Below are 72089 nucleotides of genomic sequence, written 5' to 3' on the forward strand. Positions count from 1 at the left end.
TTTTATAAAATATATAAGAGAAATAGAAAACTCATTTAATTAAATTTATAAAAATTTCGAAACAATTAAAAAAAAAACTATGACGCGCCCTGGGTTCGAAACCGAGACTTCGTGACCGAGCGCCGCGCCCTTTACCACGACGCCACCTCTTTGCTTGAAAATGCAATGGCAAAACTGAAGGACATTACTGCTGTGGCGCCATCTAGCAGAATTAAACGAAACTAACTGCTGATTTGACTTTAAGAATGTGCAAGAACAATCAAACTATTAAAAATGTACATATAGTATGGTTAAAATTTAAATTTCGATTTTTATAAAATATATAAGAGAAATAGAAAACTCATTTATTTAAATATATATTACTGCTGTGGCGCCATCTAGCAGAATTAAACAAAACTAACTGCTGATTTGACTTTAAGAATGTGCAAGAACAATCAAACTAATAAAAATTTACATATAGTATGGCTAAAATTTCAATTTCGATTTTTATAAAATATATAGGAGAAATAGAAAACTCATTTAATTAAATTTATAAAAATTTCGAAACAATTAAAATAAAACTACGACGTACCTTAGATTCGAACCCGAGACTTCGTGACCAGCGCCGCGCCTTTTACCACGACGCCACCTCTTTGGCAAAACTGAACGACATTACTGCTGTGGCGCCATCTAGCAGAACTAAACGAAACTAACTGCTGATTTGACTTTAAGAATGTGCAAGAACAATCAAACTATTAAAAATTTACATATAGTATGGCTAAAATTTAAATTTCGATTTTTATAAAATATATAAGAGAAATTGAAAACTCATTTAATTATATATATACAAATTTCGAAACAATTAAAAAAAACCACGACGCACCCTAGACTCGAACCCGAGACTTCGTGACCAGCGCCGCGCCTTTTACCACGACGCCACCTCTTTGGCAAAACTGAACGACATTACTGCTGTGGCGCCATCTAGCAGAACTAAACGAAACTAACTGCTGATTTGACTTTAAGAAGGTGCAAGAACAATCAAACTATTAAAAATGTACATATAGTATGGTTAAAATTTCAATTTCGATTTTTATAAAATATATAGGAGAAATAGAAAACTCATTTAATTAAATTTATAAAAATTTCGAAACAATTAAAATAAAACTACGACGTACCTTAGATTCGAACCCGAGACTTCGTGACCGAGCGCCGCGCCCTTTACCACGACGCCACCTCTTTGTTTGAAAATGCAATGGCAAAACTAAAGGACATTACTGCTGTGGCGCCATCTAGCAGAATTAAACAAAACTAACTGCTGATTTGACTTTAAGAATGTGCAAGAACAATCAAACTAATAAAAATTTACATATAGTATGGCTAAAATTTAAATTTCGATTTTTATAAAATATATAAGAGAAATTGAAAACTCATTTAATTATATATATACAAATTTCGAAACAATTAAAAAAAACCACGACGCACCCTAGACTCGAACCCGAGACTTCGTGACCAGCGCCGCGCCTTTTACCACGACGCCACCTCTTTGGCAAAACTGAACGACATTACTGCTGTGGCGCCATCTAGCAGAACTAAACGAAACTAACTGCTGATTTGACTTTAAGAATGTGCAAGAACAATCAAACTATTAAAAATTTACATATAGTATGGCTAAAATTTAAATTTCGATTTTTATAAAATATATAAGAGAAATTGAAAACTCATTTAATTATATATATACAAATTTCGAAACAATTAAAAAAAACCACGACGCACCCTAGACTCGAACCCGAGACTTCGTGACCAGCGCCGCGCCTTTTACCACGACGCCACCTCTTTGGCAAAACTGAACGACATTACTGCTGTGGCGCCATCTAGCAGAACTAAACGAAACTAACTGCTGATTTGACTTTAAGAAGGTGCAAGAACAATCAAACTATTAAAAATGTACATATAGTATGGTTAAAATTTAAATTTCGATTTTTATATAAGAGAAATAGAAAACTCATTTAATTATATATATATATTTTTCGAAACAATTAAAAAAAAACTACGACGCGCCCTGGGTTCGAGCCCGAGACCTCGTGACCAGCGCCACGCCTTTTACCACGACGCCACCTCTTTGGCAAAACTGAACGACATTACTGCTGTGGCGCCATCTAGCAGAACTAAACGAAACTAACTGCTGATTTGACTTTAAGAAGGTGCAAGAACAATCAAACTAATAAAAATGTACATATAGTATGGTTAAAATTTAAATTTCGATTTTTATAAAATATATAAGAGAAATAGAAAACTCATTTATTTAAATATATAAAAATTTCGAAACAATTAAAAAAAAAACTATGACGCGCCTTGGGTTCGAACCCGAGACCTCGTGACCGAGCGCCGTGCCTTTACCACGACGCCACCTCTTTGTTTGAAAATGCAATGGCAAAACTGAAGGACATTACTGCTGTGGCGCCATCTAGCAGAATTAAACAAAACTAACTGCTGATTTGACTTTAAGAATGTGCAAGAACAATCAAACTAATAAAAATTTACATATAGTATGGCTAAAATTTAAATTTCGATTTTTATAAAATATATAAGAGAAATAGAAAACTCATTTAATTATATATATATATTTTTCGAAACAATTAAAAAAAAACTACGACGCGCCCTGGGTTCGAGCCCGAGACCTCGTGACCAGCGCCACGCCTTTTACCACGACGCCACCTCTTTGGCAAAACTGAACGACATTACTGCTGTGGCGCCATCTAGCAGAACTAAACGAAACTAACTGCTGATTTGACTTTAAGAATGTGCAAGAACAATCAAACTATTAAAAATGTACATATAGTATGGTTAAAATTTCAATTTCGATTTTTATAAAATATATAAGAGAAATAGAAAACTCATTTAATTAAATTTATAAAAATTTCGAAACAATTAAAATAAAACTACGACGTACCTTAGATTCGAACCCGAGACTTCGTGACCGAGCGCCGCGCCCTTTACCACGACGCCACCTCTTTGTTTGAAAATGCAATGGCAAAACTGAAGGACATTACTGCTGTGGCGCCATCTAGCAGAATTAAACAAAACTAACTGCTGATTTGACTTTAAGAATGTGCAAGAACAATCAAACTAATAAAAATTTACATATAGTATGGCTAAAATTTAAATTTCGATTTTTATAAAATATATAAGAGAAATAGAAAACTCATTTATTTAAATATATAAAAATTTCGAAACAATTAAAAAAAAAACTATGACGCGCCCTGGGTTCGAACCCGAGACCTCGTGACCGAGCGCCGTGCCTTTACCACGACGCCACCTCTTTGGCAAAACTGAACGACATTACTGCTGTGGCGCCATCTAGCAGAACTAAACGAAACTAACTGCTGATTTGACTTTAAGAAGGTGCAAGAACAATCAAACTAATAAAAATGTACATATAGTATGGTTAAAATTTCAATTTCGATTTTTATAAAATATATAAGAGAAATAGAAAACTCATTTATTTAAATATATAAAAATTTCGAAACAATTAAAAAAAAAACTATGACGCGCCCTGGGTTCGAACCCGAGACCTCGTGACCGAGCGCCGTGCCTTTACCACGACGCCACCTCTTTGTTTGAAAATGCAATGGCAAAACTGAAGGACATTACTGCTGTGGCGCCATCTAGCAGAATTAAACAAAACTAACTGCTGATTTGACTTTAAGAATGTGCAAGAACAATCAAACTAATAAAAATTTACATATAGTATGGCTAAAATTTAAATTTCGATTTTTATAAAATATATAAGAGAAATAGAAAACTCATTTAATTATATATATACAAATTTCGAAACAATTAAAAAAAACCACGACGCACCCTAGACTCGAACCCGAGACTTCGTGACCAGCGCCACGCCTTTTACCACGACGCCACCTCTTTGGCAAAACTGAACGACATTACTGCTGTGGCGCCATCTAGCAGAACTAAACGAAACTAACTGCTGATTTGACTTTAAGAAGGTGCAAGAACAATCAAACTATTAAAAATGTACATATAGTATGGTTAAAATTTAAATTTCGATTTTTATATAAGAGAAATAGAAAACTCATTTAATTATATATATATATTTTTCGAAACAATTAAAAAAAAACTACGACGCGCCCTGGGTTCGAGCCCGAGACCTCGTGACCAGCGCCACGCCTTTTACCACGACGCCACCTCTTTGGCAAAACTGAACGACATTACTGCTGTGGCGCCATCTAGCAGAACTAAACGAAACTAACTGCTGATTTGACTTTAAGAAGGTGCAAGAACAATCAAACTAATAAAAATGTACATATAGTATGGTTAAAATTTAAATTTCGATTTTTATAAAATATATAAGAGAAATAGAAAACTCATTTAATTAAATTTATAAAAATTTCGAAACAATTAAAAAAAAAACTATGACGCGCCCTGGGTTCGAACCCGAGACCTCGTGACCGAGTGCCGTGCCTTTTACCACGACGCCACCTCTTTGTTTGAAAATGCAATGGCAAAACTGAAGGACATTACTGCTGTGGCGCCATCTAGCAGAATTAAACAAAACTAACTGCTGATTTGACTTTAAGAATGTGCAAGAACAATCAAACTAATAAAAATTTACATATAGTATGGCTAAAATTTCAATTTCGATTTTTATAAAATATATAAGCGAAATTGAAAACTCATTTAATTATATATATACAAATTTCGAAACAATTAAAAAAAACCACGACGCACCCTAGACTCGAACCCGAGACTTCGTGACCAGCGCCGCGCCTTTTACCACGACGCCACCTCTTTGGCAAAACTGAACGACATTACTGCTGTGGCGCCATCTAGCAGAACTAAACGAAACTAACTGCTGATTTGACTTCAAGAATGTGCAAGAACAATCAAACTATTAAAAATGTACATATAGTATGGTTAAAATTTCAATTTCGATTTTTATAAAATATATAAGAGAAATAGAAAACTCATTTAATTAAATTTATAAAAATTTCGAAACAATTAAAAAAAAAACTACGACGTACCTTAGATTCGAAACCGAGACTTCATGACCGAGCGCCGCGCCCTTTACCACGACGCCACCTCTTTGCTTGAAAATGCAATGGCAAAACTGAAGGACATTACTGCTGTGGCGCCATCTAGCAGAATTAAACGAAACTAACTGCTGATTTGACTTTAAGAATGTGCAAGAACAATCAAACTAATAAAAAATGTACATATAGTATGGCTAAAATTTAAATTTCGATTTTTATATAAGAGAAATAGAAAACTCATTTAATTATATATATATATTTTTCGAAACAATTAAAAAAAAACTACGACGCGCCCTGGGTTCGAGCCCGAGACCTCGTGACCGAGCGCCGTGCCTTTTACCACGACGCCACCTCTTTGGCAAAACTGAACGACATTACTGCTGTGGCGCCATCTAGCAGAACTAAACGAAACTAACTGCTGATTTGACTTTAAGAAGGTGCAAGAGCAATCAAACTATTAAAAATGTACATATAGTATGGTTAAAATTTCAATTTCGATTTTTATAAAATATATAGGAGAAATAGAAAACTCATTTAATTAAATTTATAAAAATTTCGAAACAATTAAAATAAAACTACGACGTACCTTAGATTCGAACCCGAGACTTCGTGACCGAGCGCCGCGTCCTTTACCACGACGCCACCTCATTGTTTAAAAATGCAATGGCAAAACTGAACCACATTCACAGCTGTGGCGCCATCTAGCAGAATTATACGAAACTAACTGCTGATGTGATTCGAAGAATGTGCTAGAAGAAGTTTGAATGGATGTGGCACACGTATGTATAGGAAACCTGCTGTATCTGCACCACGCGCGTTTGTTAATTGGCCAAACATTTTGTTATTCTTCAACGTCGATCGACTAAAACGAAATTAATAAAATTTTCAGCATATGATTTACATATTCTATTAAATAATTGATAAATTTGAAAAATTAAAAATCATTCACAATTAGCTACAGTGGCATCTGCCTTAATTGATAATGTTTTAATCGATACTTAAATATCGTGAATAGTTATCGATTTTTTGAGCAAAACTCGACACCCGCGCTGTATATACGGTCATTTAAAAAACAAAATGAAGTCTCTAGCTCTTATATCTTCTGAAATCGACGCGTTCAACATACGGACAGACGGATAGGGCCAAATGGACTCAGCTCGTCGCCCTGATTAAGAATATATATACTTTGTGGGGTCTGCCACACTTCCTTCTGCCTGTTACATACATTTTGACAAAACCATCATACCCTGATTTTCAATTTTCAATGGGTTCAGGGTATAAAAAGAATGTGAAGTAAAACGGCTCATCCTTTAAAGTTATTGCCATGAAAAATAGATGTTACCAATTCTCAAACCTACCCAGCTGCACACATAATTTCAGTCGAACCGTCTCAGAGGAGTTTGGAAACAAACACAGCGACACGAGAATCTTTTAAATAAGATTCTTTTATATACTTATATCTTGGGTTTGTCTGTCTATGCGAATACCTTTGCAAAATCTATAACAGATATCGAGGGATAAAAGGGAAGAGAGTGGGAGACCCGGTAGCTTATATGTTAAGATTTGACTTTTGTGCGTAATGTATTGAGTTTCTTCCTCAGAAGCAGGCTCATTTTTTACTCCACCACTGGCTCCTCGCGTTCCAGTCATCTCGTATGATATGAGCATTATCTGAGGATTGGAACAGATCATGGAAATCGCATTTAGTCCAGCTTTGTTGTGGTGGGCAGTAAACAGTGAGACCGCTGCACATTGGGACCGCTCAGGAATTGGAGCATACAGAGTATAGTGCCGGAGGCTAATTTTAATAATTATTACCACACCCCTCTTCGCCTGATAGAAGGATGGTTGGCCACATAAACAGTGTACCCTGAGTTGATAAAGTGGTCTCCGAGAAAGAGAAAGAAAGTAACTGAGAGTAGCGCAAGAGCACGCTAGAGAGCGTATAAATTGAATAAGAGAGCGAGTTCATGACACCCATAGAGATAGAGAAGGCAGAACGCATAGCTGAGTAAAGAGAGAATGTCAGCGACGGTGAGCACAAATATTTATTGTTTTTATTATCACAAATTTTAACAATAAATACAAACGATTCTAATATGATCAGAAAGCTGCAGCAAATCCACCTTGTAAACATTCAGCCTCTTTGTGGATATCTTATTTTAAAAACTGGTTTATAAAAAAGGGTAAAAAGACGCATACAATATTTTATGTATAAAGATACATGATTGTCCCGTTCGAAAAAGAAACAGTGGAAGAAATCTGCACGAATTTGAGTAAATGCACTGTATATAGGCAACCGGAATTCAGACAAACCCCATTCTCAAAAGTGTTCCGGCAGATCAGTAGTGTTAGTTTGGCTATTTTCTTCGTGATCGCGGAAAATACCAAAAAATAGCTGCTGAGTTTTTTTTTTATTATATATTAATTCATTCAATGTCAAAATTTTATATTTTTTACAGATAGCTTAGTGCAAAAAAGGTTTCCTTATTGCCTATGGGTAAACTTTTCTGTCACAACCAAAGAATATTAAAATGCTGAAAATAACTTTGTATCTATGTACACGCAAATATACAAGCAAAAAGCCAGATGCTTGGATACTTCATTCGCAGCTATCATCGCATTTTAATAAAATTCTCTAAAAAATATTGCAAGTTTAGCATTGTTATTGAAAACTTTGTTTAAGTTTGTTAGACAACACCACTTACTATCAGAAAACACATATGTAGATGGAAACAATTTTGGGATGGAGTTAATGAACAAAAGAATAAATGCAGGTACAAGAAGGTTTAATCAAGTACAATCCTTAGAACCCAAAACTGCCCACATATGTATGTATGTACTCACGCATAAGCATGTAATTCAGAACGACAGGCATTGCTTTAACTTCAATTTTTAGTCTAATAATATAAGTAAAATGCATTGGTATGTATAATTTTAAGGTTGATTTATATTAATATTCGTTTATGCGCGTCTCAATTTGAAGATTCGAAAGTACAACTTTATTTCATTGACTCATAGTATAAATTATACAAATACTACAGAGCAGAAACAGTAGTTTAGAATAATAATACGATAGTAGTACAATTGATAATTTGTTTGATATATATTTTATGGAGTAAGACATATAAGTAGATTAACACAGGCTAAAGCCAATATATTCAAAAACTTTTTTCAATTTTATTAAAATATTAAGATCCTTTTTTTATCGTTTTAAAAACGTAATACCGTAGGCATGTGTATTGCCTTTATAATTTTGTAATGTGTAGAGATTTAAATATCTGGCGCATTTTCTATATCAATTTGCATATATGAAAATATGCATGTACGTATATAGCTTGCAATATTTTCAGATGTAGCGCGCATTTATTAATAAAAAGTGGGTCAGTATTTACCAATCTTGAAATCATTATATTAGAAAAATTGTAAATAGAATATAGCGCAATTCGTTTCATTCAAATGTAGCTATATAACCTGATGAATGAGTAGATTATTTCTATTATAAATGTTAAGATATATTTTTCTTATGGTGAGCAGAGTAAAAAAGGTTTGCGAGATTTTGTATGCTGCAAGTAAATTGTAAATTGCTGAAATAATTTAGTATTGTTTTCACATAATTCAAATTTATCTAACTAAATATTTCATTTGACCTACACATATGATATTCACGTATGTAAGACGCCTTTAACGTTTTTTTCCCCTTGTTTATAGCTACATACATATATACAGTGTAGGTTTTAATTTTATATTATGTATTTCGAGCTATTTAAGATTATGGTAGCTGAATATGAAAAATTTAACTGAAAAGATATTAAAAAAGGGTAAACAATAAATCCATATCATTCTGATATGATCAAAAAAAGCGGATACTCGACTTATAAACATTCATCAGCCTCTTTATGGATATCTTATTTTATATGCATGTTTATAAAAAAGAGTAAAAAGACGCAAACATTAAATAGTTGCGTCCACATTGTTTGCTTATAATATGAGTAAATTTTGTAGTATTTTTTCGCAGAGGTAACATAATAGCTGCTCAATATTATATTATATATATATCTATATATAAATATATATATATAAATTACATATTATAGGACTTGAAAGGTGGAAGAGAAAACTTTACATATATGCTGCTTAGTACATGGAAACATTGAGTGATATTATCCATGTAAATATTTATTTCTTTATATATATAAGCCAAAGCAAACCTATTGACCTTACTTGTTTTGCTTTTGTGGTTTTTATAAATTAAAAAGCTTTACAAGATTGCATCTTACTTAAATAAGAGAAGGAGCTCAAGATGAGTTACAGAAGTGGCAAGTGGTTTTGTTAGTGTTAAATACATAGCAAATATAAGTCCAGTTTTGCCAGATTTAAGTATAATTTAATCTTTTTAAAGTTTAGCATTTTTTTAAATTTATATAATTAAGAGTGTAGGTTTAACTTTGAGACTTTGCACAGCATTTAATGTAAGTAATATACATTAAAATTTTATATAAATTGTAATATTTTATTTTAAGTCTTACAAAATTGAGTAAACATTTTTTTCTTTTAATAATAATACAAATTTATCAACTTATTGAATGTAAAACAGTTTCAAGTTATAAAATATTATGAGAATTCGTAAATTTTAATTGTGAAGCAATAAAAACACAAAATTATTAGATGTTAGTTTTCCGATTAAATGGTCTGAATTTTTCGCTAAGAGTATTCTGGTTGAAAGTTGGGATGGCTCTGCCTTTTTTTTTACTATTACTGTAGAGCGTATAATGAATCAGTCTTTGCGTGTCACAAGTATTAAATAAGTATGTGATACATAATTACAATAGAGTATAAAAACAACAAAGAAAATGATACATCAAGGTTTCGTATAAAGCTGCATATTTAGCTGCCGCAAACGGTGGCTACAAAGCTTGGCCAAGACTTATTTCTGTAAAAAATTGGATGTACATTTCTAGGGCGAGCTAAAAAATTTGACATTATCTATACAGTAAAGATTCCAACATGTTTTTTTTTTTGTTTTTTTTTTAATATGTTAAGAGCGTGAGATGCAAAGGTATTCAAATATGTAAAATACCAATAATGAAAATGGCCTATAATTTTATTGGTAAAAATTACAACAGAACTTTCAAATAATATTCTCCTATTTTTGAATGCATAGAAGGGAATAAAAAATATATAATTTGTAAATGTCAAGGAGTCGGAAGATGCATAATTTATTACTTACAGATTTTGCTCTTATTAAATATTAACCTGAATATAAAAATACATTATATTATATTATATGCATTATACATTTATATAAGTAGTTATGTGTATGCAATTCTTATTTAATTGTCTTTTAGTATAATGCACATCTGTTGTGTTAGCGGCAAGTTTTGCAAGAGCACAAACTTTTTAAATTAGTTTCGATTTTGGTTTAAGCTGATATCAGTAAACGTATTTGTGTGATAATTGATAATTTATTTGTTGTGTTGTGCTGCAACGTGAGGTGACTTATAAAAGTATTGCACAAACTCGGAGAGGCTGTAGACGGCGCCGGGTCCTTTACCAGCACTCATGCAAATAAAGTCGCCTAAACAATGCATGTTAGCTGAAAGATACAATATATAATTAGCTGTAGCTTGTAGATATATATGTTATGCTTATATGTAGATTAGTTTTTACTATTCGAAAGGATAGGTGGATATGATGGTGGCGGCTTAATCCAGCTACCATCTGGTCGGCGCATGTGCCTACGATCCGATGAGAATTCAATTAGATATGTATCAGCAGGTATGACTCTAAAAAATCTGTAAATATAAGAAACTTAGACTTTCATCAGGCTTTTGTATTATGAACTATCTACCTGTGATGCTCGGGTCGTAGAGCCAGATCTGACCGAAAAGTTTCAGTTACGTACTTATGAAAATATGTTGGAAACGGGAGTGTAGTATCCAAGTCATATACCAAACAGCGGTTTGGCAAGGGATTATGCATAAAGAATACATGATAGTCCTGTTCGCAAAGCATACATTTCGTATTATTTTAACAGTGTGTTAATTTTTTGGGGGGCAGCTTACCCATATCACTACTTGATCATCACCACGTCCAGCTTTTTGCCGCCATAGCGGAACAGTTCTGCCCTCATTTGATACGAAAACAGCATAGCACTTGCTTAACTCCTCAGGGCGCGTGCGCTGCACCTGCTCACATAATTTCCAAACGTTTTCCTCACTAAAGTTAAATTAAATATTTTGAATTATAAATTATCTCTTCGTCTGCGTCGGCCATCCAGATATATTTAAAAAAAAATTGTATCTTTCTAACGAAAATCTTAGACATAACATAACACATTATCATTTTTTGGTTTTGCAAGCAAGTGTATAGATATTTAATATGTGAGGGTGTGGAGGATCTAGTGGTAATATACGAACTCTTACGAAAGCACATTGTAAAAGCTTCACAAATTTAGATGTTGCCAACAGATGGCTCGCAACTCATTTACTGTGCAGAGAGAAAGCTTCAAGAATAAATATTGAGACAAAAAGAAAAAAAACAAGTAAGAAAGCTCTAGTCGAGACTGCTCGACTACGAGATCCCCTGAACCCCACAAGGAACTGATATTTCAATAATAATTAGCACACACACACACACACACACACACACACACATACGCGCACATATACAGGCGATTGCGCTTGGGTTGCGCTGCAGTGTGGCAATAATAGGATAACTTATTTGTTGAATAATTTAATTTCTAGACGTACGATCGTAATGAAACTTTCAGAACGTAATCATGATGTTTAAATGTATGTGTATACCGAAGCACAAGTCTCTAGTATTTGATATACGACTTTTACAAAGATGAGGGTGAGGGGGTGGATTTAGGGGTGGGGGGTAAATTTTAACAAAAACCGAAATTGTATAAAATTCATCTTAGTATACATTTTAAATTTGGAGACTCTAGCTTGAAAGATGTAGGAGATATAATTTTTAAACTGATATTCGATAAGGTTTTTTATCGATAAAAAAGTATCGGAATGAGTTATCGTTTTTTAGTGATAAACTCGATATGCGCGTGATAATTACGGACATTTTAAAAAAAAGTTGAAGTCTCTAGCTCTTATATCTTCTGAAATCGACGCGTTCATACATACGGACGGACGGACGGACGGACAGACAGACGGACAGGGCTAAATCAACTCAGCTCTTCGCCCTGATCAAGAATATATATACTTTGTGGTGTCTGCCACGCCTCCTTCTGCCTGTTACATACTTTTAACAAAACCATTATACCCTGATTTCCCATTTTCAATGGGTTCAGGGTATAAAAAAAAAAAGAGAGTGAGAGAGAGAAAAATAAAACACAAGAAAGTGGACGACTTGAAAAGAGAGCCAATGAGCGACTGAGAGAGAAGCAGAGCGCATGACAGAAAAATTGAGAGAAAGTAAGCGACTGAGACCACAAATATTTATTGTTTTTATTGCAATTGTCCACATCAAAAGTACAAAATTGATAATGCACTGTTAGTTTACAAGTCTTAAGCTAAATAAATATATGAAATATAGCCTCGTCATTAAATTATTTACTAAATTCATTGCTGCCGTAACATTTCTTAGCTTGTTACATTGTTTATACATTGAACTACTATAGTAAGCAGAAGTGTATCTTATATTTCGATGCAGTTTTGGCTTTATAAATTTTTATTAATATACAAACTCATTTGTATTTAAGAAAATACTAAATTTTTAATTGAGTGCTTATACATAGCTTTGAATGTAGAATTTTGTGCTGTTGCTTTTAGTCGGTTTATGGTTAAAACGCGCTTTTAGCATGCGACAGTAAAATCTCTCAGTGCGGCTAAGTCAATACCACAGCCCACGCAACCCTCACACATTGGTTTTGTTAGCAGACATGACCGTTTGACCTAATTTCAGTGCTGCATGGTGGCGCGACAGGAAGAACCCCCTGCCAAAAGCAGCTTCGTGGGAGGTGGAGCTGAGTAATGAGTGAATTAAAATGCGGTGAAAGGAATATCAACGAGTATAAAGCACGAAACGAGTAATAAATAATAAGTACTCAAACAACATGCGAATTCTTAGGTATGCTAGTTTTATAATGTAAGCAATAAACTGAATGAAGCATATTGATTAAAACAATACAAATATTTGTTTCGTAAGCAATGTTTAATTTATAGTTACTTTTTATGATATGTAAAATGTTGTATATTTTCGATTTTCATTATCGTTGTTAAGATAATGCCGTTAAATAAGAACTCTACTAACCAGTAACAGGATACATAGGAGCAATCCGCTATTTTCGGAAACAAAAAGTCTGTTGCCATTTTGATGCTTTGCTTGTCAGAATCCTTTCTTTTGAAGTTTGGATTTTATTATATTTCTTTTAGAGCTGCTGCACTGTCAACTCAAACTGAATTGTCTATGGGAGTTTCAACTGGACACTAATAATAAGTACGAGGGGAGAATCACCATAGAGCGCATCAGAGCGTTGTGTTGAGCTGGTGTGTGTTTCTGTGGCGTATATCATATACCCGACGAAGACTCTAGCGCGCGTCTGAATTAAGCCTTTAATCGGTCGTATGCAATTATTATGGTTTGCTTATGTAGTTAAAGGACTCGTGCACTCTCATATTTTGGAATTGAACTGAAACGCTGAAATTGTCGATAACAAAAAAATTAAATTTTTTCTCATATGATTGTTACGGATTTATCATTGTCTTAAAGTGTCTGCATTCAGGACACTGACTGACACGAATACAGCGTTAAAAGCGGGACACACACGCACACACAGGTAGTTATACACAGCAGCGCACGCTCACGAGAGGAAATGAGCCGAATCATGGAGGAATTTCTTTTTCTTCTTGCTTCAATTTATATTATTATTGCGAGCCCATATAGCTCATGCGAGCTACCACAATGAAACATTTATCAAATTAGCATAGGGCTTTTGCTATCACTGGCCGACTGACTGCAGCGTCTCTCTCTCTCATTCAATAGGGTAAGTCTCTTTTGTTTTGATGTTTACTTTCACTGCCAATTGATAAGGTTCCCATGTGTTTGGTTGCTTGCTGTTTATGCATGTGTGTGTCTGTGTGTGTTGTTTTACACGCGCGCTTTGGCTGCCGTTATGTTGTTCACACTTTCCCGGTTCTCTACACACTTTGGAGGAAAACTCTCGACAGCATGGGAAATTTTCATGCTCTAGTGTTGATTGATGCCGTCACGTTTGTCTCTATTCGATAATATCGCTAGCAACTCTGTTAGGTTAGCATCGCTAACAGACAAGGACTGGCTGTTATGACACCCACTCTTCTAACGGCTTTTTGATTTACCCCTTTGTCTGTAAACTGACTAAAAACAATAATTCGAGGAATGCTTTACACTGCAAGTAGGTTTTTGTTCCTGATATTGGGGGCTACACAATTTAGGCTATGAACGTATTAATATATTGATAGATATTATTTTTTGTACAGCATAGTGCAATATGCCTGATGTATTATATGTAAATAATAAATTCAAATTGCTATGCTACTTATATTATTTTATAACTAATTATGAATCGATTTTTAGCACTTTCTACGAGCTACTAGCTACGCACAGTGCAGACTGACACAGAGAACCGAAGCTGTATACATCTATGCGTATGTACATATGTATGTATTGTACAGCGCACGCTCACGAATACACATAGCAGCACATAAACAAACTATTATTCCTCACACAGAAGCCAGGCTATTGGTATTATTAATTACACATTACGTCGATCTAAGTTGTTTCGATTAAAAATTCCACAAATATTGGTCGATAGCAAGTTGATAAGCTTTCTGTGTTTATGGTTGGTTGGGGTTTTATGTAGATGTGCTGTATATGGATTTTGACACACGCGCGTCAGCGGCGCCTATGTTGTGTACGCGTTCCCGGTTCTCCACAGACTTCGGTGGAAATCAACTCATATATATAAAAAGGAAATTTTCAGCGTGAGCTGTTCTTTTCCAATACTAATAAATTTTTGTATTCGATAGTTTTGCAACGCTGTGTCCACTGATGGCAGCCGACAGATGCTGACTGCTGCGTCACTCGACCTACCAACGGCTTTTCAATCAGCTGAGCCAGCGATAGTAATGACCCACACTATATTTAATCATTTTTATACTCATTATCTAATCTAAATATTAACACAAGCTGATTGACAGTTCCAGGCCTTGCTTTTACTCTTAGTTAATAAACATTAAAGCAAATGTAAATTAGCATTTTGTCTCAAATAGATAACAGATAAGTCCGCTCTCGTTCATAAATATTTAATTTTGCTTTTGACAATCTTCCTTGGTGAACGATAAGTTTATAATATACATATATATTTTTCAGATTACAGATTTGATATAATTTTTTAAAGATAACAATCTTTACAGCGAAGTACATGTCGCTTTATGAGTCCATTTTTTATTAATGGTCGTCTAACTCGAATTGCTTGTGAAGGTCGCAGGTTTCATTCAATTGATAAGTCGCGACTAGCAAACTAATTATAAATGTCGCTCGCAAGCAGAGTAAAACTGAAGATTAGCATTCAATTTGAATATTGATTGAGCTATTGGTTCTGATAAAAATGCTTTATGGTCAATTAAAACGATCATGACATACAAAATATATAGTTGATGACGTATCCGCCATAGTCTTATCAAGGTGGGCGTATCTGAGGGGAAGCTGAAGAGTAGTGAAAGAAAGGGAGTGAGTGAGAGAGAGAGAGAGAGAGAGAGAGAGAGAGAGAGAGAGAGAGCTGAGAAACAATCACTAGAAAAGAAGAGAGTTTTAACCTCCGATAGAATTATACCCTATATATATATATATATATATATATATATATATATATGTATATGTGTATATGTATGTATGTATATATGTATAAATAAATAAATAAATAAATAAATAAATAAATAAATAAATAAATGAATAAATAAATAAATAAATAAATAAATAAATAAATGGATATGTGTGGGCCAAGATACCTTGTAGAAAAACTAGGTTATTTTTTATATGATATATGTGCATACTAAAAAATAATCTAGTCTTTCTAGGGTATCTTCGGTCCACACAATCTACATTAGAATGATCTTACGCCTTCAGTTTGAAAGACATTTTACATCGCAAGCGTATTTCAGTCTTTCGGAGCGTCTCGATGTTGTCGGATTGCTCAGTTGCTTCATTTCGCTTTAGGCAAAGTTAATTTACTTTTGCTGAAGACAACATATACATATGAATTTTGTATTTTCTATACGGCAAGCTGAATAGGCAAGCCTGTTTTTAAGTTTAATTTCAACTAAAAATATAGTTTGAGCTATTTTTTGTCGTGCCGACAGTGTAATCGTGCTGTGTTTTTTTTAAGCCGGTTTTCTATGTCTTTATTTAAACTATGAGATAACCTGTTTTGAAATAAATTTGGTAGCCACCGTGGAACAAATATTTGAAAACGAGATTTTCTTCAAATCTTAAAACATTCTGTTCCGTGTAAATGAATTCATTATTGAGACAACAGTTTGATTAAATTGGGATCGCATAATAATACAAAACACAAGTGTATTCTTTATTACTGACCATTGAGTTGATTGAGTCACAAATTGTTTTGTTCTATTTGTCGTTCGCATTTGAAGGAATTCAAGTCTTTTGTATAAAGCTATCAATTAACGGTAAGCAAATATATATATACATATATATGTATATGCAAACATACAATAATGGTATGTTATAGTCGGACCCTCCCCATACTAACTTTTGTTTTATTTGTTATCAGTAGAGGCTTAATCGATTAAGTTCACCTTGAACGATTTTCAATCGTTAGCAACGAACCAATATAAACTAACTATTTATTGAATTCAGTTCTAGACCAACAGATACACTGCCATTATGAGACTCAGGTTTAGATCGCTCTATACGAAAGTTTCTTTTTTTTTCAAACTAACACAATTTCATGAAATCACCATCTTTTAATAAAATACAAAACAGTTTAAGACAATGAAGATGTGACTCAGTCTTATCAGTTGGAATGTTTTGCCTTTATTGTTCATCCATATCACGGCTATATGGCATATGCTACTTCTGCGTTGAAAAATGTGATACATATTAATAGCATCGGGCAATGGATATGTTATTATATTGTTAATAATAGAACACATATCATATACAAGTATATGGTAAAATCATATATATATATTCTAATAAGATGATATTTTCCTTTTTTCAGAAACATTGAAAATGGAATGTAAGGTCGAGGGTCAGGAAGAACAGCTGTTCAGTGGAAATTCTGAGAGCGATGACAAGCACCCACAGATCGTAAATGGATTAAATCGATCACCAAATAAAGTACCACTGGGTGAACAATCGCGTGCAGTCCGGCGACAGGCATTTATGGTTATACTGGCTAATATGGGTGTTATATCAAGTGGTTTAGCTTTGGCTATTCCTACAGTTTCACTACGCCAGCTGACCAGCGAATTAGAACCTGTGTATTTAAATGGGACACAAGCTTCTTGGTTTGCGTCTATTAACACATTGTCTTCTCCATTGGGTGGTCTATTGTCGGGATTACTACTCGATAAAATTGGACGTAAGCGTACTCTCTATGTGTTCAATTTGTTGGCCATCACAGCTTGGACACTGCTTGCCACACCGAGCTCGACAAGTACTGAAGCATTTTACTGGCAGTTATTTGTATCTCGTTTCATTATTGGTAAGTCTTTACCAAAGCCAATACGTAAAAATCATAATCATAATTTTTGCTTTTTAGGAGTAGTCATGGGATTAGCTAGTGCGCCTTCTGGTGTTTATGCAGCAGAGATTAGTTTACCCAAGTTACGAGGCAGCCTTATACTAGGCACCTCCGTTTCAGTGGCTTTGGGCATAACAATTCTCTATAGCATTGGTTACTTTATACGGGATAATTTCCGACTAATTGCGCTTATTTGCTGTTGCTATCAAATAATCGCGTTGCTCTGTGTGCTACCATTGCCAGAGTCGCCTAGTTGGTTGTTAACTAAGAAGCGTGTGGAGGAGGCAATGAAGTCACTTAATTATTTCCGTGGACTGGACAAATCACGTGAGTTATATAATTATCTAAAGCTCCAATATAATTAATATATTTTTCATTTTCATTAAAGCTCGTATCACGCATCCTGAAGTTTTAGAGGAGTTTAATATTTTACAGAAGTCACTGCAACTTCGTGATGGTGAGAGGAAACCATCGTTCTTAACTTGTCTAAAATTGCCTGAAGTTCACAAGCCGCTTTTGATTCTGATGGGTTTGTTTGCATTTCAACAGCTTTCAGGAATTTTCGTGGTCATTGTGTACGCCGTGCAAATCTCCAGTGACGCAGGCGTCTCAATGGATCCATTCATGTGCGCTGTTCTTATTGGAATGGCGAGGCTGGTGACAACTTGTCCCATGGGTTATGTGCTAGAAAAGTGGGGCCGGCGACGAGCTGGAATCATATCAACGTTCGGTATGACTGTCTCCATGTTTCTTCTGGCTGGTCATGGTTGGCTTGAAGCTCTTCAAAGCGTGCCTTACCTACCAGTCATAGCGATTGTAGGCTTCATTGTACTTAGTACATTGGGTCTGTATACTCTGCCTTTCTTCATGATTTCGGAGCTTTTTCCTCAAAAAGTGCGTGGTCCAGCTTCAGGTTTAACTGTGGCAGTGGGTATGTTCTTTGCATTTTTGTGCATCAAAATGTATCCGGACTTAAAATCAAGCATTGGCCTGAACAACGCGTTTGTCTTCTTTGGCGCTATGTCATTTTTGGCTATGACATTCATTTATTGGATTCTGCCTGAGACTCGAGGACGTACACTTTTGGAGATCGAGGAGCGATTCCGAACTGGCGAACAGAAAAAGGGACCGATGGAAGTTGAAATGCAAGAAGTATTTGTACGCTGACAAGATGCAGTTAACTAAAATCAATATTGAGCACGTGAGGACTTTGTGCTGTGATACATATACCTTAAAGCATTCAAATACCAATTAAATAACTCAATTTTTTAAAAAATATTTTTAAAAATATTTTGCATACACAGTTATTATTTAGTTGCGTTTCACCAATGCTTAATTCTATCTCCGAACATAAAAAAAATGTAAACTTTGACCATTATCAATTAAAATAAAAAACTTTGATAATTTATATAGATATTTATGCGGAGGGAAGAAATATTTCAAAATGGAACTACCCTCAAATTGTTAGATTGGTTTAAGTGGATACATAATACGTAAATACAGGTAGTGGCACTTGTGACTACACATCTTTTTAAACTGAATGTCTTGTTACTGATTAGAATACAGTACCAACATTTAAGGAGTATGCTAACTTTTGTAATAATAATGCAAAAACTAATGATGATGCCGATGACAGTGATGTGAGCCGGTTGCACCATGTCCGGACCTCTGTGTGAGTCTCTTATTATTTCCAGATTGCGCCATGGGCACAATTCAGCCTCGGTGGCTGTCTGGCGGGTTTACCGTGGACTGCTTAAAATGTTCTGGTAAATTTTGCTCTGGTCATTATATGTAACAAGCCAGGTACCACAAAGCAAGAGCGTGTGCCCGAAAATCGGCTGGTACCCTGTGTTAGAGCACATGCTTTGGGCGTTGAGGCCAACGTTTATGTAATTATATTAAGTTTTCAATTTTATGGCTTAATAATGCAGTGGTCAGCGGGTCCAGCCGGCGCAGCAGTTTCACAATGTTTGGGCGACAAGCGTTTAAGCTGAGGAGCTTGGAACAACACAAATTGATCGCGATTAAGTCAACAACACGGCGCTAAACATGGACCGAACAAAATCAAGTTGAATGAACTTGATACACTGAAGGGATAACTGAAATTGATGAGCTGCAAATGTGTGAACATTAAAGTTTCCGCTTCTGATTCTGGATGCTGTATTCAACAGCCACTGGTTCTCTCCCTGTGGCATTGGTCTGCTTCATAATCATAATCTGACAGTTTCGTGGAGCTGACACCTGCCGCGAAATTTCTTACTTCCGCACATCAATTACACCAGATCATTGAAATGTCAGCACTTATGTCAACAATAGTGCTCGATTTAATGAGACGTAACTTTGCAAACAATAACAATTGAATCACAGTGCACAACCGCACGCAGTTAGGGATGTCAACGCAGCATATGCGAACTCTAATAATTCCAATCCGTATCTATCTAGTTACCTTCTGGTTTAGCCATGCGTAAACCACATTGCGAGGACAGCACAATAGGAGACAGCGATTCTAAGGGTTGTGATCCTGGTTGACTCTGGTCGATTCGATCTTTTGTTTTCCATTTATTTTCGTGTCATCATCAACGCAGCATGTCGCGTGCGTATCTTTTGTTTTGATGAGATTTTGATTAGGTTTATAAGGTAATAAATTTTGGAAATTTGGAAAGAAAATTTTAAACAGTTTTGTGTATTCACAACAAGCTGTGACTCATTTGATTGTGTAATTTATTGCATTTAGCTAACTACTGACTTGGATAGAATACACGCTTTGAGAATTCTGAAATGCATTTCAGGGGGGTATGGATAAGACGTTTCAAGTGCATCGTTTCTTATACATTTGTGGTCCCTACATAAAACAGTTATGGATAAATGAACTTATGACTGAAATTGGCTTTCTTTTGGAAACATTCTAAGCTACTAGTTGAAAAAATTGGACTAATTTTACAGATCGCACGGACTGATTGCACACCTTACCATGGCTCATCGACATCAGAGTTTGGAAACATCCCTATCTTTTAACTCGAAGGGCTAACTGCAATTCTGACCAACTTGACGAAGGGGCAGGACACACCTGAATTACAACTGCACCACAGCTGCGTACGATGAGCGCGTGTTTTAAGATTGCGAGTTTTTTTTAACTGATCTCTAAAAAGAGTCGAAGTGATTTTTGGCAGTAACGATATATGTACAGCTCGTTGCCAGAGGACCTCTCTTTACTCGATGCGATTATCTTTGACTCCAGCCAACGCGGTTTTTCGTTTAACGTGTTTGAAAAGGTGTGCCGACCGGCACATCCTTACCCAAGGGGTAAGCCGAGGCATTCAAGCTATGTGTCGAAAAAACTGTGAAGATGCTACTGGTTTACAGCACAAAGGTACTACCATTTTAGGTGCTTAATTTCTTCTCTGGTTCCAATACATACATTTTATAAATTATTATTAATTAATTATTATGAATAGTTAATAACACAATTTTTATCACATAGTAGAAATGGCTTGTAGTACGGAAATTTCAATTCTTTTTTGAGTGGTGGATCGGGTGTATGGAAGAATGTGAGCTCGTCGTTCAACTTTTATTTTTCAATTAGTCGAGCTACTGTTTTTTACTTGGGTTCTTTCCGCCGCCAAAGAGGATAACGACCTGATGCCATACCAAAAGGAAGATTGCCTTTTGCATTTTGAAGAAGCGCGGCTTTGGCTCGTAAAAATATTGCATTTAGCCAAAGACACGGAAGGCAAACGCTTTTTGGATTTAACGATTCTGTGCCGAATGGGCACAGTTTTATGATCATTTTAACACTTTGAAGGGGGATGCAGAATCTGTAACTGCAAGTGACTGGACCGGCTGGCCATAGACAAGCGTAAAATTAAATTCGTTTCTATGATGCACTAAACGATTTAAAGAGGCGTTGGAACCTTTAAAAATCAATTACATTCGGCGGAAGATCGAGAACCACCAGAAGCAGCTCTTACTTGCTGGAAGCACGCACTATATGGAATATGTGTATTATACTTTATTAAGGTTATTGTTAAGTTTTCAGATAAAAAAGTATTGAACTGTTATTCAAGTTAATCTAATGCTAATGCAAATGATAATGGTATATAAGAGTTAATTTTTATCATAGTAGTATCTATTATAGAATTGTGTCGTGTATGTCATTTGTGAGAATGTGTAGATTGAATGTGTAGCTTTTGCTCTAAGTCTTTCTTTCCGAAAATTCAATTAAGATATATAATAATGTCAAAAATTTAATTTATTGCAAGGGCTTCTTTTACACGCAAAGCTTGGCTAAACAAGCAACTGCTCACCCTTGTCTGCTCAGCCATTTTGTGTGCTCATTGGTGCGTTTTGTTTCGTCCTTTAATGTGAGAAAATGTTACCATTTTGCCGTCGTGTTGGCAAAGTCCTTTGTAATTGCTCATTTTGTTATCTAGATTTTCTGACCCATCCGTCCCACTTGGGCAGGTGTCGCCTGCACAACTCTGTGGAAATTACAGTTTTATTAATTGGCTATTTGAAGTGGATCGAAATAGATGGTGCGACAGACATAGGAACGAACTCTTGGGTTTTTATGGCAGTTGAGAATTGCGTGTAGGCGGATTACAACATAAAATAGAATTTTCGGTAAATGCGCAACTTTATCTTATCGTTTGTCGGCAACTGTATTGTGGATTGTCTAATTGTTCCAACGATTGTCTGCTGTTGTGCACTGCCTGCCTTGCCTCACTTACTTAGGTGTTGCTGCTTGTTTCGGCGCGTGTCTTCGTCCCAATCGCAAGGTGCACCTGATAGCCTGCTGCAACTTGTTTGCCATCCTGCGCTGCATCCATCAAAAGAACGTCGCGTGTAAAGTAAAACTACAGGGGAGAGGTAACTTCATGTTCATGATTTCAGGCACATGCGTAACCTGCGCCAATTTGGCCCGCACAAAAATCGTCGTTTTCTTCGTTGTTGTCGTCATCGTCGACGCTGTACCTTCGTTTTCGGCTTTGTTTCCATCCAAAACCCTGTGTGTTGCATCTGCTGATTGCAACGTCCAACACAAACTCGAAAGCAAACCCTCAATTAGACCGCCCCTTCAATTTAAAAGTATATAGTGTCTGGCTGTTCTTTTGTATGACAGGCGCAAAAACCTCAAGTTGGCTAGTCAACTAATTTGATCGACCGCTTCGAGGCACCCACGCAACAAAATCAAACTTTTTGTAGCTCACATAGTGGCTAATTTCCAAATTCTTGGATGTTAGCTATGCCATGGAGCGCAGATATCCGACAAAAGCGACAACAGCGCATATTGTTTCTTATTAATGACCATGAAATCTGCCTCCAAGTCATTTTGGTAGACTACCTGTCTTTAGACACGAGCTTGCTAATTTTAAATAATAATTTTAATGGCCTCAGCCCTGAAGGCACCGACTGTTATTATAGAAGATATTAGAAGGAATTTTTGACAAGAATAATATCGATGCATTTCTTGATAAGGCGATATTTAAAGTTTCTCTGAATGAATTTGTTAAGATAGTTACTATGTCTAATTACATTTTTTTAAATTATAGCGGCAGACAGGCTATACATTTGTTTTTACTATTTATGTAAAATTGTCGTCACACATGTAGTTTGATTTTTTTCATAATTGCGTGGATGGTCTTACGAGTACAGAATACTTCTAATAAATGACAGTAGATTTAGTTTCAATTACAATATAAGCGAATGTAACGCCAAAGATGTCTATCGCAACAAGCAGTTCGTAGGAAAAGCCACTCAATTGGAAGAAGTTAAGCCGATTTGACGCCCTTTTTGCAAAGCGCCCTACGCTATACTGACTTTGACTTCCGGTTGCTCTTTTTCAGTGCATTGAATGGATTATAAATTGAACTTCCCACACAGATTTGTGTGTCGACCTTAATTGGGGCGTGTTCTGGGCTGGGTTTGGGTAATTGCAACCACTTGAAAAGCTCATGGTCACATAATCGCGCTGTCTGTGTGCTGAACAGACAGCAGAACAAGCAAAGTGGGTGTTGGGTGGTTTGGCATGACTACGGTCGCGTTGGGCGTCGCTTCCATATGCCTGGCTGACTCTGTTGATCTTATTACTCCTCGCTTGGCTGAATGAGAAAATACGGGGCAGCTACTGTTTGGTAATGTTGGAGATGAAGACTATCAGAGCTAGTAGCAAGCACCATTATGTGAGGCACTCGACTTGGGCCTTGTGCTCTTTTGACAGTTTTATCTCAACCTCGCAGAAATGTTGGTGATGGACAGAAAAGTGCCACTCTATATACCATCTACTTTTATAGCCATTGCTAGCTCTAAGAGATTTCATGTTTAAAATATAAATCTTTGCCGCCACAAGTAGATTTGCTTATGACACGCAGATGAGTGTTACGCACTTAGGTACCTGTATTGAATACACACTTTAATATAGTCCCACTTTTTTTTATACATTGATTTTCCGGCGGCAGCCTAAAAGCTCAGCACACAATTACGTTTACCAAACTGAAAGCGGTATTGTTCCATGAATAAACGATAGCCACCTTTTATAGTCAATATGACAGTTTTATCTTTCGTTACCAGCCTTGCCCATTTAAACTCTATTTTCAATTGAAATGCCAGGCGACAATTGTCATATTCAATTAACACTTGCACCACCAAAGCGTTTCTTAATTCCACCACCCAAAAGCCCATTTACCCATTCCAACAGCTTCATAAGAGAGAGAGAAAGCCACGGTGTAGGTAGGACCGGCGCACGCCTGTAGCCGTCGTTGTTTCGCTCATGGTAACGGCTACGCCACACACACACACTTCCATATGTATACATACATATACAAAAATATATATAAAATTCTAGGGCTATGGTGTTGTCATATTGTGGTGGGCATGGAGAAACATTCGCGTGCTGAGTTGCCGCTGCCGATTGGCCGGAACGCGACTGCAACGGCAACGGCAACGGCTACGGATACGGCTGCCGCAACGCTTTAACATTGGTGTACGATGGTATAAAATTATCATTTGCAATGCTGATATAATATTTGCATTGATAAATAAATATATATTTTCTTGTTTACAGTTAAATATTTAGAATAGGCTTTAGTGATAAAAAGTATACTCTATATATGTTTTTTACTTAATATATGTGTGGTTCGCCTACTAAGGATAAAGTTTGTTGCTAATCGAGTGGCTTTTATATATTCGTTTTAGGCATTTTGTTACCTAAACTTAAATTCAATGTAGATATTCCCTTTTGAGTTGAATTTTGTTTGATTTGTATTAAATTATTATTATTTATTTTATATCTTGGCATGTGTTTATTGACTCCATTGTGTTCGTCATGCCAGGGCAGGATGTGCGTAGTTCCACGGTGCGGCTTATTTTTAGGGCATTGAATGTAACGAAACCCACGGCTTCGACCAATCATAAGGCGCGCAATGCCAGCACAACACATGCGCAATATCAAGTGACTGTTGATTGGCCGTGAGCCGCCAGCGGGGCTGTCGTTGCTGTTGTTGTTTTCGCGCCAGCACACTGTTGTTTGCTGCTGCTGCCGTGAAACCGGTTACACCAGAAAAACGTTTCGTCCGCCTTGTGGCATTTGAGAGGCCGTGAGCATATGTCAGTGTGCGTATATTTTCGGGTGGCGGCAGTAGCCCAGAGTTGGCTGGATGTAACACGGCAGGGCACCGGACACGGGAACATCAGAGCAGATCATTGATGCTTTGTGTGTTGCCAGCGCGAATCGCATGCATTAGTTGAAATTTTGACGGTCGAGTGACTAGGTGAGCGGCGTCGCGGTCGGCAAGCTTAAACAGTCTTCAATCCATGTTAGTGTACCTAATTTATGAAACACTAACGCTCCTCGAAACAAATTTGCGGAAGGCAAAAGTTGATGTGCTGTGTATATGTATTAAAACCTTAGTGCAAGTGAATCTAAATTTGTATTAATCAATTATTATCTATATTAGAAGAGGTGAGAGCAAGTAACGTACAAAAATACGTGGAAAAACCAGTATAGATCATTTATAATGACTTGACATCTAAAGGAAGTAGGCTGCTTTCTCTACTTCTTGTCACTTGGTGGAGCACTGTAGCAATAAAACCATGTAATAATATCAAACAAACCTTTTTCATAAAAAAAAAACGATATTTATTGTTATACTTTGTCAGCACCTTATTAAACATAAATGTGTGTATATATTCAGTATATAATTATTTTCAAAGCACTTCAATTGTTTGTAATATTTCAATTATTTTCTATGCAGCTTAAAAGGTACCTTAACCCATGCTCTTTTCCTAATAAGCGTCAATTTAACGGGACTCAATTTATTCAATCGTTTTATCTTCATCAAAAATAAATGTATATATATACACAACGGATATTGCTTTAATTTTATGAGCTCAACAAATTTGCATTGCAAAGATCGCGAAAAGTCACATTGAAATTGAGTTTCCGCCGGCCTCTGATAACTCATAAATGAGTCGACCACTTTTTCCCACGAGACAAACGACAAAATTCAAAACTCGTATGCTAATTAATTCTATTTCATGCCGTATACTATTATAGCCCATTGATTTTGAAAGCTTTCTACCAGACTAGCCGCTTAACAACTTATTTAGCTGAACCTAAGTGTGGTCAGCCTACCCAAAACGATATTGATCTCGATATTGCTTCTGGCTGCTTTTCGTTTCTAAACAGTAATGTAAAGCCGGCGACTTGCTTCATTGATGTCGTTTGTTGCTCTGTTGCCTTCTTATGTTATCATTTCATGCACCAAAAAAATCATAAGCCTATACATATTCAAATGCTCCAGCGCATGTTTTATTATAATTTTTTATTTTAATTAGCAAGCTTTATTCCTAAAGACGCGGCTTTTCTTTGCCGAAACAGAAGCTCGACGAACCTGTCGGTTCCACTTTCGGCAGTAGTACTCATTTAAATTATTGTATGTTTAACTAATTTCTGTTAATTTTTATATGCGTTACGATTGACAGGTGTATATGTATTTGAATATTGGCTTCGTTAACCTTAGTAACTAGTTCTTTGTTCTGCAATCAATTACAATTAGTTTTGAGTAGACTCGTTTGGCATTACTATATGAAACATATTTTTGTGTATTATATGCCAAACTATTGTTTGACTTTTCCCAATACCTAAATAGAACGCATTGTATTTATCATAATCTACTTTTACAATGGTATCATTAAATAAGTACCACAGATTAATTTTCCGTAGGTCCATCCACTTTCAGTTAATTCAAGGCAGTAAACTGTAGTAGAGAAAAATACGAGTAAAAGTAACCCTTTCTTTTCGAAAATAAAAGAGTTTAGCTTGCAAATAAATGCTTATCGCAGGCTAATGTGTACATAAGTCTGTGGCACTTAACAACCTTAACGGCTGCCACGAGTAGCTCCAAAACTAAACCAAAACAAAGTAACAACAAAAAACAACTTAATTTCGTGCCTTTGAAGAGCTGCGCTGCTGTCCACACGCGCATTTCGAATTTTACGAGCTGAAAAGTAACCAAGCAGTCAAATCCTGAGGACTTTGGGCAATTAAATCTAATGTGAATTCCATAATAACATGGGCATGACAAAGTACGAAGACTATGGACCCAAGGGGTAGTTATATATTTTGATTTATACGGTTCTTCGGCGCGCATTTTCATGCCTGTGACAGGCTGGCGACAGGTTAACCAGGGAGTTCACTGTTAAACTGCCTGCCCATTCATTCTAATGACAGGAAGCGGAAACCACAGTGGGGGTGACCTGCTACTACTGCTGCTGTTTCTGCTGTCGGCGGGTTTTATATTTGCATATTTTTGGTATGTTTTTAACCAAATGAGCAATTGGCCAAAATTTATTTTAATTGTTGCCCGGTTCATACATTTGCATATTTTCAACCTTTACCTCAGCAGACCAAACATGCAATGTGCTTTATTTAGTCCAACAATTCTGATAATAGGCTAGTTCACGCTGCGCCAAGAATGTGCTTGATAAGCAGCTAATTTAAGATACAACAAAATCCAAGTACTACGCATTTGGGCACAGCCTATAAACCACTGAACATTAAGTGGCCACTCTACCGTATATCTTAAAACTAGGACTTCTACCATATACGCATTGTCTTATGTTGCTGCCTTCGAGGTTTTATGAAATAATTAAGTTTTATGTATTTTCCTTACTAGTTTTCACTGATCTGATTCCCGGCTGACAACTGTCTGCAGAGATTTCGTGGAAGCCGTAAAAAACCCATCTCCTCAGCTACTAGCTCTGTTGGGCGACGGTCTGCAGCAACATCCCAACAGCAACATTCATCAACTGCATCACCATCAGCATTGGCATCGGCATCGGGAGCAGCCAGCATCAACTCGCCGACTAGTTTAATGGGGTTCTTGCTTAAAATTTGATTAGAATTCGACGATTAAGCAAAGCTTCGTGCCGAACTCATTGACGTACATCACAAAGCTCACGCAGGTGACGCCACTCACTGTAAACAGTTGATAAAAATTTGAGTTAAGCGCGTTTTCAGCAATGCCCCACACAGGTGAGTTGTCGATCATTTTTATGTTACCTAATGAGCTAAAACTGCTACAATGAAAGCATTCAATGCGATCAAGCACTAAAATACACCATATACCGAAACCCAAACCAAAAACAAAACTTACGATACTTATTTGGATAGTGATAATCACGACAGCTGAAGAGCAGCCCCAGCCCTTCGGGCAAAACTGTTTCGCTCTTCATAAAAGAGACAGCAAACATAAAATTCGCACTTCATTAAACTCGTAACCAACGCCCCGAGGAGTTGGATCCGACAAAAGTTAAATTGTGTGCCAGCTTTAACAGAAACATCGAGTTGGTCGGTGGTTACGATTGCTTATGTTTGAGTGCACATCGCATTTAGAGCAAGACAGTATTGCTTCAATTGGCGTAGCCTACACTTAAGCATGGTTTTTAAGAAGAGAATGGAAATTATTTTGATTTGAGCATAGATGGAGGCATCATTGCTCTTTTAGTTTTTGAACCTTTTTTTGTTTTGTTTAATTCCTTACAAATATCTCTTTTCTCTTTTGTAGGTCAGGCGGGTGTCAACCAGTTGGGCGGAGTCTTTGTCAATGGGCGCCCATTGCCGGATTGTGTGCGACGACGCATCGTGGATTTGGCGCTGTGTGGCGTTAGGCCCTGTGACATATCCAGGCAACTATTAGTGTCTCATGGTGAGTGTGGAAGTTAAGGTTAAAATTGAAATAAAATCAACTAAAAGGATTTTTGGCTTTCTCCGGTTGGTAGGATGTGTATCAAAAATTCTGACGCGCTTCTATGAGACAGGTTCCATCCGGCCGGGATCTATTGGCGGCAGCAAAACGAAGGTATGTTTATAGGGGGGAAAACGGGGTCCGTGGGATATAGGCATATGTGTGCTCCCGTGAAATCAACATGCGATTATATGTATAAAAATCAAACGCACAGCAGTAAATCCATAAAGTATCACAGATAAAAAGCTAGTTTACATATTCTTTGGATGACAGGTTTTTTAGACTATTCGGGGAGATTGCTGTGTAGGTAGAGCGCAACAAATCAATCCCATTTGCTGCTGATAACGGTATAACACGCTTTTGTCATCACCGGGAGCACATCACTTGGATTTCGTCAGTTGCTTAATTTCACACGCTCAATCAACTACCTGCAGCTACTGTGTAACCTCTACGGTCGTGGGCCAACGGCTACGCAGATTGTGATAATAAAAAGCATAGTGGGGCTACATAGGACCTGCGTATATCAACATAAGCTTCAAGTTAAACAAATGTTTAAATGTGCTGTACTAGTTTCCAAGCACACTAGCTTCAAATATAACCCGTAATTAACCCATAAGTAAGTAAGCCGAACTTCACATTGTCCTCGCGCGTGATATGGTGATTCAATAACTGCCTACACTTGCTCGAACAAAACGTGCATTTAACACCTCCACATCCATGTCCATATGGAAGTGTCACCCTGGGGATCTGATGGTAGACGCGTCGGGGAGGGAGGGTGGTGATTGTTGAGGGCGTAGCAGACTTAGGGGCCAAAGCAGGGGTTAGTTGACCGGTCATACAAAGCGCCTTCGTGTGTATGATTCGATAAGATCTCTGATGTAAGTTTGGACCATTTTAGGGGCGACTATGAAATATTCATGTATTTATGAATTTTTAATGAATTGCCGCGTCACACGTGAGCGTTAAGTGAGCTGACTGTGGCGGGGCACCTTTTAAAATTGCAAATATGCAGTTAACACATAGCTAAAAAAACACGAGTTGATATATATCTATTAAAGAACAACTACACTGGGTGGTGCTCGACCGGCTCTTGTACTTGAGGGCCTTGGCGATCTGAAAATAGATTTGCAGATACATTGCTTTATACAATAAAATTTCACGGCATTTAATGCCTAGAATATAATATATGCATCAATCGGAGACAAGTGCCTAAGCCACAGATTTTCTCCTTATCATTTCTTCAACAGCAAGTAGCTACACCAACTGTGGTAAAGAAGATAATACGCTTAAAGGAAGAGAACAGCGGCATGTTTGCTTGGGAAATACGAGAACAACTACAGCAACAGCGTGTTTGTGATCCTAGCTCAGTACCCTCGATTAGCTCTATTAATCGTATATTGCGTAATAGTGGACTCTGGACAGACGAAATGACTTCCAGTCAGCAGAATGCAGCAGCTGCTGCGGCAGCAGTGGCAGCGGCTCACCAAATTTCTGGCAGCGGCACTCCTAGTGCTTATTCTTCATCCACCCAGTTGTATGCGAGCCCCAGTAATTCAGCAGCCGCAGCTACACGAATGACGCCCACCTCTGGCACGCCAACTACATCGACATCAAGCTTGCACACACGCTATACTAAAGCGTCACCGTCACCGTCATTGCTGGGTGATGGGCTCCCTCTCAAACCTGCGCCCAAGCTGCCTGCGTCTCATGGAAACAGTCCTAGTCATGGATTGGCAACCGCCGTGTCCAGTCAATTGGGTGGCTTAGACTTAAGTTACTCAGCACTCCATAAGCACTGGCTATGGAATCCTTCGCTGCTCTATTACACTCAAGCACACATGCAGGCAGCCCAGGCAGCCCAAGCAGCAGCAACGGGTGGTCCGATTTTACCCTATAGTGGAGCCTTTGTGCCGCATGGCGCAGCCAGTATGGCCGCTGTTGCGGCTGCTGCTGCAGGAAGCTGTGCAGTTGGCGGTGGGTTTACAAAATCCGAAAGCTCAATTGATCTAACCAAACCGTGCGCCATGGGCGATCCCTTGAGTGATTGCGATTCAGGAAAATCATCGCCGGTGGCGTTGACTTTAAGTGCAGCTACATCCGGCGTTACAGATACGATGACTAACTGTCAAAATAGTCGCAAAAGAAATCCGTATTCCATTGAGGAGCTATTGAAGAAGCCTGAGAAGCGATTCCGTTTCAACAGTGAATCACAGACGAGTTTGGAAGGAAGTGTGACCAAGCCTGATAATGTTGAATGCATCAGCTCAAATTCCAGCTCCAGCTCGAGCGAAAGCAACAGCAACAGCAGTAACGTCAGCTCCGAAGATACGGCTACGCTGACAAGATCCCAGCTGGAAGTCGCGGATGACGAGGAAGATTGTAGCGTTGAGGTCGTCAACTAAGGCTGCCTGATTGCGTTTAATTAATTCTAGTAAGAGTCCCAGTTTTAAAAAAATAATATGTTTATGTTAGACTACCTATTCGTGATAACTAATTAATCGAAATAAAATACAATCGAACTGTGTAAATGTAATTACTACCAAAATGTGTTGCTGTAATTATTTAATTTCGTTTCTAGGCAATCAAATGAGTCAAATAATAGTAATTTTACACATACAAATTTTTGTTCAGTAGCAAGACATACGCATGCGAGATTCGGGAATATTTTTAGCTGTGAGTATTCAAATGTTCACACACCTGTAAATATAAGTAAACACAATGAAAAATGCAAAGGCCTTCATGGGGATACCTGTTAGTTAAGTGGTTTGAACTAGACCATTCTTGTTTAAATTATTTTTACTATAGTATAAAATGAAGCATCTATAACCATTTGCGTTGTTTTTCAATGAGCTACCTGGTGGTCCCTGGATTGCCTTGTCGGGACGGTGGTCAGTCGATCTTTAATTAACTTGCGCGCCAACGAAGTGTCAACAAGTTGCCAACAACAAAAACACCAACAACCGCAAAACTTCATTGCAAAGTACAAAATTACAAGATGTCTGACACGACCATAACTATCGATCGCCCGCGGTGGTAACTACAGCTTCTTGTGCATGGCTCCACCGCAGAGACCTGACACAGTATGAATTGACAGAAATATTTTCTGCAAAACAATATTTAGATGATTATTATAATTTGTATAGTTGCTTGAAGCTCTTAAATTATTGAATTATTCATAGTTTTGTATTAATTGGTAATTAGTATAAAAGTAAGAAAGAAAGATATTACAAATTATTATCGATGTCAAGTCTTTCGCAAAATCAGATAGTTAAAATTCATTTTGCCCCATTGTACAATACTCACTTGGCAAGGCGACAATGACATTGAAATCGCAATGAGGTGCTGTAGTGTGCCTTGCCGTGGTAGCATTGTGATCAGAATTTATAAGCAGAAGAGTAAGATCAGGGACTACCAACACGGGAGAAACGGGAGCCCAAGCCAAGGTGTGAAGTGCATTCATTATATGAAATCACAGTATGGGCGTGTTATCAATGTTTAGAGGACCCTTTTGACCAATATTTTGTAAATTATTTTGCAGTGCATGGATATAACCGTAGACAATATATTCAAATGTTCTTAGAGATCTTCATCCAGAATTATATGAAAGATGAAGCTGTAGTCTCTAAGCATTATAATAGAAGCAAAGCAAAGTCCTTCGTGAAAATATAAATCTACGGAAAGTACGTTAAATATGCGAGAAACGTATGATTCGCAGCTTGGGACCGCAAAAAAAAGAGAAGACATTTAGACATTAGCAAAAAAACTGCCATAATTGTATCACGTGCAAGGCTTGAAGCAGGAGGGGCATTGCACTTAATAAACAATGCTAAAAGGCGTTGAGGATTCGCACAAGAAAACTGGTGGTCAGGAATGCAGCACAGTGTGAAGGCCTGCCTTCTAGCAAACAGCACCCCAGCCAGCAGGCGCAAGTCCAAGCACAGTCGCAATCACAGTAGAAGCAAGCTTCTGTTCTGAGCCTGGTTGTCCCACTTCGGAATGATCAGGCATGACTATGACTGACAGCCTGAATGCCTGGCTGTGTAAAAAGTATCTTCTCTGAGCAAACACAGATTGCCACGGACCGCTGGACTGATGGACTGCTGCGACTTTTGGACTGGTGGACAGCTTACGTTGAACGCACATATCGATCGTTGGTCGGTGATCGCCTCGATCATAAGCCGGGGGCGACACTTTTGGGCCAGGCCAGATCGGGCAACAGAATATTTTTATACGCTCGCGTTCGAAATATAAATGAGGCAGGCATGCAGCAGCAGGAATATCAGGATCGTACCCATCTTCAATTCGATCTCTCGATTTCCGATCTGAAGCGTTTTTTGTAACGACTCGCTAAGTTTGGCGCGACAAAAAACGCGCGCGCCGTTCACTTTCCTGGGCATTTGGATTTCGCGCTCGTTTCGAGGTTTTTGTATCGCCTACCTGCAGATATACGAGTATGTGCAACAGCTTCTGCGTTAGCTAAAGGAACTGAATCTGCTCAACGAGCTCGTCTTAGTATAGACTCAACTATTGCAATGTTTCGTCGCGCTGCTAGCATTTGATTTGTGTTTTGGTTTTTGCGGTTGCTACACGTTTTCGGCATAAATCAAGATATTGTCGGAGAATCAGACAAGATGAGAAGCAGCCCAAACATATCTGCCCGTGCATGAGAAAGCAATCGATGCGATTTATATTTTTATGGCGGTAATGGTGTTGTCTGACACGATTAGAAGTTTCAAATATTTGACAACGAATATCGATTTTAAGCTTTAATTGAGATCGGGCTACTGACAACGAATATCGATTTTAAGCTTTAATTGAGATCGGGCTACTGTGGTTAATGTTGAATTATTTAACTACAGAGAGCTGGAGCAGTTTTGAAGGTTCCACAAATTGATTGTTTAGCATGCCGCTTGCCACCGCTCACACGAATCATAAGTAAATATCTATATAAAATCCATTGGAAAATCATTCTTGAACAAAGCGAAGAACTCTTTCTTGGTTTAAATATATTAATTTAGTTAGCCTTCAGGCAGTTTATTTTTATTAATTGAATGGAACTTTGATGTCATTAGAATGTGGTCATGTGACCGAATATGGAAGTCTAGTCGTCTTCCGCTTTCCTAACTTTGGGCCTTTGACACCATTTAATGTGTTGACAGTTTCAGATTTTCTCTTCTTACCTTTAACATTTGTTTCATATGGTTGGTTCGCTTTATATGCTCGACTCTAATTCGGCGTTGCTCTTGTTAAATAAAGCCATTTTTAATGGGTAATTTCCTAAAGGTTCACTTAAATACACCCGGCCAAACTTGAACTCGAGATCTTCGCGATGAGCCAGGCTTGTCAACTCATTTCGAGATTGATTTCTCTGTTTCTTGTGGCCAACTCTGACCGCTGTGCGCGCAATTAAACCGTAAAAGCGGCAAACCCAACAAGAGCAACAATGGGAAAGGGTTAATTGGCAGCCACCGGCAACAGAAGCAGTTATGTTCTCATTTAAAACGCTCGACAACAGGTTAAAACCAAATGTGAGGCAATAAAAATTTAAAAATGTTTTCCTGCTTTCCTCGTGGGCCGCTCATTAAATACATAAACCCGCGGATCGATAAACAGCTATTGAACCAAACAGTAGCGCTCCCGAAAAACTGCTCCGTCGAAAAGTGGCCAAAAACTGTGACATTTACATAATGAGCTTTTATTGTTAGTTGATTGTTCCCATAAGGGCAATATCTATGAATCAGTAATATATCTCTGTTGCCGGAAATAAGTCAATTACAGTGTGTGAACTGGCCAGTTGTCTCTTGCGAGCCCTGCGCAATCAATTGTTAATAATGCTAATTAAAATTGCTATGGGCCACAATTGATTTTATGTAATCGGAGCACTTGGCTTGTATTCCGGACTTCTATTGGACGTCTCGGAGCATAACGAAGATCAGTAGGCGACTGTGTAGCAATAAAACCAAAGTTAACAACTTTACAGCTACCAAGTTGAGTGGACACAGGTTACTTTTCTGTTTCTCCGAAGTGGATCTCCATATCGTATCTCAGAGCACAACAAAAGCCGCCCGTGGTGTTAACGAGTAGCCGCTGACATTCTTATGGGCATGAATAATATGCTAGTGCCAGCATAAGGTGCTGCATCTATCCATCGAGGTATCGAGTAGATGTTCAAAGACGTTCTCCTTTAGGGCAAGAGAAACAGTATCAAAAGGTAAACTGAAATGCAAAATTGTCCTTTAGACTGACAACTGTTTTATTCTATTAACCGAGTTTTTTATGCAATGGCATTTAGTGACTAAATTGAATGGTGAATAACATGATACACTGCCTTGCGGAGCTAATGATTCTTATAGATTCTAATCTGAGTGCAGCTGGAGTGCGTTAAATAAATGCTACTTGGGTCATAAAACGTATGTGGCTTGAGTCGAAAGTGTGTGAAGAAGACAAATAGAGTAAAATGAAACAAAATGTCAGATAAGGACACTGTAGCCAGGTTAGAGCCATCAGAGAGCTCGTAAACAATTCGTCAAATCAAACGAGTAACGCATACTTCCGCATTGGCATTGGCATCGGTTGCGGCTGCGGCTGTGGCATCCGCATTCGCATTCGCTCAAGGGAAGAGCAACTGATTCACCTGCTGCTTGACGCGCGCACATTAGCTGCGCTTCGAAACTGCAGCCCGCATTATCCTTGTCTCTCGACAAGTTCTCAAGTGGCCATCATTAGCTTGGTTGCTTTTTCAACAATTACGCCACTTCAATTGTGTTTGACATGACTACACAGGATCTGCAAGGTAGCTTGCTGCACCTTTCAAATCGCACTCTGTTCATTTTCGTTTCCTTTTTTCCTCCTAAAAGTCCTGCGCCGATGCTGGCCACCACTCGCGCCTCCTTCGCCTGGTAATGGTAATGGAATTATAATTATAGACTCCGCTCCCTCGCTCGCTGTTCTGCACTGGCTAATGTTGTCAGCGAGTCTCGTGGCCAGTTTGCGGTCGCAGGTTGTGATGTCGCCACATTAAATTGTCAAATTGTTTGCGCCTTTCTTATCATGATGTTTGGCCAAGGGAAGCACGTGCTCATCATTTCTCAATGCCCTGTAGCCATGAGATGTAAGAGCGGTTATTTTATGTGCTTTTGTACCCTGTACCCCCAAAACCGTTTATTGCTAGGGAGAAGAGTTCTCAACCCCATGGCGTACATGTACAATTTATATATATATATATATATATATATATATATATATATATATATAATAATAATATAATTGTTGGTCAGTAAAACAAGTTCGCTAAGCCATAATAGATATTTATTCAAGATGCACAATTACTTTCAAATTTCATTGAGGTCAATATGGCACTTATTCTATTCTATTCTAATTTAATTAAAAATATAAATATAAATTAAATGCAAAATCAGGTAATTTTCAATGAGCTGAGAGTATAAAAATATTGATAAAATGGACATAGTAGTTTTAATTTCAATAATAGTCACAATTTAGACGCCACCTATGGTTCAGTGTAAGTTTTGCCACTGTGAAGAAATTGTTAGATGTGACAGGTTTAGTCTGTGCACGAACCATATGATTGGAGAATTTGTACATTAAATTCCTTCGGGGAAATTGTAGACTTTAGCTAATGCAGCGACCACTTAATGTGTCTTGGGTAAAAATTGATTTACTATACAAAAGAGATTCTTTGTAAAACGATTTTTAAACAAATAACTTTAAAAGTGCTATTAATGTAACATATGTAGTTCACTTATAAGCTAATATAACTATATTTTCTATACAAGTGAAGTGCCGCTATAGATTAATCATTCTATACTATTTTTTTTTCTATACTATGTGATAAAACTTAGCTTTTAAGTTACAGTACTGACACTCAATTATTTAAAGCTAATTATGCCAAGGGACAGAATCACTATTATAACAGGTTTGTATTAACACATATTATTGATTTTAATTTAAAGCGGGAGGCAATAGGAAAAGTATGAATGCTGAAGAAGCGAATTTTACTCGAACACAAAAAGTGCGTTGCGTACAAAAGGTCGAAAGGCCATTTGCGCCTAATTAAATTTTATTTGCAGTCAGTGAGAACGAAAAAGAAATAGTGGATGCAGGGGGCGTGTCGCCGTTGCTTAGGGCCGCCTAATTCAATTATTGTACCACTGTAAATATGATTTACACAGGCAGCGTCACTCAACGGCTCTTCAGCCGTTTGTTGCGATGCCTGGGCAACAATTCATACGCACATTTGTTCGGCTAGAGGTCATAAAAAAGCGACTTACAAAAGAAACAGCGAAACGGCAGCTGAACTCAGAGTAGCCACTGTTAGCGAAGGAGGGTTAAGCGTGTTGCTGACTGTAATTCACTTTCAGCCCGAACGCAATGAAACAGGAGCAATCCCACATAAAATAGCTGCAGAGTTATTGTTGCAACAAAAACGACGCTTGCTGGGGAAATCTCCACAGACGACGAAACCAACGGATTAAGAAAGTATTGGTAGAGCGGCTTTCTCACAATTTCTGCAAGGTGTGTTTGATCTGGGATCAAATTTAGATTGAGCAATGCAAAAAAAGTGTTCTCAAATTAATTTACAAAGAGAAGGAGTATATTGGCTTTGCTCGAGAACGGCCTTGTGCTCCGTCTGGCCGTGTGAACGCAGTTGAAATTTAGAATATATATAAATAGTTGAGGGGAGACTCCTCGCATAAGGCGCCAAGGCTCCGATAAGTCTACAGAAGGAGTGATCAACTTTCAAGATTGTGGAGCTAGGGTCCATAATGGCAGACTCCTCCATGGCTCCGTTACTAAAAATCCACTGTTTTTTGGCCCTTAAATGAATATTATGCGGTCGATAGCCTCCGACTCCAACATTCTTGGCCACAGATTTAACCAATTTCAATTGGGTTGCTTAACTAGAAGAAATAACTCACATTTTCAGCGAAAATTGGCAAATTTGTGTATACCTTAGATAGAATACAAATTTTATTCGTCATTGCTGCTGTTTGTTAAGAATGTAAATTTGGCAAAACTTTGCCAACATGTCTAAAACACCTCGTGGCAAAATATGGATATACTGAAGTTTTCTATGCTACTGTTGCCTGTCGTTGTAATTTATGTCACACAAACTGTGAAAAACTATGAAAATATTGTACATAAAACAAAGAGCAGCTCTCATACACCAACGTATACACAAGCACACACATGCACATACATACACAAAGAGAGCTGGAAAAAATATGCGGCCATGCGGAATGTTTATTTGCTGTGAAATTTGAAGTAAGCAACGCTTATGGAACACAGCATTTTTCGCCGACATTCAGTGAAAATCATTTTCCCAACTGCCACAACTAAATATTAGAACTCGTAATAGCTCTACTTGATACTCAGTTCGCACACATTTCATAAACATGAATGTAAATTGCTTTAAGCTGGAATACGACCGACGAACATCAAAGTCAAAAATAGCTATTAAACATTAATAAGTTCTTGCGTTTCAGACTGAACTCAGTGAACACAAAATAATTTAGTCGTGACTCAAAAGGGTGGATGGTTGGAGAATATGCAGTAGATCTTAAGCGACCCATTGCTGCCAATTAATTTGACTTTTATTAAAGAAATAATGCAATTAAACAACGAAACCAAAAATTTAAGCAAAACTGAATGGGGTTCAATGGTTAGGGTGAGCCCTTTATTGGCCCTTGATTGATGAAACCAGCCAGCAATCAAGCACCACTCAGAGAGGAGCAGCTTCACAAAGTTTGTGGCTTTTCTGTTAATGAATAATAAGCAAGTGGGCAACGCCGATGAGACACATGTGCTTGATTTTGTGTGTATGTGTCTGTTGTGTGTGTGATCACCCTTTCAGGCACTTCTAATGTGGAAAAGTGTAATGGTGTCATAAATTAATTAAACTGTCCCTCCTTTGCCTTATGACACTAGAACTGACTGAGAACTCTAGTGGAGATTAAGAAATCTTATGGTTTATTGGCATTTTTTTAAGGTACGCAAATATAGCAAATATGGTCTCATTAGTTAATGTCACTACATTTACCAAAATGAAAACTGAGCCAAATTAAGTGGGTCAACCAATGTATAGTTTTGTTGTCGGTTATCTAGGGCTATTTTTGTAGTATTTTATTGTGGATTCGTCATCACATCATTCAACAGATTCTATTACGTACAGCATGCTGCATTGACTCATTAAATTATCATGAATTCAATTTGAATGCAATGCGCCACTCTATGGCAATTAGAGAAGATATCAGAATGCACTTTGATGTAAGAGACAACTTGAAATTTGCGCTCTTGTTTGTTTAACTTTCTCGCATGCATATTCTGTGTCTGTAGTAGTCCTATGATCCCAGGCTACTTTTTTAGAATATTCAATTTGCACACTATTAAATCGTCTGTTTCACCCTACAGGGTATGTGGGCGACCACTATACTGAATGCTGCGGCTGACCGTCAGCTAGCCCCCTTTTCACCCATATTGTGGTTCATACGTTTGACGGCATGAAGGTCAACATACGCACACACACTTGAACAAAGAGACACACTCATTTTACACAAGCGACTGGTCAATTGAAGAGGTTAATTTTGTGTGTTGTGCCAGGGCTTAGTCATGTCTCCGGGGTGTTAATGTTAATGCTTCGTATGCCACAGGCGGCATAAAACGGTCCAATTGAGCGACTGCATGAAGTTTAACTAGATATGGCTTTGGCAATTATTATTTCAACAAATTAAAAATTAATGAGTGCTGGTCATACGGTCATCAAAGCATAATTGTAATTGCTGGCTTATACGGGAACGCTACAGTTGAAAAAGCGGCGTCACTTATTAAAATTTAATTAACATCCATGGAGCGAGTGTGTATTGCTTGTCTAACATGACAATTATGCGGGTATTTGGCTACTACTTTTTCGAGCACTATTTGTTATTTCATTATTTCGAGAATGGCCATTGAAGGGTTCACAAGGGATGTCTTGGATTAACCCTATATGTAATGCATCCCATACTTCTTTCTGCTGTGATAATTTGTATATATATTTAAATGTATATTATTAATGGTTTGAAATATAAGAAATGTATAAATATACATAGAAACGACAAGCTCACGATTGCATACAAGTGAGCAGAAAGTTCTAGCAGTTGCTTCGGGCTAGTTGCTGTCAATTGGATATTGGCAGCTCTTTGCACGAGGTGTTTGAGTTTTGGAGGGCACAAGAAGCGTAAGTGGGTGTACTTGTTTACGTGTCTCGCAATACAACGTTGACAGATTTTGACAATCTACTTTTTGCCGGAGTCTAGTTTTGCATTTGACGGCTGGAAACCGCAGCATGAGGCGAGCGCTGTCCGTTAGTTCGCCAATCAGCTAACACATCGTGGATAAAGAGTGGTAACCACACATGCTCTCACTTGGTTCAGAGATGTCGAGAGCTATTAGCAGCTGGAAATCACTTGATTTGGTGGTCAGCCACGGGCGCCTGTGTGTGTGATCATCATATACGTATATAGAATATTTATGAAATTTCCTGGATTTGTCGTAGTTACTAAGCTGCCGAGAGCATTCCTCGAAATTGAGTTCCTGAACAGGCTAATATCATCAGCTGGCAATCAGTCCGTTGTTGGCTTGCAAAATATATTGCCTACATGCGAGCACTGCCTATTGCTACAAATTAAGGTAATTCTAAGCTTGTAAAACCCGTGAAACAATTACCAGCCACAGAGAAAAAAGTCTGTAGTATTCTGTAGTCCGCCGCGGCCTAGGGATGTGATGTTCGTGTACTAAGAGTGACTGGACTGCTCTTGGCTTGTCATTGGCAGTCTTAATTTGCTCGTTTCACACATCATTTACAGTTAAGTTTAAAGTGTATAGAATATCTGAGCTTCACATTCTAATCGATACAAACATTTCTGCTTCGGTCGACACAAGCTGGGAAGGCGAGGCAAGGACACTTTTTATTCCACTTCCAGTTCGTGCACACACGTACACATATCAAGACACTCCAGCTTTTACACACACACAGATGCATAGAGAGGAGCTCGCAAGAAATTTCGCTGCAGTTGTTGGAGTTATGCTAACTAGTAGTCAAAGCAGTGCGTAGTAAAGCACAAACGGTTGGACATTGTCGTTGTAATTTCCCAGTTGCTCCGGTTGCTGGTGATTGTTCCTGTTGTTGTTGGCAACGGCCAGGCAGCTTGTAACAATAATTTAAGCGATTTTGCACTTTTTGCGAGTGGGTTAATGGCATGCCAGCTTGAACCGAGAGCCGAGAACTGAGCAAGTAGGAAGGATGGTGGAATCGGGATCGCTTTTGACACAGCAAAAATGCTTTTTGCACAAAGAGACTTCACCGTTGGCGGCGTAACGCACATAGCTTATGAATTCCACAATTCTCACCGACTTCACGGAATTGTAGCCTGCTGCCACTGTCCAGGAGACGAAAGCACCATAAGGCACAAAGTAAAAATGTAGACCTTGTGGTTGGTGCTGGAAAACCTTTCAGGTCACAAAGGGAGGTCGCAACCACAACTGAACAAATACCCAGGACGACACATTTGTTGTGGATTGCTCTTTATAATGCGAGCGTTTTAAACATCTAGATCTCTCATCGCACTGGTGTTAAGGGGATATAATCACAAATGTTAAACTTTAAGCGCATAAGACACAGTACTCTGAGGCCCGGCTGCATAGACAGATATTTTTTAACTAAATATTAATCATTTGACAATCTTCTAACTTATATTGAAAGGGGCTAGCAATATTATTCATATATACTATATTTAAAATATTTGTAAAAACTAATTTGAAGTCATTCTTAGGTGGGTTAATTCGCTTATACTCTAAGAACTTTTATATTTCTTGCCCACACAACAGAGCTGTGGTGCCCTTTTCTTATTTTTTTTGAAAAATTTTATACTCATCAAATTGACAAAGAAAAAGTTTTTCATTATTACATTGCGCTGTCATTTGGGCGCAGAAAATAGCTCTGCAAAGTTTTGCTTTGTTTCTGGGAGCTGGGTGCTAAGTGGGAGGGATACAGGGTGTGGGTGTTGGGTGCTCGAGAATTGTGTGTAACTCGAGTGCAGCGCGTAAATGAGCTACGCTTACTGCTTCTCCATCTCTCACTAGATAGATTTTCATGCCTGCCCAGTGCGTAGTTGACGTAATTTTCTCGGATGTCTTTCTGCCAGTGGAGCCGCATCCTTGCACATTAATCCATTTGGTGTTGCTTCATCCTGCTAGTTTTGCTGTGTCGCCTGCTGGCTGCACGCAAATGAGGGTACGGTCAAATCACTCACTGTCAACCAGTGTCCCAAGGAAAGAGTCGAGCATGTTCTTTAATTTTTTTCTTCCATTTTTTACCCGCAGCAATTTCTATTGCTTGACGTTTGCCCGACTGCTGTGTCCTTTGCCGGTGGTCCAGCCTCGGCTCAGCTTTAGTCTCATCTTCAACTTGTACTTCTCTATGTATTTCCTTGTCTTGACTGCTGCCTGTCAACGCGACTTAAGATAAGCGCTGAAAACTTCACCAAAAAAGGGTTGCTCTGACGTTTAGCTTTCGCATATTTGCACATCCCAGCCAGCGTTCTCATTCTCATTCCTATATCCATCCTACTCTCCTTCTCATAATATATTTTATAGACTTAGCCGCTGTAAGGCGAAAACATGACAAATTCGAAAATAGAAATTCTTTAGACAGATTCTTGTCTAAAAACTTAAGTTCATGTTGGTAATATGCGTTTGAGTTTGTGCGTGAAATACAAAGAATTCAAATTAAATTTGTTGCTGACGCTTCTTGACTTGTCTGTCAATTGCTGTCAATAGATTTTACCGTTCTCCCAAATTAATTTCGCCCAGAGATTTACCAAACAGTAATGCAACAATGAAATAATTATCTTTGAAATATAAATGACAATTTGATATTTGAACCTATTTTTCAATAGAGCTCAAACGAACAGGGGTAAACTTTCCCCAAGCTGACGGCGGATTGATAAAGTTTTGCTTTCCTGCATTTAAATCATAAAAATTTCGGAATGACAGCAGCGTATAACAGAAACAGAATTTCATTCATCGAGCGCCAGTATTACACACACATACTAGTCGTTATTGTTTTATCCACACAATTCACTCACCCATTCATATATTTTATGTTTTGTTTACAATGCCGGCGTGCGCGTCAACATGCAGGTGACGTCACCTGTGCTCAGAGAACGTACCATAAAACGGCGCAAGTACTTAAGAGAGCTAGAAATGTACTGAGGAGAGCCACACTGTTATACAGGATGGGACACTAAAAGAGTGAGCACAGCATGGACTGCTAGCGAGCTGCTAGCTCGACTGCCGACAAGAGTCGCCAGTTTGCAATTAAGGAAGGAATTCGTAATTTGGCTGCTCATTTTGAGCATTTTGCGGTGAGTTAAGCTTCCGCAAATTGTGAGCGAAGAAGAGTGATGTCGAAGGTCTAACACGAGCCAAAATATTAACGAGTTGCCATCAACGTGGCGTCGGCTGTGGCCAGCATCTGTAGAGACGCTCGTCGATTTGCTCGTCTCGTTCTGTCGTCATCGTCATCAGGTATCGACCAGAGTTTACACTAACCAGAAACGAGTCAGCGTTCGAATACGTCGGGTCGGGTCATTGCGCTGTGTGTTGCACTTAGTTGGCCAATCAACACATACACAGACAAGCGAACTAAGCACACACACACGCATATAATACACGCAACGCGTGGTGTGTTAGCGCTGTGTTGCATACCAACAGGCGGCGCAATCAAACAGAGTGGCGCACGTATGTGTGCATGTGTGCGTGTGCGTAACTCAGGAGCCGGCGTGACTCGCTTGTTTGTTTTATGTTGTATATATGTACATATATAATTTTTTTTTTTTTTTTTTTCAAATAATTATGTGTGTTTCAAAGCTGTGTGAGAGGCTTTCCGAATACCAGTCAGTCCACTTCCTAGTATTTTCTTTTAATTGGTTGCTGGTTAAGAGCTTGCGAATTTCGTTTAACATGTTATTCTTTCTCCAACTGTTTGCCGGCTTTATTGTGTGCTCTTCTCTTTAATTCTCTCTTCGCGGTACTTCGCCTGCGCTGTAAACCAAAAATATAGTAAAAGAGCCAAGGCGAAGCAAGCAGCAAAGTTTAAGTGGCGGTTGAGCTGCGGAGCGGGTCATTTCACCTGCTTAGCAATATCTTGATAGCTAGCCCGCTTTCTCTTTCATATCGCCACAATCCCATTTCCTACGTAGTTAGGCTAAAGCTTAAAAAAAAAAACTTTATTTTGTTAATCATCCTTTTGCTATTGTCTTATTTGGAATGCTCACTGTGTAAGTTTTTCGCCCTGCTACACAAGTGCAAAATAATGACTCGCTGCTTGTCATATGGATATTACTCACTAAGGCCAGGTTTGCAATAGCTGCCAAACTAAAGCACTGCTACATGGCAGAGAGGTAGCGCAAAAGATGAAGTGTGCCTGAGAGATAAGTACTAAGATCGCGCCACGAAAGTAATGTACAAATTCCAACAGTTTGCGAATGTGTGAATAGTTCAGGATCAAATTTATAAACCATAGTCGGCTAGATCCTCGTTTCTAACGCAATTGCTACCAGAGTGGCCTTCAACAGTAACGAAATCAACAACGCGAGTGCACTTTGAGTGTAGGTGTTGCAAATGCAATAAATTAATGGCCATTAACAATGTGTCAAAGGCTATAATTTTCGTGAAAATATGAAAAAGTGCTGTTCGCTGCATTCTGTGGGCTCGTGCACTGCAAAAACATATCCGACACCACCAACAGCTAATTGAATAAAACCTTTCTGCGTTCAATTTATGTTGAACGAACGTGAAATTAATTTATTTCACAGCAGAGGTATGTACAATCCCGTGTGTTGTCAAAGGTTGCCCACAGTCTAATGCCATATGCTATTATCCCATGCTATGGAATATTTGAACCCTTTGTGCTGACCTTCCTTATAGAAAGTAAAATGAGATTCCTTACTGTCACAACTTTGCACAAATTATTCATTTGAATTATTGTGAAATGTGTTAATTCCACCAAATATGCAGTTATATAAAAAGAGATTTTACACCCTGATATATTACTGATTTTTCATGAGCTAAAGTGGCGATGTGATGCAGATATACAAACTTATGTTCAAGTAAATTAGTATGTATGAATGAATAAGTATGCAAGTTTTCTGTGGCAAGAATATTCTACTCTCCCATTCTCTCCCCCTGTTGGCCCTCGCCCACTTTTTGGGGTCATAGACATAATGATTAGTGTGAGTTGCATAATAATCATTCTCGTTTCATATTCCACGATTAGTTCCCAATTCATATGCGTCTAGTTGCCGTTGTGCTTCTGTCTGTTTTTTCTTCTATGTTGGTACTTGCCCCAACCAATTTGACTTCCCCTTCCCCTTTCCCATCCACCCACCGTTTGAATGTATTGTGTTTTCATCTATTCCCTTTTGGTCTTCGGTTTGTTTTTGGTCCAAAAATATTACCACGTAAATTATTAATAAATTGAATGGTGTGGCCTAACCGTTCCCCGTTTTCTGCATGAACCTATACCCCTCTCTCAGCAAAAAGTCTTCGGCATGTCCGAGTTTCCGTCAATTTGTCTGTTACTTAACATGCATAAACTGTTTCCATGAATACATCAAAATATTTACGCTTTGCTGTACCACAGGCTTTAAAAGAACACAAGACTGCGCTCGTCGGGAGTGGCCGACTGGGAGATACTCTTGGCCCAACGAAGAGTAAAAGCACTTAATCAGGCATATTTGCTGGTAAATTGGAGTTGATGGTAAATGTGACAGTCATTATCTAAATTACACTTTCACAGTGATTTATATCAAATGACAAAATGATCTATTGACCACAATCAGAATATATAGGGGTTTTGTCATTAATCTACACTCAACAGACCTGTTCAACAAAATTAAGAAGTATGCTTATGTGATTTCAGTGTGCACAAAGAGCATTGATAATTCACTGATTTGCCTATTCTCACGCACTTTATGATTTCCTTTACGGCTCGGCCATCGTCAGTTGCAGAACTTACGTCATCACGCCATTAAATAAATATTCGCGACTATACGATTCTTATTAGTGGTTTACTCTTTAGCGTAACTATTCATGATCAAAACAGCTCAGCAAATAAATCGAAAGTAAGTACTGATATATGTATGTATTTTGTGTATTTTTTAATTATATTTCGGCTGTGATTCGCTTCTCTATATGTTAACTAGACTAGATACAGTTATTTGATTCTATCAATTGTCTTGGTTATTTTCACGGAGTTAATGCCACATTCATTAAACGGCCGTTTGGTATACTCCAAGTACATCAGCTTCTTATATGCTACAAAAGCTAAATAAATAGATTATAGACCGTTCCCGCAAAGTAAGTTATATATACATAGGTACTCCTCTGCTCGTTTCCGATTACAGACCATACAGCACACGCCTGTGTGTGTTCTTACATGGCTCTTGGATTGGAGTTGGGACTGGATCGTTGTGGCGTGTCATAATTTCTGCCATTTACGGATTTTTGCGACTTCCGCCATGACGGGTAATTGGTGTGTGTGAGGGCACGGGAACACAGCAACACATAAACAAGATGTCAAATTGTCAACGCACTTTAGATTGCCCTAATCTCTATGCATGTGCATGGTATTTTAGCTAGTTTATTTGCAATTATACCAACTGCCAATTGCCTCTGCATTATTATTCTCACTGAGTATGTGCGACAGAGCGCCGCTAGTATAGACCCATAGTTTCTCCAGCATAAATAATGTACATAAATAATATGCATATTTATCAATGGCTGAAGTTTGTATATGCATTGTCTGTAATCTTAAGTTTAATGCTTAGTTTTGTTATCATATATTTAATTTTCGTGAATAAAGTCCTTTATTTATATATAGCCAGCGATCAGCTCTATAATAACCCTTTATCGTTTGCACGTATGTACGTATAAATATTTGTGAGTAACCTCAGAATTTAGTTGTGTTAGACAATGTTAACACGAATCGACGGTTATCATTCTCACCACTGTGCTGTTTCACCACTGTTAAAAGACACTCAATTGTGCTGTTTCACACTTTTAGTTTTTATTTCAGACGATTACGTCGCGACGTCGAATTCGCTGCTGTGGTGAGTCTGTTCATCGCTTCACACGCCGCATTAAAGAGACGAAGAGCACAATGTGTGCTCTCTGAGCGCAACATAGGCACTGTTAACTTACAGTTCGACTCTCGGCGCGTAACATTTACATGTTAAGCGTCGCTTAACTTGCACTTGTGTCTCTCTGAGAGTAACAGCAGCAACAGTCTTGTTTTTACCGGTTACGTTAACGGTTCAGCGTGCGTCGGAGTCGCAAGCGCAGTTATCACAAACAGCAGCAGCAGCAGCAGCAGCAGTAGCCGCAGCCGAAGCCGCAGTCGCACTATTGCAGCGGCATATTTTCTTTATCCAGCAACCAATTCACACAATTTGAAATTCACTTTTGTTGTTGCAAGCTGTAACAGATCGGTCATTTGCCATTGTTTGTTCTAACTTATAACGGTACTAAATTCGTCGCCCCGTGCAGGTTGCATGTGTGCGTGGTGTAAACAAAGTTTTGATAAGAAATGAGTGGACGACAGTATGCTCCGATAAAGCAGACTATAACAATGGCACTTTAAACAGCCATGAATATACAGTGATATGTGCACCTACCACAAGTAGATGAGCAACACCTGTGTAAAAGCAAACAAGTGGTGAAAACGTTTGCAGTGTAAATAGAAATTAGTATAATTATTAACACAAATTTGACCGAAGTAGTGGTCGCAAACGAAATTGGATTAATAATTATTGTTAAATTACGGCAAACTAAATTCTTATCACAACTTGCTCGCTTTAGTCTGCAGTGGAATCGCTCCACTCTGCTCCGCTTAGTTTGTTGTTGTTTGTCGGCATTCGGCAGTCGGCATCCACTATGTAAAGTCTTCGTCTTATTGATGTGTGAGTGTGCCTCAGTGTGTTCGTGTGCAAACAAGTTTTGCGCAAAAGTGCGTCAAAGTAACAAGTGCTGCAGCAGCAACCTCGGCGACAGCAACAGCAGTAACAACTTCAACCTCAACAATATCAAGCGGTACGTAAATCTTTATCTGAGGGAGAGAGTAACAATTTAAAGCCCGTCTACTGGCCAAAGAGCTGAGCATGCATTAGTGCATCTTGCATCTCTTTCCAGCAGACGAACTTGCAAGCTGCAACATCCCATCACCGCACAGTGACTCAGCGCCCAGGCCGCGAGACTCACGCTAAAAATATTAACACCCTCAGACCCCAAGTGTTTAATCATATGCCATACATTCATAACAATCTTCTCGAACTCATGTTGTTGTGAATATTTTATTATTTCAAGAAAAAAAAAACTTTGTTATTTGCATGAACTACTCAGTAGTTCTCTAATATTAAATCACGTACCAAAGGCAAAAAATATAAACTGCGGTTGATTCATGCATTCACAAGTTTTTTCTTTATATTTCTCTATTTTCAATTTCAATTTTGTGCGGTTGCTGAAGCGCAGTAAAGTATGTGTACTATAAACATATGTATGTATTATAATATTACTATATATTTCTGTATATGAAATGTTTATATGGTATATCGCGCAAAACAAGTGCCACATTTGTTTTATGATTAAATCGAACTTGCTTGTGCTGGGTTCAACTTGCAGGCGGATTCTTTTTACATTCAACCAAAAGTAAATAAGAAATAAAACCAAAAGTTCCTGGTACTACAAGTACAAGTACGTATATACAGTGATACGGAATACTGACACCAATATTGCACCTACAATGCAATGTGCACTTGCTAGTACAATTACAGTTCGGTTGGTAATCGTGTGGTATAGTCCATGTTCAGTGCGTGATGATAGCGGCTGTGTAAACTATCTTCAATGAGAAGAACAGCAGACAGCAGCCGGCAGCAGTAGCAGCCACAGCAATCAAAATAACTAAATTCTCGCTTGTCGCAATCCCAATTGATGCGGACACCACATGTCTGACTCTTGATGAGGGACCGTTGTGAGTTCGTTCCAAATATTAATGGCTTGGAGGAGGCTCCGTCAAATTGCGCCTAAATTAACGCGTTGTCTTTATTAATATTTATTTGACTGCACCAAAAATAAAATTAGAGAGCATAAATAACCTTTTGTTTATAAACATACACAATTTGGCAACTAAAAATAAATGACGCCCAGATAAGATACACAATAGAAATAAATACAGACATACACATAATACTTTTTTTTCTTATCCCGAACAATCTTTGTGATGATTGCCCCAACATGTTGGAGCACTCAAGAAATATTTATAAAATTCAATATTATTTTGGAAATTTTTAAGTTAAAGTTGGTTAGTCATGGGTATTGTTCAATGGATAATAACTCATCTCTTGGATTATGCAGCTAAAAAATAAAACACATTTAAAAATAACGCCAATTTGATCAACATAGAACCAACATAGAATAAATAGTTGAAATTGTGTTCAGCAGTTTGCATTGGCGATTTGCTTAAAGCAACATCAGCAGAAATTGAATTTCTAATAATAAGGATTGCGATGGTTATACTTATTGATTTGATGGTTTATCTGTGGAAAAATTCCACTCATAATGAAATACAAACAAACAAGCAGGCAGTCAGCAACAAGCAAAAGGTCTGAAAAATAGACAGCAATGAAAATTTCCTTCCATTCGTTTTTATTTTAAAGCAATTCACGTGTGAAATGAACAAAGTGTTGATATGTATGTTGTGAGGGGGAGGACTGCTGGGTAGGGAAGGCTGCCGCAGGGTATAAATGGGCTGAGCAGGAAATATTACGCAGCGGGGCAACAATATGAAAGAGTTGCGTAGGGAAGAAGAGCAGCAACGAAATGAAATGAAATGAAATGCATAGCGAATCAAGAGGGGAATCCAAGAGCAAGTGGGCATAGAAGTGGCATACTATACAAATCAAGTTCAGGGAATGAATTTCATGCGTTGTCTCTGATGTTTTTGTTGCTGTTGAAAGCCAAAAGAAAAAAAAGATAAAAAAAAAAAAAAAACAAAACAAAACAAAAAGACTGTGAGCATTGGGGAGAGAAGAATGTTGCCGCTGCCTGTTGATGACGTTGCTGCTGCTGTTGTTGTCGCAAGACCTAACTAGTCACCCATGCCTTTGAAACTCTGCGTATGCCAGGGCGAGCGATGCATTAAAATAAGACTCCACATTTTTAAAATAAAGAAAAGTTTTCGTTAGTAACTCAAATGTATGTTTTATTCTTTTTATAAACTTAACTTATCATTGCTGCAAGTAGTTTTTTGACCGATCTAAAGGTTAAGATGAGGAGCAAACATGACAATAAGGCAAGCTTGGAAGAAAGTAGGTACAACCAAGCAACTGATACTCAGGCACAGTAGTCGAAACTGCATCAGCATCAGCATGAGCATCAGAGGCATGAAGAGAAACATTAAAACGCACGTAGGCTGCAAGCGGACGTGAGCGTAAAACCGCCTCCGACTCGCTTCGTTTTTTTTTTTTTGTTTTCTTGTTAAGTTGCTGATTGAAGAGTATTGTGTATAGGCTTGCGAGTATTTATACATACAAGTCTGCTGGAAATCTGTTTAGAAACATCTGCGGATAATGTTAGGGCATGTGGGCGAAACTTTGGTCCTAATGCGTGGGTAGCTTATGATAATTTAAAAGTTCGTTAACATTTAACTTGTTTAAGTTCGAGTAATTATGTTTCTCAAAGAAACTGACTGGCATCCATGGTTTAAGATCTTTATAGGCTCTCATCGGGTAAAAATAAAGTAGATAAAAGTTAATACCAAAAGTCTGATGGCTCTGATTAGGATGTATACTTTTGGATGTATATTTTTTGTTTGCAATTTGAAATTTCGTTTTCCCGTTTGCATTACTTTATATTGTACCCAAACATTGACAATGCTAAATCATTTTTCTTACTTTTACTATTTGTGTTTAATATTTTTCATGATGAGACTTAATAAAAGCAATATTTTCGAATTCGCTTAGCATTTAACAGAGTTTAAAAGAAATAAAAGCCAGAAAAGGTAAAACTATTCCCGCCTGACAGTTTCTAGGCCATAAAATACATTTCTCCCTGAAGCTTGAAGTCCAAATACAAAGATCAGGCCCAAACCAATTCGATGTTGTGTGCCATGTGCTGCAGCCTAAAAACAAAACAAAACCAGACACAAAATAAAAACACAAAACTGTACTAAATTTAACTCAAACCACACCGCACGGTCGCTGGTTGCTGGTTGCTTTAACAGCGGGTTGGTTCTTTTTCAGTTAACACGAGAAAAAATAAAAATACGTTATAAAAGAGCCAACAAAAACAGGTAGTAAAAAATCGACGACGAAACGAGCCCCGAGTGTAGCCGTGTTTTGTTGCTTGACAGGGGAGGGACGAACAAAGCGCTTAGAAATTAAAGTAAAACACAACATATCCAGCGGCCGGGCTCGAACTCCAACTCGATCCCGAGCTCGAACTCGAAACCGAAACCGAAACCAAAAGCGAAACCGAAACTACTCGACTCGACTCAATACAGGCTAATACACTAACATATACCTATCAGCGTTTCAGGCCGTTGCTCGGGGTACGCTGTTCAGTGCTACTCGTGTGGCTGTTGACGACATCACAAAAATTTTGAGCCGAATACAAAACGGTCCCAGCAACTGACGGCCTGTCTGTCCTATTGAGTTTGTTTCAGTTGTGTGCCCATGCATGGGGTTACTGACCCAAAATTTTAATAGTGAAAACTCTTAAGCATTGTTAAGCCGAGAATGCACAATCAGAGAACACGAATTTAAATTTTTCTAGAATATACTTTATATGCATCATTGTAGAGTATATTCACATAACATCTATGCAAACCCAAATAACTAGCTGAAAATGTGCCTCTGACCATAAGGTTGAGAAGTGGGCAAATATTACATTGGCATATACATAGATTCTATTCCTGATTCAAATATTTCTTTATTAAATTTACACATATACATATATTTACAAAAAACTTATTAATGATTATTATAAACTTTGTATATTACAGCTCTAAGCGACTGCAGTGGAACACCTCTAATAAAAAGGATGTGCAATTTTGAAAAGTATTACACAATGAGCATAAACAAATTTTGAAAAGTTAGCTTCAATAAATCAATGAAAATTAAAAGTTTCTAAAAGTGCTAAAACATAGAAAATCAAATACATAAAACTAAAATAGAGTCGAAATATTAAGTGTATTTTGTAGCTGCATATTATATTCGAGTGTATGATATGATGCAGTCTAGTGTAACTCAAGCAAAATCCAAGGAAATTGCTCTTTAGCAATACCTTTAAATTGTTTACAGAATATGAAATCAAAATCATAAAATTCTATATGTCTAGCATTGAGTGTAAAAAAATCTATAACAATTTGCTGTTGTTCATAGGTAACAACAACCCCAAAATCTAGGGATCACTATAGTTTTATTTTTAACCCTGAAAGAAATATCAGGACGGCTTCATCACGGAGTCTTTAGAGTTTTTTTCTATTGAGGACGACGATCTCGAGATGGATATACTACCGAGCGGAAATATATTCAACGAACTAGAGCGCATATGCACAACTGGCTATTTTTCATCACAGCCGTCGATTGAGGATCAATGGCAACAGGTGAGTAAGCAGAAGAAAGCGAGTAACTTGTCTTAAAGCTTGCGTATATGACAAACCTCACTTATAAGTATATCCCAATTACTGTATTTTTCTACAAAGTGTGTTAAATATATTGATGAAATTAGTACGTGTGTTTTCCGCGTATAGCTATAATTGACGTCAAAGCAACATGTGGTATATATATCATTATATACATATATACTTTATTAAAATTGGGAACCTCTTTTTCTTTTTTGGCTTTGAATGGCCTTGTAGGGCCTAAACCTTGATCAATTACTTTGATTGGTTATAACTATGGATCAAGGATCTCTGACACTGATACTTATTAAAAGTTAAAAACTAAAACTTAAAGAACAAAGAAAATCTCGGACATACATTTTCAAAATTCCTTAGTTGAACTACACCGTTTTCTATTCCAAACTCTTCCATTTCAATTCAAAACAAACAAAGCAGTAAATACATTGGCACGTATAAACCATTTAAATAATATGAATGTATTTTCTTTATAAATATATTTCAATAATATGAAAAAAGAAAAAAAAAAAAAAAAAATAGATGCGGTCATAAATAAACAGTCGCCGTCGCTGTTGGTTATCATCTGAATAAATAAATATATTTGTATGTATGTGAAATAATACATACTTATAATATATACTTATACATATGTATATATTTATGTATTTTGCAAAGAGCATTTGGCAAATATTAAATGTTATGAAAATAAAAATATCTATCTTATAAACACTTATACATGAATATGCATATATATTGATATATGTATGTACATACATATGTGTGATTGTATGTATGCATATATACATATGTACACACGCAACGTTCCGTTCATGTGCGAATTAAATTCCTCTCTTTTATTTTCTGCGCTCTGTGATAAAAACCGATCAACTTTGACTTATCAGAAACACCAGCTGATTTAGTGGTTTACTTAAGTATTTTTATTTTTGTTTGCATTTATTAACAAAAATGTTGAGTCCACGCCTTATCATCATGTGACGCATAACACGATTGCTTGGCTATATACGGCGCTTGTCAAGCGCAACTCGCAATACACAGGCATGCAAAAAGATAAGGTAGATACTCTTCAATGCTTTCTATCAGTGTAGTCTCTAAAATCTATATCTATATCTGAAATTCAAGTCAATGCATACATTCAAGCTACATACTGGCTTTTCTACATTTGTTTATTCACTATGTATAACACTCGCTACATTGTTGAAATATTTTATTTGATTATTGCGGCATTTATTTGTTTTAATTATTTGCATGTGCCCCATTGAAGTCCTCACTATTTTTAAACAATTCAATGCGTAGAGAAATATGTGTTTCGGCATTTTACTGAAAATTGGAAACATTTTGGATTTCAGTTTAAATAGAAATATTAATCTGGAGGCTTTGGGTGAGCACGATTGTATATATTATATACGGACATATGCATCCGATCTGAAAAATCAAGTTCTTGAAATATTTCGACTGTTTGCAACAAGTGAAAATTGTTGCCATATGAATGTTGCTAATTTCTAAGTTTATTAACTCAAGGTAGGTTAGCTCTTCAGTAATCACACAGCTTTAGTTGGTGCTATGAAATTTTAATTGGAACATGTTCAAGGATTCACGCTATATAAGTGGTTTGGATTGATGTAAAAGACAATATGAACGAATTACTGAACGAGCAATTGCGTTGTAATTAATATACGCACTTTATGCGACGGATGTTTTGTTTATTTCCCGTTGACTTCCGGGAACTTCCGCTTTCCCTGTGTGCCCTGCCCCTGTTTTATTCAAAATGTTCTCCCACTTTATCTTCTTGTGCCTATATTGCGTCATTTGTCCCGAGCACTTGTCTGGAATTTCAGACAGCTGGCAGTTGTTTTTACAGTGGCAAAGATAAACAATTAAAGCTACATTTGTATCTTTATCTGTGTGCAAGAAAACATCTGTATCTATTTGTTCTGCTGTAAAATTGAGCTTGTTCGCTTATATAAAACATATTTAGGCCAAAATCGGCATATGCATAAATAATATGTTTTACTCATAATCAAGGATAATAAAAATTTAAACTTTTGATAAGAACTTGTAGGCATGCACTATTTCAGTGTGAATGCTTAATATTGTCACCTTAAGGGTCGAGTTCCTTGAGCTATTTTGTCCAAGACAAGTGCCGAAATCACTCTGACTGTGGTGGTGTTTGAGTACATATTCCCAGCCAGCTTTACGCACAATACGCAATCAGCAGTTAACGTTCAACACGTCAAAAACGTAACAAGCCTAAAATAGCACGTACCCTGCTAAAAAGAAAAATTAAATACGAAAAAATGAAGAAACTAAAATGAGAAAGGGACAGTAAAATGCTGGGCATTGGAACTGGGAAATTCATGAAGATAGATGCGCATGTATTCGTGACACACACACATGTACGCCTAAAGATAATAAGCCGAAGGCAGTAACAACTACAAAACCCACATCATTGACTAACACGTCGCCAACGAATTCCTTTTGACTGTCGAGCGGTCCTTGGGTGCCAAACGAATACCAGGCAAATTTTTGTTTGAAAATTTTTCGAGGCAGCGAGAAAACCAACAACAACAAAGAAAAAGCAATCCCAAGTACGTGCAATCGCTAAAAATATTCTCAGCGTGTCCCAAAACGTGAGGACCACGCGTCTGTGTGCCTTAAATGCTTGCAAGGCGGCTAAACTAAGCATACGAGCCGAGCCTCCATAGAGACACAACCCTCGAACCGTGGCTGCTGCTACAAACTCTTGGAATCAAACCAGATATCTGAGCTGGCTCCACGTTCGCATCGCACGCTACTAGCTGCTTCAGCTTCCCTGTACTACTTTGGTGGCGCTTGCCGTTGCTACTCCTATTACCCCCAATCATTTATCATCTTGACTGCAATTAATCATCAAATGTGCGCGCTCACACATGTACTCTCTGAGTAACTTAGTGTGTGCTTGTGCGTATAGGACATGTCTTTTATATTGTGGATTTGGATGCCCGCTATAACATAGTCGCGGAACGTTTGGCGCATATAAGATGCTAAAATATGTGTCTAGATATGTGTAGACTTGGAAATGGGTGTGGGCTTCATCCCTTGCATTGATGCTTTTCGCGTATAGATCACAATTGCCGATAGGATAAAGACAGAGCTAGACCCCGGGACTTAATTGGCCCAACCATTTATAACCTTCTACTTATTTATTTATTTAAGTTTTTTTTTTGCAGCTGCACTTTGTGCCGGATTTAGTGAATAACATCAGATTAATTGAACTCATTTTCAGGAATTAGATTGAAAGTGTTTTCAAGTAACCTTTGGGACTGTTTAAATGTTCATGAAATAGCAGGTTCGTTTTAAACACATCTATGACTGATAACTGCTAGCGATACTGGTTCTATGATTCCTCCCATATATATATCCTCCTAATTGGTCGTATAGTTATGTATGCATCTGTTGCGAAATGATAAACTTGTATTAATTAGAGTTATAAATCAAGGCGGGCTTTTGCTCTTAGTTTGTGTATATGTGCTTAGGAAATTGGTGTGCAAATCTGGGCGAAAATGGGTTTTACAAGTGGGCTGCTGCTATTTCTCTGACGGTTAAAAGTAAAGGCCAATGAAGTAAAATTTTCTTAGTCCATTAATAAAAGCCCTCTTGAATATTGTAGCTCAGTGGCTTTTATCTTCTTGGATAACAAAAATAAATAAAAAGCAGTAAATACCTAATTATTTAGAAAGCTTTTCAAAGTATATTCATGCTCACAGAAAAAGGGGACGGCCACTCAGGACAAGGTTAGTTTTCTACTTGATTTTTGGGGCTCTGGTTATAGTACTATATAACATCTCATCTACTACGTTTATATGGGAGCTGAAATTCGAGTTATAGCTGACATATCTTGCAAAATTTCCAGGGAGTCGAGCTTTACAATATTATATCATTGGTAAGCATTGACTAATCATTTTAAATTACCACATATATGTACTTACAATCTACCCGGCCGAACAACAACTAATTTGTACATTTTGAGGCGCCACGTGGCGATTTCACAGGCAAATGTGTAAATTTATTTGCGGTTCGTTTAAGCGTAAGACCCAGACAGAAAAGCAAAATGTTCAAATAGACAATTTTATTATGGCACAGCCAATTGCACACTTATTGTTTTATTTTATGCAAATTATAAATAAATACAAATTGTTTTTCATTTCTCTGGGCAAACAACACTCGTGCAACGTCTTGTACAAATGCTTGTGCAAAAAAAAAAAGGAAACAAAAAAGAACGGAACAACCCTCCAAAACAAACTTTTGTTTGAGCCTCGCACCCTAAAGCTGTATGAAAAAAAATTTAGAAAAAATTTAAATTTTGCACACTTGCCATTTTGTTTAATTTCAATCATAAAACAAACCCAAATAGCAAAGTAATAGCGCGCACATATAAATAAATATGTATAATAGTATGTATATATATATATATATATGTGTGTGTGTGTGTGTGGGTGTGTATGTGTGTATACGTATACGTATACATAAACCTATATATTTTGGGTAAATTATTTATCAGAAAGTAAATGCGTCGTACTTGGAATGCTAAGCGAGGAACGAGGGCCGTAGCCTGCTTTCGAAGACGACTGAGCGAGAGAGTGGGGTGTCAGTGGGGGTTGTTTTTCATGTTTAGACGTTGCGGCGGCAGCGCTCCTGCTCTTCTGGTTAAAGTCCTTATTCACTAGGGTGCTGAGCAGTAAATGCAGAGCCAGAAAAAATGCGGACGAAAAATGTATGTCAATGAAATCGGAGTGGGGAGGGACTTTATTTGTGTGTTGGAGCTTGCAACAGAAGCTCAATATTTAAGCAGTTGACAATTGTCAACATGCATTGGAGTACGCGTGCTTTAATTTCAAGCTCAACCCATTCGGACTCATATATTAATGGTTATCAATTTTAGAAGTCCTCTTTTAAGGTCTGTATCTAAATGTAATAAACTCTTTGTCCCATAAAAATAGCAAAATCGTAAGATTGTTGATGGATATAATATCTGCTTCGAAATATTCTAACGAGAAGTTGCTTTGCCAGCACCCACTCATAAAAAAGACCCACATAGTTCAAAAATGAACCGGCTGCGTACAGATGGCGGCTGTTTTATTGATGCTTACTAACGGCATAGAAATGCTGGCGATTCGGTCTTGGCATCTTATGGAAGCAATGCTCACTCGTTGTTTATGTTTGCTTCTTGTTTGGTCGCTGCCTTATATTTGATGTGGGCGTGCCATGAATAAAGCGATACTGAGTTCAGGATCATTGTGACTTTACTTCCTGTGGCGTCTGATATGTTGTACAATGCAGCTGTGATAAGCGAGTTTCAATGTCGATGACTGCTTGGGCTGATTCAGAGATGCAATGATTCAGTAATAATTCTGTCACGGCTGGGTTTCTTATTATATATTTATAATGTATTAAAAATACTTGATTTCTTTTTTCATGTTTAAAAAATAAAAATCTTTGTATTGATATGGAAAATGAATTGAAGCTTTGCTCCCTCCAAAATATGTGTGCAGCTTTTAACAGCATCGAGCATATAATTAATACAATGAAACAAAGTGTTTCAGTGTTGTTGCCCTCACCATATGTTAATCACATATTCAAACATTTTGAGACTCATATAACACTCCAAACCGGAGGCACAAGAATGTGTGTTGTGTGTTTGCTGGCCTGGGAATGTATTTTGAAAGCAGAAACAGTGGCACCCCTCGATGATGGTTCTCCACATATTTTGGGCTTGTCTTCTCATCACGACGACTTTTGAGTTATTTCACACTGTAAGCTGGGGGTAAGGGCGTGCCTTAAAATCAATGTATACACTCCACTGTGTCTGTCCAGCTATCTGCCTTCTGTCCTCTACTCTCTCTCTCTCTCTCTCTCTCTCTCTCTCATTTGTTCGTGAACCTTTCATTTGTGCGAGAACTTGCGCCTAAGTGCATCAATTGACTCGACGCTTTTAGGCTTCCTAAATTGCATTAAAGAAATTGAAAATTCCCATAGAGCTGTTCGTAAGTAGTGTGAGCCTTTTTTCCATCGACTTATTCTATAGTATGAGCTCTACTTAGCGAAATGGTACAGTTATTTTGTATTTTTTTTATGTAAAACAAGTTTATTTCGGAAGGTCTTTACTGTATTCAAATATCAAAGCATGATACCAAATCAAAATGAAATGATGGGGACCAATGCCAGCAGAAAGAGGAAAAATTTGAATAACATATAAGTGCTGTATATGCACACATTAAATTCAGAGCTCGAGAATATTAAGTCAAAGAAGATAAAACTGAGGCTGATAATGATTAATGGTTGCAAGCCAGGGCATGAAGGGCATGCCCAACACAATGAAACATTGTATGCATGTTGGGTATGCTGCGGATAAAATGCCAATCAATCTGCAACAAGGCACAGTTCTGTGCTCTATTGTACGCTTTTGGTAAAGTGTAAGATAGTTTGCCTATCCCCTATTCGCCTTTTTAATGGCAAGAAATTACTTCAAATGAAACGCGCAGTATTGATGAACGACTTACATAATAAACTATATGTTATTCATTAGATAACATAAAAAGGAAGGGATTCCTTAAAATTTTTATGATATGAACATGATCTTTGAAATATGTGGAGTATCATTTAATTTATAATTGATTAAGTAAGGCCACCTGCAAGATAGCTATAACATTTAAAAATATTCTTACACATTTTCTATAGTGCTAAAAGTTTATCTTTCGTTCACTCTTTACAGGAGCTATTCTAGTACTCTTTGACTTATTGAAGAGGCTTACATTTCTGCCTGTCTTCCCCGATTCTTTGAAAGAAAATCCATTTTTAGATTTTTGTTGATAGCTCTCGCTCAATGTTAGCGGCGAGTCAATGGCCAATCAATAAAATTGTGCATGGCGTTTTACCCCGAACTAACATTCACTGATGTTGCGTTCAGCTTTCTCTATACTTTAAACACCAATTGATGTTTATATGATAATGATTAATGACTAAGCTTCTTTAATACAGATTGCTTTTTCGGGGTTGGGATTGTGTGTTTATACATAAACATGTAATCAGTTGAGTCGCCTTTGCTCATCATTCAGTCATCTATTGTACACAGTCTTTTGTTGTCTTCTTCCTTCTACCTCTATTTCTCAGAATACTTTGTAAAACTTGGCGATTTAATATTTATGTACAACCCAACTCACTACCCGAAAAACATCAATATTAGGCAAGTAAGTGCACTAGCTCATATACTTTTATTGCATTTTTTTTAGGTCCTTAAGACAGAAATTGTATCTCTAACTGTAACTAATGATGACAACTTGCTTTGGCCAACGTTTGCTGACGGGACTAAAACGTTGTCTTATACTTTTATTGGTTTTTGTAATTAATGATGTCGTACAAGCATCCAAGGAGTCCAGTGAAGGCTCGACGCCCCCTGTGAAGTTCGTTTCTGCCACAGTGTATTAGCTTATGCTATACTTTGGGATGTTCTAATTCCTTATATACAAATACAAGACACAAGAGTTCAATGAAGATGTTTCATCAATCAAATTCAGAAAAATTCCATAAAAACTAAAAGCTGTTCAATCGACTTTCATGTGTCATTTAGCTGACACAGGAAATATATATATATATATACATATGTATATATATTGCACAAAATGGGACTTCAATCTTCAAGTGGTCAAAGAGTTTTTATGGCAAAGAGACAGTTGAGTATTGAACAACAGCCGAGTTGGCAACTTTGCTTCTTAAGAGCAGTGCAGTTGGAGTTATTAAATATGAACCGATTGGTAACGAATCTTAGTGATTGCAATCGAGCTGGAAAGGTTATTATCAGAACTATTGACAGTCATCGTAATACAATTAATTTTGTAAAAATTTGAATATTGCAGTTGATACTTGTGTCACTGTCAACCTTTAATAAAAGTTATGGGTCTAGATTTCTATTGAAACCTCGGTGGAGATTTGCGTGACCTTAATTTGGACTCCGTATTGATTGTGAGGGACCAGTATCTTGTGGACTTTTTTGCAAATTCATCCACGCGACCTTTATCATGGTGCGCCTTTCTTATAGTGAGACGTCAAATAACATTAACGTTTGTGCGCAGCGGCTGAAAATTATAGGACTCGAGCGACAGCAGTCAACAAAAGTCAAGGGATAATCATAAAATAAACCAATAAACGCCCTTTGTAGTCGAATATGCAGTGCAAACGTTACCAGATAGATTTCGTGCACATCCTGAATATACCGCTACCTGCCTATTTGACACAGTCACGGGTTGCTTGAGAATTATCGTGTTTCCGTTTATTTCACTTAACATTTTTAAAATGACAGTAAGAAAATAAAGCTTTTTACTAATGCCTCTCTTTCATTGCAGGTAAATAGCGATGATTCTTGCTTAATATACGTATGTTTGTTTGGGTAAGCTCACATTGCGAATTCCATAATAATTATAGCCAACTTTAGAATAATAGCCAATGTAAAGAGAAACAACACCAGCACCTTGCTTGGTCTATTTGGGGTTTCTCTAAACATATTGAGTTGCACTTGCCAGTCGTATTGTATTATTATAAATATACTTTGAATGAATTCTGATTAGTAACGCTGAAGTTACTGTGAGAAGCGTTATATTACAAAAGTTTCAAGAAATTATTCAGTTTCTTTTAGTGTACGTTTGCTGCTAAGATGTCTACAGTGGTAAACAACCGATAGTTTTTTAGAGATGCATTTCACTCGTGGGATGGTCCTCGTTGTTGTCTGACCTGCTAGTCGACTAACCGGCAGTACGTATGTTTTGTAAGCCATGTTTGAACAGTAGCTATTAGTGATATTTCCCACTCGCAGCCTTGTATGCTTATTTTACCTTCTTTATGCTTATGCTAAGTGTTTCTCTCTACGTGGTCGGCCTTATTCGTCTGCTTGTTCGGGCGACTCAAGAAAACGTGTCGCTTCAATTTGTGTTTAGCTAATGAAACAGACAGTTCAAACAAGCTCCATGTAGCGTGGTACGTGTTTTCTTTGAAAGCGGTGCATTTCACTCCCCAAAGAAACTACATAATGCTAGATTCCCAACATAAATATAATTCGCGAAATGTTTAATATACCTTTGAGATTATATTCTAAAGAAACATGCAACTGAGTGCGGCAAAAATTGTAATTTATTAAAAGATTAGTTTCGATAAATGTCCAAGCAGCTGCACTCTGATAAGCTTTAAATGTAAGGTTAAATTAACACTTTCAATTCAAATGCAATGCTCACAGGCATTTCTCGGGCGATCGTGTCCAACTGGAATGAGTGCAACAGTCTTACTTTTGCTCTCAAGTTTTCTTTTTCTGAGCATATAAAACAAATTTCATGCAGGAAAAAACACATTTTTATTTAGTTTAGAGCTGATTATTATAAGCCCGTCGATATAGCAATATATTGCGTTTTTCTTATACATAGGAACAAATTGAGTTACATTCTGGGATACTGCAAGTAATTTGCTCTTTTGTATTTAAATTTAATTGGTTGACCTTTTTTCTCTATTTTAGAGACAAGAAAACTTATTTCTGTTGAAATGGCAATGAAAATGAGTTTCATTAGCCTTTTGGAATCTGCTAGTGCCCAACGAATGCCTATTTTTGGAATTGCGTGTGCTCTTTGTTTATCTTCCTGGTTAAGCATCGCGTTTTGTGTGTTTTCGCACATTCTTAACAATCAAGGGCGATGGAATAAAATTTAAAATGAGGAATAGAATTATATATTTTTTTTAAGTTTACGGCAATCGATTGGCTTTTTTCAATCGCTCATTCAATTCATAAATTCGGGGACATTTCACACTTAATAAAGACACTTTCGACAAGTTGTAAGCAACAATAAAAATAACATCAACAGCAAAAACAATGCAAAATGTGTAACCAAGAGTCAGGCAAGGTAGCAAAACGGTGCAAGATTTGTGGAGACATGAAGTGTAGCATAATAAAATGCACACAATTTACGCAATTTACGTAACGTTGAAAACAAGGATACTTTACGCGGTGGCGCTGCTAAAGACGCAGGAACAGTAAAGCTTCAGCAGAGTGGGAATCTTTGACTGCCCACACACATAGACCTTCACAGCGATGATGGCATCAGGCATCAGGCAGCAGGAACTAAGTGTTCGCGTCGTCGTTGTTTCTCGCTTGCTCGTTGGTTTGCGCCTTCGCCAATTGTTTTTCAAACCGTTCTCAACGCGATTTCTGTTTATACAGCCGCCATTTTGTTGCTGCGTAGTCATTTTTCGGTATTGTAACTGTTGGTGTTCGCCGGGAGGTGCTTCTGGGCTTTGCGCATAGCTGAGAGTTGGTGGCTTTTCACTGTCATTGTTATGGTTTTTGTTTTTGTCGCTGCTGCTGCAGAAATGTTGCTATATTTGTTGGCTGTGCCTTCCAATTACGTATTTTTTTTATATTATTTTTTATGTATTTTCTTTGTTTCAAGCATGTTCCCGAATTACATTTTCGTCAAGCTAGTGACGGCTTCATCTTCTATTTGCCAGTTTGTTTTCTTTTCCAGTCATGTAAAGACATGGATGGAGTCCGATTTGTTGGCGTACAGCACGGGCGTGCAATGAAACCGAATAAACATATTAGAGTATTTATAGTTATATTTATGTTCACACGAATAAATGGCCCTATTTAGATTCAATAAACTTCATTAAATCAAAAGTTAATCGTTTAAATATACTTTTTTTTATACTGATTTAAGTTAAGGGCACAATCGCATATATTATTTATAAATTTATTATTTAATTCTATAATTTTTACTTATATTTTTTGCATATAAAAATACGTTTTGTTGTATTCCTCTATCTTAAGCTACTTATGGAAGCGAAGTAGGTCCCAGTCGTATACAAAATTCGCATAAGCGATTATAAGCAGTCAGCTAAAATGCTTTTTACTTCTGTATATGGGTCATCATTTTTGGTTGCAGCATCATAAAAAGGAGCTGTGACGTGACTCTGGACCACATGAATATTTTGCGAGTGGGTGCGCGCGTGTTGAGAGTTTGGAATGGGAATATTACTTGGCGTTCTCCCCCATTAAGTAAAGAAAGTGGTCCATACAACGTTGGCCATTACCTAATGCGATGCGACACGCTGCGACATCAATTTTCGGTTGCATTTCAAATGAGCTCAGTTAAGCTAAGCTGGGCACAACTGCCATAAATATTTAATGTCGTACGCATCTCCAGTCATTGGAATTTAATATTTAATGCTATCATCTTTGGACTCTAGTACACTTAATGCTCACCCGTCTGAGGTTGCATCGTTGAGGAGCACTTTCCCTTTTAATTAATTGATATCAGCTAAGTTTGTTGACCAACTATAAAAATATTGCGTTGATGGCAAGTCAAAATAAACAATAGTAATCAACTAAACAAAAAAGCAAGAAAAAAAAAAACAAAATAATATCCACACCAAGTGAGCCAAGCTAACAACGCGTTGACATAACAAAGTTTGCACTTAGCTCTCCTGATAAGATATTGTTATGTATATGTGCAAGCAAACCTGGGCCAGCGATAAGCGCTTGATTCAATTAATGTGGTCTAAAGTTGGTCAATGCCGCAGACCAGAAAGCGAAAGAACAAGTTACCAACGAAAAGAACAAGCTTGCAGCAGATTAGCGTAGATATGAACAGAATTATAAAGCCAGGAACATTCGATAGGTAATCCATGGACTTACCAGTCTATATGCCAAGAATATTAGGAATACTAAAAGAGAGTTCAATTAATAGGTGTATTCGTTCGGCATTACAACGTATACCAAAGCCAACTTTCAATTGTGACTTTTCCCTTTCGATTTTTTCTTCTATTTTAAATATAGTTGATCATCAGTTGGTAACTAACAATCTGATGTATACAACGGATCTTCTGCGCACTACGCGGCTACGTTTAAGCAGACAGTAAGAAGATACAAGTAATTGTAGGAAAGCCAGCTAGTATTTGTACGACATACGACGCAACACCTTAAAATCGACGTCAATTACTCGAGCGGGCTGCTATTTATGTTGGTTTTTCTGCTGGTGGCCTACAAAGCTGCTGATGCCCTGTGGGATGTTATCAACATGGACAAATTGCATCTGGTTGCCAGCATTGCTGACAGGTTTTACTTAGCTTCAAACGTGCCAAGGCGCATTAGGTATAGCAAGTTACTTAAGTTCTTCCATGACAACGAGTCTTAACTTCCCATTTCTGCATGCGTAGCCGTCATCTTGTCAGTGAATCAGTCACTCAGTCTTTCACTTTTTTTACATTTCACCATTTTGCTCGCACGCTTTTCAGGTTTGTTGTGCTATGTGTTTTTCGCATCGCCATTTCACGCTGGCATGCTTTTGACACACAAATGACAAAGTGTTTAATATCAAGTACTGTGGAGCAAAGCGGGGGATGCCCAAACCTGTTCAGACTAGCGGAAAATTATGTCACTTAAAACATGACAGAGTCTACAACTAAATTCCTCTCTCTACTTAAGTTCGTGTGTTTAAATTAGTACATGCTTATTAACTTTTAATTTGTCGTAGCAAGCAAGTAAATTTCTCTTACAAATATAATTAAAAAATTCAACAATGAAGGCCTTTGTTATTTATAGTATTTCGCATAGTCATTTTAATCGTACACGAACACATCTGTCCCAAAGAATATTGCAGGCATCAAGCGTATATAGAAATTATTTAAGGATCAAAAATTAAGAAGGGAATTCGCGAGGCGAGACGTCATCGTTAAGTCTATTTCTTAAAGTAAAACGGCTGTTTTGTGGATTAATATAAATTTCAATTTCCGACAAAAGTATTTCTGAGTAAATTTTGCTGTTCACCATGGACATCTGCTTAAGGGTGAGGTCGTGTGCGGCAATTTTGCATACAAAAGGACTGTAACTTTAAGTTTTCTGTGTATTTTGAGGCGTGTCTTTCTTTGGTTTGTGCCAGTATGTGTAGGTGGTCGAAACATTAAGCGGAGGGTTATAACTCCTTGTTGGAAATGTTTCTGTTGCTGTTGATGGTGCTGCTGTCGCTCATTTGTTATGCGACAATGATATATGTCATGCAAAAGTTTCGGCAGCTGTCAAAAGGCATGTTTTTGGGCTTTTTATTTATCTGCCTGTCATCCCACTCTGTCTCAGACCCAGTCCCAACCCACACCCAGTCCCGATTGCTTTTGCCTTAACCAAATCCCTAGTTTCCCTTTCTGATGTCAACGCAGATTTTTACTCTTCTTATGTGGATGCTGCTTTTAATCGCTTGCCGACTGCAAAGTTCTTCGTTGACAGAGCAACCAACAAGCATCAAAGTACGAGGGTTGATTAACGATATGTAAATTTAAATTTCGTCTCAGGGAGACCTAAAGCCAAACTCCTCTTGATAGCTAATGCTACGCTAAAAATATTGTCAGTTGGGACTGATTTTCATGTGACTTTAACTGAAATTAGCTTGAGCTAACACCACCAGATGTTGTGAGCATTTTCCTAATTTTACACATATTAGTTCCGGTTAGCCTTATTACCAAATATGAAAGTATCAAAGCAATTTATTCGGCTGTCGTATTTTGAGAAAAAACTCAGTTCATTTACGTACCTCCTACTCTCGGTATGGTAACTGCTTGCTTTTGGCAATTTTCGTTAATGTTCAGTGATTTGGCTGATGATTTTCCTTCTTTTCGCAGCCTCACTTTTGACTTATGTAAGCGTGCGTTATTTTCGGTTCGATGGGGTGCTGTCCTCAATTTGTACACAAACATTTTTGTTCGAATTATTGAAGGTTTGTACCGAATGCGCGCGACTTTATATGTATAAAAATTTATTCAGCCATAAAGGCGTGAACATTTTTCTTTACAAATCAAGGCACAAGAGGACATCCAATGCCACTGGCTCCTCTCCTTCTTGGTCTCCCTTGATACTTGTCTTTATGACTCTGCCGCCTTCCACTTTTTCACGCAACGATGTGATTTATTTGTGTTCTTTATATTCCAACATCGTTATTGACGTTTTGTTGCCTCCCCCATTGCCCCTACTTCTAGCTGAATTGATTACTTGTGTGTGTGTGTTTCTTTTTGTATACTCAAGATGGCTTTTGGCAACGAAAATTCAATTTATATTTCAGCATAAAAATTCTTTTAAAATACCATCGAGTTGCCACTGATGTATACTGTAACCTTCCACGCATCTAATACAAACTGAAAGTTTAGTTCAAAATTGGTATTTTGATGGCAAAACAGAACTAAATGGACATGCATGAATATCGAAGAAATATACATGTTAATTCAATGAGGCAACATTCAAAATTTGAAAGGTCCACTTTAGAATTAAACATATAAGTAACCATAAAAATTATTTTAAACTTAGTTATCTTGATCTTTTATATTCCGTTCCTTCAGCAGAATTGAAATATATAAAACAAAACAATATTCCGACTAAAAGTGCTGAGAGATTAGATTTCAATTTATGATTCGAACAGGTCCACTTAATGAAGAATGCTAATATTATTTGCTTACGAGAATAAAAAAAATGTATGAAAGACGCGGAAAATGAGCTCAGGCAAAGTGTTGCAGCTGCTCTTCTCATTGTTAGCCCTTTTGCTGCGGCTGCTGTTACTGCTGCTCTTTTCGAGCTAAGTTACGGTCTTAATTAATTCGGAGCTAGGTAAGCGCTGCATGAGTATCGTCTTTTAGGCCCCATTCTTTGACTGTGCTGGGGAGTGGGCCTGGGCACAGATTGTCGCCTGAGCATCACTTCAATTAAGGCACTTCAGGGCATACGCTGAGCTGCACGTGCTGTAATGCACCAACCTCAGCCCACGATTGCTCTTCAGACTGCCTGCTGCTCTCTACAAGTGTCAGGCGCTGATTATGATGAAGCATCTTGTGTCATAAATAAACACTACAGTTCTGTGTGGGTTTCAGTGTGTGTAGTCCTGTTGCGCCTGTTTCTTGTTTATTAACCCTTTTTGTAATTTTTGCCGGGAAGAGATGCCAACTTCCAAGCATCTTTCACCTTGACTCTTGCCAAGCTTTTTGTATCTGGTGTGGGTTCTTTTTGCTCGCATGCACCACATATATCTACTTATCTCGCTTCCTGCTAACTTTTGTGCTCATGTGTGTTCTGTGTGGTTTTTTCATGTGGTTTGACTTGAGCCAGCCTCACAACTTCCTCAACGCTTGTGGTTTTTAATTATTTAAAGCTTTCTGCGTATGCTGGCCTGGCTTGCGTTTATCTCTGTTGCGATAAGTTACCTTTAATGGCGAGTTTCAGTACTCTGAGTCTACGACAATTACCTGGTATTAGAAAACTGTTGTGTTATTATTTAGTTGTTTAGTTTCGTTCAGTTCAAAATGATTTAATTGAAAAGTTGACCAAACCGCACTGCGACTGGCGCAGGTTACTCGGTCATCAACTATCTGACTAACTATCTAACTACTTGGCCAGCCAGCTCACGGTATGGTTGTCTATTCATTATCCCATTTCCGCTTGAATGAGCAAACTTTATACTAAATATAAAAACATTCAGTCACACACACACGCACACATACACACTCTTCTAAAAATGTTATAATGCAAATTGCAAGCGACAGTGAGAAATTCAATTAGCTTTGAGCTGTCGACAATGCTTGCAAAGGGTCTGGGGAAGGGAACCCGAAATTCTCGGTGTGTGTATGTCGCGTCATGGCATAATTTAATTTGTACGCTGCTCAGTCATTTATTTCAGCAAGCATTCATTCAGCCAATCAGTTTACTCGCATTGTACGCAGAATAAAAAGAATGTATATACATATATATGGGCAAATAAATACATGTCCATATAAATAAGCAGACGTATAAAAAATATTCTCATTTACTTCTTGAGCTTCATATGGCGGACTTTAAAATAAGGCACGCAACAATTTCAGCGGCCTTTATAAAATTATAATTAATATAATATTGCAAATTCCCCTTTAAAATCTGCAACATCATCTCTGCAGAGGAACTTATTTGTATTTTTCGAATATCTGTCTTTAATGGAGGCTGTAGCCATTGGTTATCCAATAATTTAAAACTGAAGCAGAAAAGAATATCGTTATACCAAGAATGAACAGAAAACAAGAGGCCAGGGCAAGCAAAACTAGAGTCCAGTTCAGTTCAGTTCGGTAATTAAACTCAAGTGGAATTAAAGAAATTGCAAGCAATTATTATTTGTCATTAGTGGTAGTCCGGTAAGGAGGGAGAGCCAAATGAACACTGCACGGTTTTCAATTTGGCGCACTCAAACCCGAGCCGAATGAATGGCCCTTCGGAGTGCGCATCAAGAACTGCACGAGTAACAATTAATTTGTACAAATTAATGATTCCAAGGGGACTCCAAGAGTAAGCAACTTACCAGAGATCGACCAGATGAATGAGATAAATCCACTGAAGCTGTTGATTGCTGCAGCGATTATAAGAATATGAGCAGTGGAGGAATTCAAAGTATTGTTGTAGTTATTCTCATCGATTAACAGCGAGCAGCAGAGGGCATTCGGTTTGGGCTGTGGCAACGTCAAATTGACACTTGAAAAGCGATGCCGGCGACTATGAGGGCGTCAAATTGATTAAAGCGGAACAATAAAATAGGGGCGCGATAAGGACTCAGTTCAAATGAAACATGATGATGGAGACCACAAATATTGCTACTGTCTCCTATGTTAACATTGCAACAGCAATGATGCACATCCATGAAGAATTTGTCGCATTGTTGAAGTAGCTCACAACACAACTGTGCTATGAAAAAGCCTTCAAGCCTATGTTAAATCGACCTTTATATACTCTAAAGTTAGTAGGAACACATAAACTGCGAACCTTATATCTTACGGAAGTATCCTCTTGCCAGTTATGTTGTTTCTTTGGTTTATTCTGCAAGGCAATCTTTGCTTAAACTTCGTTCCTTATACTGAAAACTGGCAAATTGCATTGTTTAAAACGCATATTAAGCTGTCAATGTCAGGGGTTTGAAGAAAACTATTAGTTACTATCGTTGCTTTTTAGACTTCCAGTAAAACTGTACTCGGTTGCGTCGATGTTGACTATGCACTGCTTTGGCATCTGCACACAGTCGTAGAATTCTTATTATATACTGAGCTGACTCTGCTCATGCTCATCAATACGTACGTCTGCTTGCTGGTTCTTTTATAAATACGCCCAGTAGAGCTGCAGCTTCTGTCTTTTTTTCTATTTTTCATTCTATTCATTGCTGCGGTTCGCCTCTCAATACGTTTCTTTTTGAATTAAGTTATTTTCAAGTTGAATGCAATTTACTGTCCCTTTACACTTTGGCACTTAGCCCAGCCATTCAGTGCGCTGCGTGGCAGGTCGATATAGCACCATGTGGACTGAGCGCAAGATATGACTTTGCACGAAATACTACTAGATGTATCGAATGATATCAGACTACTATAAGATTTGTTCAGATGACTATACAATACTATATCCACTCTTGCGAATCGGAACCTAATTCTCGGTACTAAAAACTAAAGCAGGAAAGACTGATTTAAAGAGCAAATAAATTAAGTCAATTTCTGCATTGAAAGTGAAATGAACGAGACAGTAGAAGACAAACTGAAAAGAGGAAAAACTGAGCAGAGGCGCACTTAAGTGGGAGCTGCTATTGTTACAGCTTGGTATGCATATGTTATTGTAGTTTTCATTGGTGTCGTACGTAGCCTGTTTCTAGGCCTACTGTGTGCAAGTTAATAAATCTCAGTAGAAGAAAAAGTGCAGCGCATTTTATGCTTTGTGCTGCGTTTTATCTAACTTTCATTAGAACAACAACCGCCACAACAGTAGCTGCAACTACAACTGCAAAAGCCGCTAGCAACTGGGTGCATTCATTTGTGCGTTCATTGAACTAGGCCGGCGCATTGTATATGTAATAACAACAAACGGCAAACATGAAGCCATGTGCGAAGTCTGAATACCCTGCATTTAAGTTCGAAACTAGAGCAGAGTGTTCATTGTCGAGTCATCGAGACGGACATCAACTGATGTCCGATATTAAATATATGTATATATGTAGACATGTTACACGATAACACTATAGTTGCAGACTATCGGCTAGAATACTGTTGCGTTGCTCTTCTGTTTGATGTTGATATTTGTTTTTGTAAAAGTCATTAAATACACTTTACCGCGGCAAGCGTATCTCACCATCTCTCTCTCTCTCTCTCTCTCTCTCTCTCTCTCTCTCTCGCTCTCTTTGTCGGTCTCTGGCTCTCTGCCTCGCAGCGTAGTATTTTCTGTCAGGCAGACTGCTGACGGAATACGCGTACGACCTTTTACTGTATATTCTGTGACGGCTATTTGCTCGCTGTAGAAACACATTACACAGTTTTCATTCATAAATGCTGTGAAAAGCATGAGCGATGCACTGCTGCTGATGACTGTGGATGCAGTCGCTCGATTTAATGAGGTTTAGCTAAATGGCAGTAGCCGCTGAAGGGGGTTAAAAAATCATATCTGGAATTTAGGTTTCTAGCTTAACTAACCCGTTTCTTTTTTCTTTGTTTTTGCTTTTTGTTGACTTAAGTTTTTTTATTACTGCTTATGCAATAGCCAGTAACTCGAGCAGCGAACTCGTTTTCATGCTAAACAAAATGATTGCTGTCGTCGGTGCTGCATTTTTAGGCTAAAAATAAACAACTTAATTGCATATTGCAACTGTGGCAGACAGTTGGTTTTGTCGTTTTCTATACCCTGTAAGCACCAAAGAAATATATAAACAAATATTTAAGCATAAGAGAATGCCATCGGTTAACCTTTGCTGTTATAATTGGATACATCATTTTAGGTTGGTAATTCACGAGCTATAAAAGCGAAATGATTGAAAATTAAAAGAATGGTAATATATGTATGAGTATTAAAAAAAAATTCGTCACTTTGTCCACGGTATTTTTTAGTTGAGCTCTTTTGCGTATTACATTCTTGCTAGTTTTCATTTTTTGGTTTTGTTTGTTTCCAGTCTGCGCAGCGGAAGACACAAATTCAGTTTTCTGTTTTGTCGACCAGCACAAACAAGAGAGCAATTTTTGTTTTTACAGCGGATGCGCAACGCATTCAAAAATGACTAACCTAATCATGCATTTTTTATTGCAACTAATTGAAAGTCATCTAAGTCAGACTTTCTAGAAAGTTTAGAACTTAAACAATAGCGAGTTTTCACACGCTCAAGCAATTTTCCAGCAGCCCACTCACTCAAACAAACACATTCATGCAAACATGCATATAAGGCGTACATATTTGAAGGCGCAGTGGTCCCTAACCTGCAGGTCCGTCGTATGCTCGC

General features: G+C 37.6%; 4 protein-coding genes across 5 annotated transcripts in view; 3 read left to right on the forward strand and 1 right to left on the reverse strand.

The window, feature by feature from the left end:
- Positions 1-8725: 8725 nt before the first annotated feature.
- On the reverse strand, positions 8726-14800 carry tun (N-terminal glutamine amidase tungus). Of its 2 annotated transcripts, none has more exons than XM_018106736.3 (6): positions 14783-14800; positions 13296-13471; positions 11090-11243; positions 10876-11024; positions 10695-10819; positions 8726-10620 (listed from the first exon to the last, which is right to left on the reverse strand). In XM_018106736.3, exons 2-6 carry the CDS (start codon positions 13352-13354, stop codon positions 10490-10492), a joined length of 618 nt encoding a protein of 205 aa, XP_017962225.1. In that variant the 5' UTR covers positions 13355-13471; positions 14783-14800; the 3' UTR covers positions 8726-10489. The 2 variants fall into 2 exon arrangements, with proteins under 2 accessions (XP_017962225.1, XP_089117712.1); XM_089261586.1 differs by lacking the exon at positions 14783-14800 and adding an exon at positions 14056-14400 and having other exon boundaries at positions 13296-13682.
- A 1417-nt stretch (positions 14801-16217) lies between these two features.
- Positions 16218-19066, forward strand: LOC108655046 (facilitated trehalose transporter Tret1). The gene is made up of 4 exons (XM_089261884.1): positions 16218-16711; positions 17266-17751; positions 17809-18117; positions 18179-19066. Exons 2-4 carry the CDS (start codon positions 17277-17279, stop codon positions 18955-18957), a joined length of 1563 nt encoding a protein of 520 aa, XP_089118010.1. The 5' UTR covers positions 16218-16711; positions 17266-17276; the 3' UTR covers positions 18958-19066.
- Positions 19067-25043: 5977 nt separating this feature from the next.
- Positions 25044-31578, forward strand: Poxn (paired box pox-neuro). The gene is made up of 5 exons (XM_018106735.3): positions 25044-25747; positions 27963-28321; positions 28854-28994; positions 29068-29147; positions 30281-31578. The coding sequence occupies exons 2-5, from the start codon at positions 28309-28311 to the stop codon at positions 31433-31435; spliced, it is 1389 nt and encodes a 462-aa protein (XP_017962224.1). The 5' UTR covers positions 25044-25747; positions 27963-28308; the 3' UTR covers positions 31436-31578.
- Positions 31579-47354: 15776 nt separating this feature from the next.
- Positions 47355-72089, forward strand: part of LOC108655036 (Krueppel-like factor luna) — a 72834-nt gene continuing 48099 nt past the window's right edge. The window contains exons 1-2 of the mRNA XM_018106717.3: positions 47355-48179; positions 52147-52749. Of these exons, the coding sequence (XP_017962206.1) occupies positions 52648-52749 (102 nt within the window). The 5' untranslated portion in view covers positions 47355-48179; positions 52147-52647. The remainder of the gene's footprint in view (positions 48180-52146; positions 52750-72089) is intronic.

This window comes from Drosophila navojoa, chromosome 5 (assembly GCF_054131105.1).
Source record: "Drosophila navojoa isolate 15081-1374.11 chromosome 5, UAZ_NAV_1.0, whole genome shotgun sequence".
In the NCBI taxonomy this organism is placed as follows: domain Eukaryota; kingdom Metazoa; phylum Arthropoda; class Insecta; order Diptera; family Drosophilidae; genus Drosophila; species Drosophila navojoa.

Excerpts from the sequence above, each read along its gene's own strand:
- tun (XM_018106736.3), bottom strand. The coding sequence starts at position 13,354 with ATGGCAACAGACTTTTTGTTTCCGAAAATAGCGGATTGCTCCTATGTA. Across the intron at positions 11,244-13,295 it reads TCCTATGTATCCTGTTACTG|TGAGGAAAACGTTTGGAAAT; the intron begins GTTAGTAGAGTT and ends ATTTAACTTTAG. Across the intron at positions 11,025-11,089 it reads ATGATCAAGTAGTGATATGG|GACTATCATGTATTCTTTAT; the intron begins GTAAGCTGCCCC and ends CTTTGCGAACAG.
- LOC108655046 (XM_089261884.1), top strand. The coding sequence starts at position 17,277 with ATGGAATGTAAGGTCGAGGGTCAGGAAGAACAGCTGTTCAGTGGAAAT. Across the intron at positions 17,752-17,808 it reads TGTATCTCGTTTCATTATTG|GAGTAGTCATGGGATTAGCT; the intron begins GTAAGTCTTTAC and ends TTTGCTTTTTAG. Across the intron at positions 18,118-18,178 it reads CCGTGGACTGGACAAATCAC|CTCGTATCACGCATCCTGAA; the intron begins GTGAGTTATATA and ends TTTTCATTAAAG.
- Poxn (XM_018106735.3), top strand. Across the intron at positions 28,995-29,067 it reads GCAACTATTAGTGTCTCATG|GATGTGTATCAAAAATTCTG; the intron begins GTGAGTGTGGAA and ends TCCGGTTGGTAG. Across the intron at positions 29,148-30,280 it reads TTGGCGGCAGCAAAACGAAG|CAAGTAGCTACACCAACTGT; the intron begins GTATGTTTATAG and ends TTTCTTCAACAG.